The sequence below is a fragment of the Microcebus murinus genome, chromosome 6 (assembly GCF_040939455.1).
Source record: "Microcebus murinus isolate Inina chromosome 6, M.murinus_Inina_mat1.0, whole genome shotgun sequence".
Lineage (NCBI taxonomy): Eukaryota > Metazoa > Chordata > Mammalia > Primates > Cheirogaleidae > Microcebus > Microcebus murinus.
In genome coordinates, this window is record NC_134109.1 from 109,341,686 (window position 1) to 109,413,021 (window position 71,336).

At 47.7% G+C, this 71,336-nt stretch overlaps 1 protein-coding gene and 2 pseudogenes across 1 annotated transcript; 2 read left to right on the forward strand and 1 right to left on the reverse strand.

Moving 5' to 3' along the window:
- The first annotated feature begins 16,629 nt into the window (after nucleotides 1-16,629).
- Nucleotides 16,630-18,498, forward strand: LOC105854823 (insulin-like growth factor 2 mRNA-binding protein 2 pseudogene; annotated as a pseudogene).
- Nucleotides 18,499-32,626: 14,128 nt separating this feature from the next.
- Nucleotides 32,627-38,585, reverse strand: CYP1A1 (cytochrome P450 family 1 subfamily A member 1). Its single transcript, XM_012735478.3, has 7 exons — nucleotides 38,463-38,585; nucleotides 35,253-36,118; nucleotides 34,601-34,727; nucleotides 34,423-34,512; nucleotides 34,206-34,329; nucleotides 34,003-34,089; nucleotides 32,627-33,834 (listed from the first exon to the last, which is right to left on the reverse strand). The coding sequence occupies exons 2-7, from the start codon at nucleotides 36,087-36,089 to the stop codon at nucleotides 33,549-33,551; spliced, it is 1,551 nt and encodes a 516-aa protein (XP_012590932.2). The 5' UTR covers nucleotides 36,090-36,118; nucleotides 38,463-38,585; the 3' UTR covers nucleotides 32,627-33,548.
- Nucleotides 38,586-54,929: 16,344 nt separating this feature from the next.
- CYP1A2 (cytochrome P450 family 1 subfamily A member 2) lies at nucleotides 54,930-59,798 on the forward strand (annotated as a pseudogene).
- The last annotated feature ends 11,538 nt before the right edge of the window (nucleotides 59,799-71,336 follow it).

The following is a 71,336-nucleotide window of genomic DNA, read 5'->3' on the forward strand; positions in this document are numbered from 1 at the left end:
AGCTACATCAAGCTTTTTGCTTAACATTATCAGGGAAAAGTGTCCTAGCATCACCATTCCCTTCCCAAGCCTCTCAACACCACTCCATGCCCAATTCACGCATAGAAATCAACAAGGTTCCTTTCTCCAAAGCCTAATTTGATTCTTTCCTTTCCTATCTTTTCCCCTGGGCTCTTATCAGTCCCCACTAATCCCCACTAATGCATCACTTAGCATAATGTGTTTGAGATTACCTATGTTGCGTTTATAATAATTTGTTCATTTTCAGTGCCATTGTATGTATGTACCCATTTGTTTATCCATTCCCCAATTGCAGGACATTTAGTTTGTTTCCAATTTTTGGCAATCACAAATAAAGCTGCTATATACATTCATGTACAGGTTTTTATGTAAACATAGGTTTTAATATCACTTGGGTAAATAACTAGGATTATTTGGACTGGGGTATATGGTTAAGTTGGGATTTCTGGGTATATGGTTAAGTATATGTTTCCAATTAAGTTTTTTGAAATTACCATTAATGGCACGTAAGTTTAAATATATTTAGTCAATTTCTGTTATTCTTATTGATGGCCAAATTGTCCTACATTTGACTAATGGGGGCCTCTTCAAGTTGGCTTCTGAGCTCTTTTAACAAAAACCCAGTGGTCATTGATAGCTTTTTGCTTTTTTGTATGATAAGATGTTCCAGGCATATGATGTATACTTCTTGTTCCAACTAGTGTCCAATTTTAATACACGATAGCTGGTGGTTGTAGCAAGACAAGGTGTTCAGAAACTGTTATAGAGTGATCCATGTCTCCTAACTCTGCAAGATGCTGATCTTTAATTTGATTTTTTGCATAATTAACAAACACTCCAAGTTCACAACACAACAATATGGATAATCTCAAATACATTATGCTAAGTGAAAGAAGTCAGATTCCAAAGGCTATATACTGTATAATTCCATTCATATGACATTCTGGAAAAGGTAAAATTATAGAGACAGAAAACATCAGTGTTTCCCTCGGGGTGAGAAATGGGAGGTTGGACTATAAAGAAGTAGCACAAGGGATTTGGCAGGGGGTGGAGATAGAACTGGATCTTTTTTTTTTTTTTCAGACAGAGTCTCGCTTTGTTGCCTAGGCTAGAGTGAGTGCCGTGGCATCAGCCTAGCTCACAGCAACCTCAAACTCCTGGGCTCAAGCAATCCTCCTGCCTCAGCCTCCCGAGTAGCTGGGACTACAGGCATGCGCCACCATGCCTGGCTAATTTTTTCTATATATATTAGTTGGCCAATTAATTTCTTTCTATTTATAGTAGAGACGGGGTCTCGCTCTTGTTCAGGCTAGTTTCAAACTCCTGACCTTGAGCAATCCGACGCCTCGGCCTCCCAGAGAGCTAGGATTACAGGTGTTAGCCACCGCGCCCGGCCAGAACTGGATCTTGATTGTATTCATTTGCAAAACTCATAGAAATATACACTTAGAAGAATGGATCTGGAGCTCAGGAAGAGATATGAGGTTTGGAAGTCATCAATTACCAGGCAGTAATTAAAGTCCCAATAATGGGCATTATGGCCCAGGAATATAGCATATAGCATGAGAAGAGTCAGGAGCCAAGGACAGAATCCTGGGGAACACCAACATTTAAAGGATATACAGGGGGCCAGGCACGGTGGCTCACACCTGTAATCCTAGCACTCTGGGAGGCTGAGGTGGGAGGATTGCTTGAGCTCAGGAGTACGAGACCAGCCTGAGCAAGAGCGAGACCCTGTCTCTACTATAAATGAAAGAAATTAGCCAAACAACTAAAAATAGAAAAAATTAGCCAGGCATGGTGGTGCATGCCTGTAGTCCCAGCTACTCGGGAGGCTAAGACATGAGGATCACTGGAGCCCAGGAGTTGGAGGTTGCTGTGAGCTAGGCTGACACCACAGCACTCTAGCCTGGGCAAGAGAGTGAGACTCTGTTTCAAAAAAAAAAAGGATATACATAGGAAGAGATCTACTCAAGGCAGTTGGGAAGCAGCAGCTAGGAAATAGAAGAAAACCCAGCAATGGGTCATGCCAAAGAGACCAATAAAAGAGTATTTTTAAGAAAGAGTAGTCAACATTGCTAAATATTGCACAGAGTTCAAATCAGAGGAAGACTGAAAATGTCCATTAGATTTAGCAACTAGGAGGTCCCTGGTGGTTTTGACAAGGGTTTTAAAGCAGAGTATAAAGGTCAGAAGTCAAATCTCATTGGTTTGAGGAGAGAATAGAAAGTGAGCAAGTGGAAGCAGTGAGTGTAGACAAGTTCTAAGAAGTTTTACTATGAAGGTTAAGTGAGATACAGCAATAGCTGCAAAGGCAGGTGGAACAGGATAACAGTTCAGATTCAGAACAGGATAATAGTTCAGGATAACAGAAAGGTTTACTACTCCCCAAATACTCTTGAAGCCTTCCTGAACTCCCGAGTTAAAGAACTCCTCAAGGAATTGCTAGTTATAGACAGTTATCTGAACTCGGTGGACACTACCTGACCACTGGAGCCAAGTTTCTGGGAAGCCTTGTAGACAAGACCAGTGGGCAGCACCCATCCGCCTCTTCTAATTTATGGAAGATGCCATTTTTTTTTTTTTTTTTTTTTGAGACAGTGTCTTGCTCTGTTGCCGGGCTAGAGTGCCATGGCGTCAGCCTAGCTCACAGCAACCTCCAACTCCTGGGCTCAAGGGATCCTTCTGCCTCAACCTCCCAAGTAGCTGGGACTGCAGGCATGTGCCACTGTGCCTGGCTAATTTTTTCTATATATTTGTAGTTGGCCAATTGATTTCTTTCCATTTTTATTAGAGACTGGGTCTTGCTCTTGCTCAGGCTGGTTTTGAACTCCTGACCTTGAGTGATCCTCCTGCCTTGGCCTTCCAGAGTGCTAGGATTACAGACATGAACCACCTTGCCTGGCCTGGATGGCTATAATTTTAAAAAATGAAAATAAATGCTGACATGAATATGGAGAAATTGGAACCATCATGCATTGCTGGTGGGAATGTAAGATGGTGAAGCCACTATGGAGAACAATTTGGCAATTCCTCAAAAAGTTAAACATAGAATTACCATATGACCCAGAAATTCCACTTCTAAGTATTTACTATATACCAAGAGAATGGAAAACATATGTTCAAACAAAATTTTGCACACAAATGTTCATAGCAGCACTGTATACAATAGCCAAAGGTGCGAACAACTTAAACGTCAATCAACCAGATAAGTGGATAAACATAGAGACAGAAAGTAAGTTAGTGGTTGCCAGGAACTAAGGGGAAGGGGTAACAGGAAGCAACTGCTTCATGGGTACAGGGTCTCTATGCATTTGCCTATTCTGAACATTTCATATAAATGGAATCCTACAATATATGGTCTTTAGTGACTGGCTTATTTCACTTAGTGTAATGTTTTCAAGTTTGTTCATGTTTTACCATATATCAGTACAGTACTTCATTCCTTTTTATGACTGAATAATATTCCATTACATAGATATACCACATTTTGTATACAGATTCACGTACAAGTTATTTGAACACTTGTTTTCAATTCTCTTGGCTGTTTCTAGAAGAGGAATTGCTGGATCACATGAGAATTTTATGTTTAACTATTCTGAGGTGGGCAGGTCTATACAAACCTACACCCAAAGTCCAAGGAAGCTAAAAGGCTAACATATCTGATTTCTCAGAAACAAACATTTAATAGGGCCTTATAAGCAGAATCTAAGTCCCAAGCTAACTGGACCCCCACTCAGCCCAGAGGCTTCTATGCCACAGGGAAGGAAGGTGTAGGACAATTGAAGTCCACTCCTCCGGGAAAGGCAAGAATGCTGTGTGAATCTGCTTAAGGGTAGGATTTATGGTCAAGTTGGTTCTGCTCTAAAGGCAAGATTTATGGTAACGGTAGAAATCTTAAGAGGCATTCCAGAATAGGGGTTAATCAGAAGTCAACATGGCAGATTAGCATCCAAGATGGAGTTGCATTTTAACATGGATTTCGGGGGGGGGGGGACAAGATGGAGTTGCTTTAGCTTCCACGTTAACTTATTGAGGAGCTGCCAAACCATTTTCTATATGGCTACGGCATTTTACATTTCCACCAGCAACATATAAGTGTTCTGATTTCTCCATATCCTTGCCGATGTTTATTTTCCATTTTTTAATTATAGCCATCCTCATGTATGTGAAGTATCTCATTGTAATTTTCATTTTCATTTCCCTAATAACTGATGACATTGAGTTCTTTTTCACGTGCTTTTTGGACATTTCTGGGCTATATCTTCTTTGGAGACATGTTTATCAAGTCCTTTACTCATTTTTTTTTTTTGAATCTCACTTTGTTGCCTAGGCTAGTGTGAGTGCCGTGACATCAGCCTAGCTCACAGCAACCTCAATCTCCTGGGCTCCTTCTGCCTCAGCCTCCTGAGTAGCTGGGACTATAGGCATGTGCCACCATGCCCGGCTAATTTTTTGTATATATTTTTTTAGTTGGTCGATTAATTTCTTTCTAATTTTAGTAGAAATGGGGTCTCACTCAGGCTGGTTTTGAGCTCCCGACTTCGAGCAATCCGCCCGCCTCAGCCTCCCAGAGTGCTAGGATTACAGGCATGAGCCACTGCGCCCGGCCACTTTGCTTATTTTTTGATTGGGTTGTTTGTCTTTTTGTCAATGACTTAGGGTGGGGTTTTTTTTGTTTTTTTTAGGGGAGGTGATAAAAATGTTCCAGAGTCACAGAGTGGTGATGGTGGTACAACATTGTGAATATACTAAAAATCACTGAATTGTACACTTAAAAATAGTTAAAAGGGTGGATTTTATGTTATGTGAATTTTACCTCAATAAAGAAAACTTCAAACAATAATATATGTAATGCACAATGAATATCCAGTTCTTTAAAAAAGTTTTTTAGTTCTCTCCCCATTGGCATCATTATCACAATTATTTTTGCCTGCAGGGACAGAAACTCTCCCTGCCAGCGCAGGCCATCAGCTTTTGTCGTGGAGGTCCATGGTGGAAGGGGATTCATCGCGGAGAAACTTGCCTCTTCATCACACCTGTTGCTATTTCCCACCCCATTAATCAAGCACTCCCCAAATAAAAGAATTCAGATTTGCTTTTTGGCTACAATCATCTGAAAATAGCTTTCCTTTTCTACCTCATTTTGGCAAAATCAACTTCGACAGGAAACAGTAATCTGGTGCAGTAAACGGGCCCTGACGTGTACCAGATGTCTTGTTTGTTTCCTCCACCAAATGTCTCTTCCCTACACCCTGTCTCCTGTCACCCCCTCCCATGATACCCTGGAACCCTCACCTCTTCCTTGGCCTGTGCTCTCATGTGCCTTTCTCTGTGTCTAAAATAGAGAATGTTCTTGATTAAAAAATGGAGCAGGGATAGATGTTGAACGTAAAGAATAAGGAAAATCTGGAACTGTGCTGAGTAATAGAGTAGGGTGTGTTGCCTGTTGGAAAAGTCACATCCAAGAAGAGAACACACAACTGTCACTGTGGGGCAGCAGCCCCTGCGTCAGTCATACAGCCCCTCCCAGCTCCAGCCGCTCCACCTCTGCTGTCCTTCTTCGCTCCATCCCATCCTGGGATCTGCACTCAGGGAGAAACTGGCTCAGCAACAACTGGTCTTTTCAGATACTGCTGCTGACTTTCCACTTGTTACTCCTTCCTGAGGCTTTTGACAATTAGATGCCAGCTTTGACATCTCATCTCAGGCTCCAGGCAGGCCTGCGGGGCTGCGTGCGGATGCAGAGGCTCCCAGTTTTCCTTACCTGCAAGCCAACTATTAGGATATTCAGGGGAGGTGATCTCAAATTGTGTAGGCACAGAACCAGACTAAATAGAAGCCCAGATGGTGGTGGAGAGAGAGGGTGTGGTTTAGAGAAGCTTCCCAGGTCATCCCGGAAAACAGCCCAGAGGACCCAGAAGACAGGTGTCCTCCGTAGCATGCCTTAAGGATCAGACCACCGGGCAGAATGTCTAGGAGTCCAGGGCGCTGCTGTGTGTTCCCCACAGCCCAGATGGGTGCAAAGTGCAAACTGTATACCTCTTTGTTCCCTTGTTCTCTGAGGAACCCTTCCCCTCCACTACCACATACTTCAATCTGACGTCCTGAGATATCCAACTTCCGACATTCGCCCTGCAAGAGAAGTACAGGGAAAAGTGGGAAGTAAATGAGTAATTTTTCATGCAAGGTGAAAGCATTTACACAAACTTCGTGATAAACTCAAGAGTATTTCACTTGGCGACTTCTGGGGCCCCCCTCTCCTTGGACCTCGGAACCTCGTCCACGAGTAAAATATATATATATATATATATATATATATATATATATATATATAAAGAAAAAAAACTGAAAAAAAAGGGACATTTCACAAAATCTGTTTCACAAGCCTGCATTAAAAAGAAAATGGATTGAGTATTCACTCTGGAAAAGTCCTGACATGGAGACTGACAGCTTTATTTACTCTTAATCCAATCCTTTGGAAAGAGTAGACAGAGATGTGAACAGGACAGAAATAAACCCAGAGGCAAAACAATATGCTCAAAGTCACCCCACCAACCAATAAAGTTTCTAATGAAGACTGATTAATCAACAGGTATTTACAGTTCCTAAATCATGTGCGGAAGATTCTGGTTGACTCTTAGACCAAAGCCGAGCAACTTCAACATCCTACAAGGCTGGTTCATTCTGCCTTCCTACCGTGTTTCCCTGAAAATAAGACCTGCCCATAAAATAAGCCCTAGCAGGATTTCTAAGCATTTGTACAATACAAGCCCTACCCCAAAAATAAGACCTAGTGATGCTCGTGGCTACACAGCGTATCTGCACAACCCATGCATTTCGTCACGAAGAGGTAAAGAAGACGAGCAGCCCTTCTCATCTGCCCATGCGAGCTCTATTGCTCGACATGAGAGATTGGGACCAATGGTTCTAAAGGAAATAGAGTCGTAAGAAATTCAGGATGGAATTCGGGGTTTGGAGAGTTATGATGATGTTCCAGAAGAAGACAACTATATTTGAATAAATGTAGATTGTTGTACTGTACTTAAAAAGAAATAACACATCCCCTGAAAAGAAGCCCTAGGGTGTCATCTGGAGGAAAAATAAATATAAGACCCTGTCTTATTTTCGGGGAAACACGGTAGTCCCTGATGTGATTTTTTTTTTTTACATTTTTAAAATTTATTTTTTGTTGTGTTGAAATACACATAACATAAAATTTACCACTAGTGACATTTAGTACATTCATGATGTTGTGCAACCATCGCGACTCTCTACTCCAGAACGTTTCAACACCCAAGAGGAAACCCCATACCTATGAAACGGTCACTCCCTATGCTTCACTCCCTACCAGTCCCTGACAACTACCAATCTAGTTTTTGTCTCTACAGATTTGCTGACTCCGGGTGTTTCATATAAACAAGATCATACAATATGTGGCCTTTGTATCTGGTTTCTTCCTCTTAGTATAATGTTTTCAAGGTTCATCCATGTTGCAGCATGTGTCAGTACTTCATTCCTTTTTTGTTTGTTTGTTTCTTTGTTTGAGACACGGTCTCTCTCTGTTACCTGGGCTAGAGTACAATGGCGTCATCATAGATCACTGTAACCTCAGACTCCTGGGCTCAAGTGATCCTTCTGCCTCAGCCTCCCAAGTAGCTGGGACTACAGGTGCATGCTACCATGCCCAGCTAATTTTTCTTATTTTTCGTGAAGACAGGGTTTCACTATTGCCCATGATAGTCTCAAACTCCTGACCTGAAGCAATCCTCCCACCTTGGCCTCCCAAAGTGCTAGGATTACAGGTGTGAGCCACTGTGCCCGGCCTCATTCCTTTTTATAGATGAATAGTATTCCATTGTATCGATATACCACATTTTGTTTATTCATTCTTCAGATGATGGACATTTGGGTTGTTTCCATTTTGTGGCTACTGTGAATAATGCTGCTATGAACATCCATGTACAAGTTTTTGTTTAAACATCTGTTTTCAATTCTTTTCAGTATGTATCTAGAAATTCAATTGCTTGGTCATATGGTAATTCTATTTTACTCACTTCAGTACGGCGCTCACGGGCCGAGAAACCTGGCCCGCGGCGGCCCTCGCGGTCGGCGCGGTGGCGTGCTCTTGTGTGGTGAGGAGAGCTTTAAAGCACTGAAAGCTTGCTTTACTTTACAGGCGGCTTTACTTGTCAGGGAAATCAGAATAGGTAACATATACCTATATGTTTTCATTACGTTATTTTTAAATGTTCACAATTTTATTTTGATAAATGAAAAATTAGAAAAGTCGTATCACGGCTGTCGGCTACAGTCAACGCTCAGCTGTGCGCCTTCCCATCACGCCTGTCGCTACAGTCGCTGTGCGCGCCATCTGTGGCTGTCGACTGTGGTCGGCGCCGGGCTGCGTGTTCATCTGTGGCTGTCGACTATAGTCGATGCTGGGTTGTGCGTGTTCATCTGTGGCCGTGGACTACAGTCGACACTCGTACCGAAGTGGTTAGCTTATTGAGGAACTGTCAAACTGTTCTCCACAGTGGCTACACCACCATTTTATATTCCCAGGACAATATACAAGGATTCCAATTTTCCTACATCTTCACCAATACTTGATTTTTCCCTTTTTAAAAAAATTATAGCCATTCCAGTGAGCATGAAGTGGTATCTCATAGTGGGTTTCTTTTTGTTTTTTCTTTTTGAGACAGAGTCTCGCTTTGTTGCCCAGGCTACAGTGAGTGCCGTGGCGTCAGCCTAGCTCACAGCAACCTCAAACTCCTGGGCTCAGCGATCCTCCTGCCTCAGCCTCCCGAGTAGCTGGGACTACAGGCATGCGCCACCATGCCCGGCTAATTTTTTGTATATATATTAGTTGGCCAATTAATTTCTTTCTATTTATAGTAGAGACGGGGGTCTCGCTCTTGCTCAGGCTGGTTTCGAACTCCTGACCTCGAGCAATCCTCCCGCCTCGGCCTCCCAGAGTGCTAGGATTACAGGCGTGAGCCACCGCGCCCGGCCTCTCATAGTGGTTTTGATTTGCATTTCCTGCATGACTAATGATATTGAACATCGTTTTATATTCTTTTTGGCCATTTCTATAACTTCTTTGGAGAAACATCTATTCAATCCTTTGCTAATTTAGGGGAGGTTGTCTTTTTGTTGTTGAGTTGTAGGCGTTCTTTATATATTCTAGATATTAGTTCTTTACCAGATATATGATTTGCAAATTCTCTTTTTTTTTGAGACAGAGTCTCACTCTGTTGCCCCGGCTATAATGCAGTGGCATCATGAAAGCTCACAGCAGCCTCAGACTCCTGGGGTCAAGTGATCTTCCTGCCTCAGCCTCCTAAGTAGCTGGGACTACAGTTGCACACCACCATGCCTGGCTAATTTTTTCTGCTTTTAGAAGACAGGTCTTGCTTTTTGCTCAGGATGGTCTCAAACTCCTGGCCTTAAGCAATCCTCCTGCCTCAGCCTCCCAGAGTGCTAGGATTTACAGGCGTGAGCCACTGCACCGAGCCATGATTTGCAAATATTTTTTTCCATTATGTGTGTTGTCTTTTTACTCTCTTGCTAGTGTCCTTTCAAGCACAAAAGTTTTTAATTTTGGTGAAGTCCAATTTATCTATTTTTTCTATTGTTGCCTTGCTTTTGTTGTCATATCTAAGAAACTATTGCCAAAGATTTACCTCTTTGTTTTCTTCTAAGAGTTTTATGATTTTAGCACTTATATTTATGTCTTTGATCCAGTTTTGTTTAATTTTTATATATGATATGAAGTAAGAGTACAACTTTATTGTTTTATTAAGGTTATTAAGTATGAGATGTTTGATTTCCTTAAGTACTGAGTTTGACAGTTGCTATCTCTGACATTTCACTTTGACACTTCTTGTGTTATGTTTATTGTGAAGATACATCCTCAGTCTTTCAAACGCACATTTTGGCTTGGTGATTATCTTTCACATTGTTTTCTTAGAGCAATTTTTGTGAAACCTTGGATAAGCCAAAAATCCGTGTTATTTCCGAATATGAGTTCTGTCCCAGAAACAACGTGGCGCGGGCAGCTCGAGACGTCAACGAAGTGTTTGGGAAGGACGTGGCTAATGCACACACGCCACGTCGGTGGCTTGAGAAGTTCCAATCTGGTGACTGTAATTTTGAGAATGAGCCACACGGGCGACCTGAGACCAAGGTGGATAATGATGAGCTGAAAACTGCAGTGGAGGCAAATCCATCCAACCTACGCGTGAATTAGCAGCAAGGCTTGACGGTACTGTTCCAGCGACATTGGACCCTTTGAAACTAATGGGCAAGGCAAAGAAGCTGGACAGACGGTTCCGCATGAATTCAATGAGTGTCAGGAGAGAAGTCCTCTCGAGGCTCGCCTTTCTTTGCTGTCAGGACATAAAGGCGAACCACTTCTACACTGCCTTGTGATGCGTGATGAAAAGTGGATTCTTTTTATTTTTTCTTAAAATAGACTTCATTATTTCTCCTTTATATACCAAATGAGGCTTCTTTAAAGCCAGAAGACAACATTACTGAAACTTTTTCACATCTAAGCAACAGAAATCAGGGGCCCTTGAGAAGCCAGTATTTATTTATATTTCCATTTGTGACACACAGTGCCATACAGGAAAATGAATGAAGAAGAGCTTGGCCCGGCGCGGTGGCTCACGCCTGTAATCCTAGCACTCTGGGAGGCCGAGGCGGGCGGATTGCTCAAGGTCAGGAGTTCAAAACCAGCCTGAGCAAGAGTGAGACCCCGTCTCTATAAAAATAGAAAGAAATTAGCTGGACAACTAAAAATATATAGAAAAAATTAGCCAGGCATGGTGGCGCATGCCTGTAGTCCCAGCTACTTTGGAGGCTGAGGCAGCAGGATTGCTTGAGTTTGAGGTTGCTGTGAGCTAGGCTGATGCCACGGGACTCTAGCCTGGGCAACAGAGTGAGACTCTGTCTCAAAAAAAGAGAAGAGCTAGACACTCCTTCTACCCACTTTTTCCTTCTCCTCTACCACTCATTTTCCAGTGGAATTTAAAAAATAGAAGGTGAGTGGAAGAATGATGGGACTATAAGAATGGATTCTTTTTGACAATTGCAAGCATTTGGCACAATAGTTAGACAAAGATGAAGTGCTGAAACACAGTCCAAAATTGAATATTCATCAAAAAAAGCTAATGATATCTGTTTGGTGGTCCAGCACTGGTATTATCCACTCAGCTTCATGAAACCTGGTCCATCCTTTACAGCAGATGTCTACTACAACCAGCTGGACGAAATGTGAGGACGCTTGCAATTAAGCAGCTGATATCAGTCAACAGAAACAGGCCAATCCAGGCCGGCGCGGTGGCTCACGCCTGTAATCCTAGCACTCTGGGAGGCCGAGGCGGGTGGATCGTTTGAGCTCAGGAGTTCGAGACCAGCCTGCGCAAGAGTGAGACCCCCCCTTCTCCCCCCATCTCTTCTAAAAATATATAGAGAAAGAAATTAGCCGGGCATGGTGGTGCATGCCTGTAGTCCCAGCTACTCGGGAAGCTGAGGCAGGAGGATTGCTTGAGCCCAGGAGTTTGAGGTTGCTGTGAGCTAGGCTGATGCCATGGCACTCTAGCCTGGGCAACAGTGAGACTCTGTCTCAAAAAAAAAAAAAAAAGAAAAACAGGCCAATCCTCTTGCAAGACAATGCTCGACCACATGTCGCACAAACAGCACTGCTCAAACTACAAAAGCTGGATTTGGAAACTCTCTGTCATCCACTATATTCACCAAACCTTGCACCAACTGACTACCACTTCTTCCAGGCTTTGGACCACTTGTTGCAAGGAAAAATATTCAATATCCAACACACTGTGGAAAACACCTTTTGTGATTTCATCGCCACTTGCTCTCCAGGCTTCTTTGCTGCTGGCATAAGCAAGCTGCTGTTAAGATGGCAAAACTGCGTTGATAGTTTAAGCACATACCTAGATTAATTGTACTGCTTCCTGTTTGAGATACAATAAACTATACTTTTGATTTGAAATAGAATTTTTCCTACTTAATGAAATGGATGCCAAGCACTATTAGTTGAAGAAACCACTTTCCTCATTGAATGGTCTTGGCACCCTTGTCAAAATCAATTGGACATAGATGTATGGATTTACTTCTGGACAGTCAGTGATATTCCATTGACCTACAAGTCTGTCCTTGTGCCACACTGCTTTGATTACTGTACCTTTGTAGTAAGGGTTAAAAGCAATAAGTGTGATTCCTCCAACTTTATTCCTACTTTTCCCTGATACGAATGTAAACCGCAAAGTTTCTCAGGGTCCTGTGATCTAAAAGAATAATATTGCTCGGTACTGTCCTTGATGTTGATGTGATTTCAATGAACATAACTCCTAATATTATGCCCTTGGTACTCATCGAAGCAGCACCCTGATTCTCCTTTTCACAGTCTTCCTTTTTTTATCTAAGATGAGCCCTCAAAATTCTGACTCATGTCCCTAGATCTTCACAGCTGTGTTTATTTCTTCTCTGCACCCAGCTGATCATCAGTTGTTTAAATTGAGTTGATGTGATAAGTGATGAACTTCTCTTCTCTGCAATGCCATTTGGTGAGTCGGTTTTCAAACCAGTGGCTGCACAGTCGCTTTTGAGATTCTGGAGTTCAAGCATCATGTGACTCTGGCGTAAAGATGCCAATTAGAAAGAACTATAGAGAGTTTGAAAACACTTCCAAATCATAACTTAAGGTTTCTCAAGACCTAGTCATGAGAATTGATTCCAAAAGAGTGGTTTTGAAAGCCAAGCAACTTATTCCTGGATTTTGTGTAAAGACCTTTCTACTTGAGCAGAAGCATTTATCCGAATACACAAGAGGAAGCATTTGTCCATGAATAGACACCACTTTATTCAGCCAACAAGTAGCCAATCTAATTCTATAATCTAATGCCATGGTGATAAATAAATCAAGGCTCTTTTCTGGGCATCAGTGATGACTGCAATAGGAAGAAAAAGATTTTATGTATATTGGCCAGGTGTGGTGGCTCATGCCTGTAATCCTAGCACTCTGGGAGGCTCAGGGTCAGGAGTTCAAAACCAGCCTGAGCAAGAGCAAGATCCCGTCTCTACTAAAAAATAGAAAGAAATTAACTGGCCAGCTAAAAATATATAGAAACAATTAGCCGGGCATGGTAGTGCATGCCTGTAGTCCCAGCTACTTGGGAGGCTGAGGCAGAAGGATTGCTTGAGCCCAGGAGTTTGAGGTTGCTGTGAGCTAGGCTGACGCCACGGCACTCTAGCCTGGGCAACAGAGTGAGACTCTGTCTCAAAAAAAAAAAAAAATATATATATATATATATATATTATGTATAATGTTCAAATGCAGGTACACAAGCCAAAGAGCAAATACACTGTCCATGTATTAGAAAGCAGTTTCTTGGACTCCTGAATGACCTGCACTTTAACTATCAATGAGAAAAGAAAAAGTCATTTGTGATACAATCATAGAGTGGGAAAGTATTAAAATCTAAGAAAGGCATAAAAACCATTCCTATGTGCAGGCTCCTCACTCCCTTCAAGGTCCCATTGTGTAGCAATTTTCCTTTGTCATAAACAGGCAAAGCACAACCTATAATTTTGGTAAATTTACAATATATTTCTCAGATGTCCGGGAATCGCTATAGTTAAATATGTCTAATGTGACAACCAAAATGGTGTAGTTAGCCCTACCAGCACAATGGTATTTTCTTTGATTAATTAGTGGAGTGTAAAGGTTAGTTATTGGTTATTTCCTGTGATGTGGCACAATTAGCAAGATTTTATGTTATATGGCTCTCCTGAAAACCCATCATCCTTTTTAACTGAGGTATTTATGTCATACATACATGTGATTTCTTAACACAAGCCACTTACTTAAAAAACAATTTGGGACTATTATCACTGACTAGCTTTGTTTTCTTTGATGTAATCAGCCTGTATGATGTACTTTTTTAACATTAAAATTACGTGTACGGAGCGATCAGAAACTAATCGATTTCCATGCATCAGCCTTGTCACGGCTGCAGCTGGTAGCATGTCAGGTAGAATGCTCTGATGGAAGAGAGCTCCCCAGTAGTCTTGGAGACTGGCGACATCCAACAGCAAGTTACATTTCCTGAGGCAGCTACTGAAACTGTTAATAACAAATGAGCGGGCCGGCCCAGTGGTAATCCTGGCAGTCAGGGAGGCCGAGGCGGGCAGATTGTTCGAGGTCAGGAGTTCAAAACCAGCATGAGCAAGAGCGAGACCCTGTCTGTAATATAAAAGGAAAGAAATTAATTGGCCAACTAATATATATATATATAAAAAATTAGCCGGGCATGGTGGCGCATGCCTGTAGTCCCAGCTACTCGGGAGGCTGAGGCAGGAGGATCGCTTGAACCCAGGAGTTTGAGGTTGCTGTGAGCTAGGCTGACGCCACGGCACTCACTGGGCAACAAAGTGAGACTCTGTCTCAAAAAAATAAATAAATAACAAATGAGCTGTCTGTATCTGGTTTGTTCTAGAATTAGGATGGTCAGAAAAAGTAAACATTTAAATTTCATTATTAAAAACAGTTAAAGAGTTAAAAGGTAAATCAGTACCTCTATTTATAGGCATTGATCTTGATCCAAAGACCCTGAGGTTGAGCTGTCTCTTTCCATGAAGTCCCTGCCTCCAGACTAAAAAGGTCATAGAGACCCTGATGTGGTCCCTTAGGAGAATCAAGTCTAGTGAGTGTCTGCTGGCTGTTGAGGTTTTTGTTTTGTTTTGTTTTGAGACAGAGTCTCATTCTGTTGCCTGGGCTAGAGTGCCATGGCATCAGCCTCGCTCACAGCAACCTCAAACTCCTGGGCTCAAGTGATCCTCCTGCCTCAGCCTCCTGAGTAGCTGGGACTACAGGCATGTGCCACCATGCCCAGCTAATTTTTTCTATATATTTTTAGTTGACCAATTAATTTCTTTCTATTTTTAGTAGAGATGGGATCTCGCTCTTGCTCAGGCTGGTTTCGAACTCCCAACCTTAAGTGATCCACCTGCCTCGGGCTCCCAGAGTGCTAGGATTACAGGCGTCGGCCACCGTGCCCAGCATGTTGAAGTTTTTTGATGTCCTTCTAGGAGACTCAATTTCTGCTCTAGACCTTGTAGCAGGGATCTTTAGGCCAATGTAAGGCAACAAACAGAAACTACTTCAGAATGATAAGACTAGATGGTTATGGTATGGTTAATTTATTTCAATAATCAACAGTACTGGAATGATTGGAATCCTCTGTTGAGAATAACACACATCTGTTTATGAAGACTTAGCCAATCATTTACCCCATAAAGTGTTTTTATAATAGTTTCCAATTGAAAGGATATCTAAACCTAGAAACAAAAATTGTTCATAAATCTGTGTACTTATTGTTTTAGTTGTATGTGAACATGACAGTGCTTATTCTCAAACTGAAAAGGAAATAGACCCTGAAACAAATTTATATTAATAAGACCAAACTTCTCTCTCTCTCTCTCTCTGTCTCTCTCTCTGTCTCTCTCTCTGTCTCTCTCTCTCTCTCTCTCTCGGAACAGGGTATTGCTCTGTCTTCCAGGCTGGAGTGCTGTGGTGTCATCATAGCTCACTGCAACCTCTAACTCCTGGGCTTAAGTGATTCTCCTTCCTCAGCCTCCCAGGAAGCTGGGATTACAGGCATGTGCCCCCATGCCCAGGGAATTTTTCTATTTTTTATAGAGACGGGGTCTTGCTCTTGCTCAGGCTTAAATTCCTGGTCTCAAAGGATCCTCCTGCCTCAGCCTCCCAAATGCTATGATTACAGGAGTGTCTGGACAAGTTTATGTTTTGATATGTTATTTAATTTGTTTTCATCCCAGGTTTGGAAAACAGAAGAATTTTCTCAATAGTTTTAAGTTAAATAATATCTGGAAGTTAACAGCAATGACAACAAAACTTAGTTACTGTTATTGTCCCCCTTTTGTGAAGAGAAGAAGTAAATCTCTCTGGTTCCCTAGTGACTATGTAGAAAACTCCAAAGTCAGCTTAGATACAAAATACTCTTTTTCTTTTGTTCTTATTGTCATAAAATATATATTACATGAAGCTTATTTACCATTTTAACCATTGTTACGGGTACAATTTAGTGGCATTGAGTACATTCATGATGTTGGGTAACCATCACTGCTATAGCAAAGACCTAATATTTCGGGCCGGGCGCGGTGGCTCACGCCTGTAATCCTAGCACTCTGGGAGGCCGAGGCGGGCGGATTGCTCGAGGTCAGGAGTTTGAAACCAGCCTGAGCAAGAGCGAGACCAGTCTCTACTATAAATAGAAAGAAATCAGGCGGTGAGGGGAGCCAGGCTGAGGAGGAGAGGGGAAGTGGGAGGGGGAGGGGGCGGGGGCAGGGGGAGGCGGGGAGGAGGGCGCGGAGGAGGGCGGGGAGGCGGGGAGGGGGCGGGGTGGGGCGGGGTGGGGCGGGGTGGGGCGGAGAGGGGGCGGGGCGGGGCGGAGAGGGGGCGGGGCGGAGAGGGGGCGGGGGCGGGGGCGGGGGCGTGGCGTGGGGGCGGGGCAGGGGCGGGGCGGGGCGGGGCGGGGCGCGGAGGAGGCGAAGAGTCGGATGATGAACAAGCTTTACATCGGGAACCTGAGCCGCGGTCACCGCCGACGACCTCCGGCAGCTCTTGGGGACAGGAAGCTGCCCCTGGCAGGACAGGTCTTGCTCAAGTCCGGCTACGCCTTCGTGGACTACCTGGACCAGAACTGGGCCATCCGCCATCGAGACCCTCTCGGGTAAAGTGGAATTGCATGGGAAATCAAGTTGATTGCTCAGTCTCTAAAAAGCTAAGGAGCAGGAAAATTCAGATTCGAAACATCCCTCCTCACCTGCAGTGGGAGGTGTTAGATGGACTTTTGGCTCAGTATGGGACAGTGGAGAATGTGGAACAAGTCAACACAGACACAGAAACTGCTGTTGTCAACGTCACATATGCAACAAGAGAAGAAGCAAAAATAGCCGTCGAGAAGCTAAGCGGGCATCAGTTTGAGAACTACTCTTCCAAGATTTCCTACATCCCGGATGAAGAGGTGAGCTCCCCCTCGCCCCCTCAGCGAGCCCAGCGTGGGGACCACTCTTCCCCGGAGCAAGGCCACGGCCCGGGGGCTCTTCTCAGGCCAGACAGATTGATTTCCCGCTGCGGATCCTGGTCCCCACCCAGTTTGTTGGTGCCATCATCGGAAAGGAGGGCTTGACCATAAAGAACATCACTAAGCAGACCCAGTCCCGGGTAGACATCCATAGAAAGGAGAACTCTGGGGCCGCAGAGAAGCCTGCTGCCATCCATGCCACCCCAGAGGGAACCTCTGAAGCATGCTGCATGATTCTTGAAATCATGCAGAAAGAGGCTGATGAGACCAAACTAGCTGAAGAGATCCCCCTGAAAATCTTGGCCCACAATGGCTTGGTTGGAAGACTGATTGGGAAAGAAGGCAGAAATTTGAAGAAAATTGAACATGAAACAGGGACCAAGATAACAATCTCATCATTGCAGGATTTGAGCATGTATAACCCCAAAAGAGCCATCACTGTGAAGGGCACAGTTGAGGCCTGTGCCAATGCTGAGATAGAGATCGTGAAGAAGCTTCGAGAGGCCTTTGAAAATGATATGCTGGCTGTTAACCAACAAGACAATCTGATCCCAGGGCTGAATCTCAGCGCACTTGGCATCTTTTCAACAGGACTGTCCGTGCTGCCTCCACCAGCAGGCCCCGCAGAGCTCCCCCGCTGCCCCCTACCACCCCTTCGCTACCCACTCCGGATACTTCTCCAGCCTGTACCCCCATCACCAGTTCAGCCCGTTTCCACATCATCACTCTTATCCAGAGCAGGAGATTGTGAATCTCTTCATCCCGACCCAGGCTGTGGGCACCATCATCGGGAAGAAAGGGGCGCACCTCAAACAGCTGGCAAGATTCGCCGGAGCCTCCATCACGATTGCCCCAGCGGAAGGCCGAGACGTCAGTGAAAGGATGGTCATCATCACCGGGCCACCTGAAGCCCAGTTCAAGGCCCAGGGACGGATCTTTGGAAAACTGAAAGAAGAAAACTTCTTTAACCCCAAAGAAGAAGTGAAGCTGGAAGCCCATATCAGAGTGCCCTCTTCCACAGCTGGCCGGGTGATTGGCAAAGGTGGCAAAACCGTGAATGAACTGCAGAACTTAACCAGTGCAGAAGTCATCGTGCCTCGTGACCAGACACCGGATGAAAATGAGGAAGTGATCGTCAGAATTATCGGGCATTTCTTTGCTAGCCAGACTGCACAGCGCAAGATCAGGGAAATTGTACAACAGGTGAAGCAGCAGAAGCAGAAATATCCTCAGGGAGTCACCTCACAGCGCAGCAAGTGAGGCTCCCACAGGCGCCAGCAAAACGACGGATGAATGTAGCCCTTCCAACACCTGACAGAATGAGACCAAACACAGCCAGCCAGATCGGGAGCAAACCAAAGACCATCCTGAGGAAGAGAAGTCTGCGGAGGTGGCCAGGGACTCTGCAGAGGCCCTGTGAAGCGGGCGGGGAAGGCCAGCGGGGCTTGCCAGCCCCCCCAGGGCCTCTGCAGGCTCCCCAGCCATCCACTTCACCACGCACTGGGATCTCTCCTTACCTCCCAAGACGCTATCCCTTCTAGTTGCACTAACATAGTGAACGTGTTCAAAGCCAAGCAAATTTCACACCCTTTTTTTTTTTTTTTTTGGCAAAGTGTCTCTGTTGTACATGTGTGTACATATTAGAAGGGAAGATGTTAAGATACGTTGCCTGTGGGTTACACAGGGTGCCTGCGGCGGTAATATATTTTAGAAATAATATATCAAATAACTCAACTAACTTCAATTTTTAATCAATTATTAATTTTTTTTCTTTTTAAAGAGAAAGCAGGCTTTTCTAGACTTTAAAGAATGAAGTCTTTCTTTGGGAGGTCTGATAGTGTAGAGAGGAGCTTTGAGGCCACCCACACAAAATTCACCCAGAGGGAATCTCATCAAAAGGACACTGACAGCAGTTCTGGATCACCTGTGTATGTCAACAGAAGGGATACCATCTCTTTGAAGAGGAAACTCTCTTCATGCCTGTCCAGCTCATACATCCATTTCTCTTTGCTTCACAGGTTTTACACTGTTTTTTTGCATACTGCTATATAATTCTGTCTCTCTCTGTTTATCTCTCCCTTCCCTCCCTTCCTCCCCCCCCCATCTCTTCCATCCCCATTCTTTTGAATTCCCTCATCCCTCTGTCTCGGTCCCCTGTATCTATGCACCTCCTCGCCCCCAGGCAAAGCCGTGCTCTGAGTATCACAGCACACAAAAGGAACAAAAGCGACACACACAAACCAGCCTCAACTTACACTTGGTTACTCAAAAGAACAAGAGTCAATGGTACTTGTCCTAGCATTTTGGAAGAGGAAAACAGGAACCCATCAAACCAACCAACCAACCAAAGAAAAATTCCACAAGGAAAGAATGTATTTTGTCTTTTTACATTTTGGTGTATAAGCCATTAATATTCAGCAAAATGATTTCTTTCTTTTAAAAAAAATGTGGAGGAAAAATAGCAATTTATACAAGGTTGTTGGCCCAGGGCATTAAATTTACAGATTTTTTTAACGAGAAAAACACACACAAAGGCCGGGCGCTGTGGCTCACGCCTGTAATCCTAGCTCTTGGGAGGCCGAGGCGGGCGGATTGCTCAAGGTCAGGAGTTCAAAACCAGCCTGAGCAAGAGCGAGACCCCGTCTCTACTATAAATAGAAAGAAATCAATTGGCCAACTGATATATATATAAAAAATTAGCCGGGCATGGTGGCACATGCCTGTAGTCCCAGCTACCAGGGAGGCTGAGGCAGAAGGATCGCTCGAGCCCAGGAGTTTGAGGTTGCTGTGAGCTAGGCTGACGCCACGACACTCACTCTAGCCTGGGCAACAAAGCGAGACTCTGTCTCAAAAAAAAAAAAAAAAACACACACAAAAAAGCTACCTCAGGTGTTTTTTACCTCAGCACCTTGCTCTTGTGTTTCCCTTAGAGATTTTGTAAAACTGATAGTCGGAGCATTTTTTTATTTTTTTAATAAAAATGAGTTGGAAAAAAATAAGATATCAACTGCCAGCCTGGAGAAGGTGACAGTCCAAGTGTGCAGCAACTGTTCTGAACTGTCTTCCGCTAGCCAAGAACCTATATGGCCTTCTTTTGAACAAACCTTGAAAATGTTTATTAAAAAATATATATGAAAAAGAAAAACACAGAGAGAAAATATTGGAGATGCCCTGAATTTCATAGGGTACGCGCCATTAGGGCTTTTTGCGCTAAAGGATGAACATGTACTGGTTTATGTGAACAAGCCATTATACCACCAGACTGCAATGCCAGTTTCCTCTACTGCAAACAGTGTTCTGTGACAAAAAACAAAAGAAAAAAAAAAAAAAGAAATATATCCAGCTAACAAGAAAAAAAAAGAAATTAATTGGCCAACTAATACATATATAGAAAAAATTAGCCGGGCATGGTGGCGCATGCCTGTAGTCCCAGCTACTTGGGAGGCTGAGGCAGAAGGATTGCTTGAGCCCAGGAGATTGAGGTTGCTGTGAGCTAGGCTGACGCCACGGCACTCACTCTAGCCTGGGCAACAAAGCGAGACTCTGTCTCAAAAAAAAAAAAAGACCTAATATTTCATTATTCTGAATTTAGGAAAGGCAATGTCAAAAAGTCATCAGAAACAAACTGGCCACAAGAACAAGGAATATATTGTTGTTTTGGCTACCTCATTAATCAGAATGATAATAATAATATTTAAAATAAACATAACAAAAGTTAACCTAATAATTATTAAAAATTTTAGCCCTTCCTAAAGTAAAGAATTCTTGTTCTTTTATTTTAAACAACTTAGTATCATGGTAAGAGGCAACATAGAAACACAAAAAAAATTAGACTTTTTTTTTTTTTTTTTGAGACAGAGTCTCACTCTGTTGCCCAGGCTAGAGTGCCATGGCATCAGCCTAGCTCACAGCAACCTCAAACTTTTGGGCTCAAGCGATCCTACTGCCTCAGCCTCCCGAGTAGCTGGGACTACAGGCATGTTTCACCATGCCCGGCTAATTTTTTTCTATATATATTTTTCAGTTGTTCATATAATTTCTTCTATTTTTTTTTTAGTAGAGAAGGGGTCTTGCTCTTGCTCAGGCTGGTCTCAAATTCCTGGTCTTGAGTGATCCTCCTGCCTGGGCCTCCCAGAATGCTAGGATTACAGGCGTGAGCCACCGTGCCGGCCCAAGAATATGACATTTTTAGAATTCACATGGATAGCTCGTTTAGATTAAATAATTTGCAATACTGTCTGAAATTACAAAAGCATATATTTTAAATGATAACCGTTATTATAATTTTATTTAGATCAACACATAGGTTTATGTTTTCATAATTATGAAAGTAATATTAGTGTATCTGACTGGTAAAAGTAGTACAGGCAATTTATTAGGCTTTCTTTGAGAAAGTAAACCAAGTTTTGCATCACCTAGAATATTCCTAGAATTGCTAAAATTGTGATAAAATCAGAGATAAGTCATATTATCAAACCAGGCTAATTTCCAAGGATTTGTCCTAACTAGAAATGTTTTATTTTGTTCCTTTTATGTAATATTCCAATTATTAAATTACTTAAATTGGTTAAAAGCTTTGAGTGGTCTGCATCTTTTTTTACCTTGTAACTCAGTAACCAAAGTCATTACCTTAATTCAGTTATTTAATTTTTGCCCTGAGAGTTTAGCTGCAATTGGAGAGGGAAAAAAGTCTTTAAGGAACCAGCATATTTAAAGCAATATAAATTAAAATTTTCTTTTTCTTTTATAAATTCTTGAATTTCCTTATTTTATTTATTTAATTTTTTTATTTTTTTGAGACAGAGTCTCACTCTGTTGCCTGGGCTAGAGAGTGAGTGCCATAGCATCAGCCTAGCTCACAGCAACCTCAAACTCCTGGGCTCAAGCGATCCTCCTGCCTCAGCCTCCCAAGTAGCTGGGACTACAGGCATGCACCACCATGCCCGGCTAATTTTTTTTTTTTTTTTTTTTTTTTTTTTTTTTTTTTTTTGAGACAGAGTCTCGCTTTGTTGTCCAGGCTAGAGTGAGTGCCGTGGCGTCAACCTAGCTCACAGCAACCTCAAACTCCTGGGCTTGAGTGATCCTTCTGCCTCAGCCTCCCGAGTAGCTGGGACTACAGGCATGCGCCACCATGCCCGGCTAATTTTTTATATATATATCAGTTGGCCAATTAATTTCTTTCTATTTATAGTAGAGACGGGGTCTCGCTCTTGCTCAGGCTGGTTTTGAACTCCTGACCTTGAGCAATCCGCCCGCCTCGGCCTCCCAAGAGCTAGGATTACAGGCGTGAGCCACAGCGCCCGGCCTAATTTTTTTTTTTTTTTTTTTTTTTTTTTTTCCTTTTTTCTTTTACCAGAAATGTCTGTTGTATAATTTTTTCTATATATATTAGGTGGCCAATTAATTTCTTTCTATTTATAGTAGAGACGGGTTCTCACTCTTGCTCAGGCTGGTTTCGAACTCCTGACCTCGAGCGATCCGCCCACCTTGGCCTCCCAGAGTGCTAGGATTATAGGCGAGAGCCACCAACCTGGGCTGAATTTCCTTATTTTAAAGTCATGTAAGTGCTTAGTCTGTACAAACCAATTAGCACAGAGCTCTTAAAGATTCTAGGGGCACTTATCTGATTTAGTAGTTTTCTGTTTTTTAAATGTTAGATTTGTCTAAATGGGTTAGATACTCCTAAGGTGTGCATGCGATGAAAGCCTTTAGCATCAACACAAAGGCGGACTATTGTACAACTGAGCTTTTGTTTCCCTTTTTGTGCTAAAACTTCAGGGAGGTAGAAAACTTATTAAAATCAAAATTTTTCTACAGAGGACCCTGTAGCTACTGTGATTGTAGCTACTGTGATTGTAAACTGTATTTAATGAAAAACTACTCTTTTACCAACTGGGCTCAGGAATTAGGATTACAATAGGAAGCAAAAACTCAGAAAGTAGGAGTTTGAGGTTAGATGTTGACAAATCCAAATGAACAAGAGAAAAAAAAAAATTAGAACAAAGGCTGGGGGTTTGAACCAAGCAACACAGCTGAGCAGCACTACGCTGATGCAGGGACCTCAGACTGTGCTTCCAACAGCCCCAGGTCACCCTCCCCCAAGGCTGTGTCTTTCCTCGTGACAAGGCGTGGAATGCCCTGCACTATTTGGTCCACAAGACTGATGGACCTACTATGGTTAGTGTTACTTGACTTAACACACATTAAAAGAATACAAGATTCTCAGTTAAATTCGAATTTCAGAAAAATAATGATTACTTTTTTAGTGTAAGTATGTCCCAAATATTGCACGGGATATATTTATGCTAAAAAATAATTACAGGGGGCCCCGTCACGGTGGCTCACGCCTATAATCCTAGCACTCTGGGAGGCCGGGGTGGGATGATCATTTGAGCTCAGGAGTTTGAGACCAGCCTGAGCAAGACTAAGATCCTATCTCTACTAAAAATAGAAAGAAATTAGCTGGACAACTAAAAATATATAGAAAAAATTAGCCGGGCATGGTGGCGCATGCCTGTAGTCCCAGCTACTCAGGAGGCTGAGGCAGGAGGATTGCTTGAGCCCAGGAGTTTGAGGTTGCTGTGAGCTAGGCTGACGCCACGGCACTCAGTCTCAAAAAAAAGAGATAGTAGTTTAAAAATGCTCCTTTATAACAATCAGAACAAAATTTATCAGGGAATGAAAAATATCATTAACAGGTAAGTAAAAGTAACAGAAAATAAACAGGGTTAGTAAAGAGTTTCCTAATGAATTAAACCAAAGAGAACCACAAGGAGCCTAGGATATCCTAGGATAACAAAATGTAGCAATGAGAACTCAGCAGAAATCTGTGAAGCTCAACATTGTCCTGGAGACATAGTCTCCCAGCAGCAGATCTGGAAGACAATCAGTGGAGGGCGCACAGCAGGCCAGAACTGAGCACTCAAGAATTGACAGTCCTGTGAGATTGCCACTATGTGGGACCTTCATTTTGGTGAAGTTTCCAAACTGTTAATGAGATAAGGAGACCAACTGAAAGGCAAAGACAAACCTGGATTCATTAGACTTGCTGAGCACCAGGTAGCTACATGCATTTGCAAACACAGTCTTTCCCAACAGTGTTTCAGCCGTTCACACTCACGTTTACTGAACGGAGTATGGGGATTCTGATGGGCTCTAACAAAGGGTGTGATGGTTAATTTTGTGTGTGACCTCCACTGGGCCACAGGATGCTCAAATAACTGGTCTAAACACTATTTGGGGGCGTGTCTGCGAGGGTGTTTCCAGAAGAGATTAGCATTTGGATTGGTGGGCTGAGTAAAGCAGATGGCCCGCCCCGGTGTGAGTAGGCCTCATCCAATCAGTTGAGGGCCTGGTTAGAACGAAAAGGCAGAAGGTTGAATTAACTCTGCCTGACCTATTGAACTGGGATATTGCTCTTCTGTCCTTGTGCTCCTGGTTCTCAAGCCTTCAGACCCAGGTTGGATACCATCTATACCATCAGTCCTCTGGTTCTCAGGACTTGGAACTACACCATAGGCTTTTCTGGGTCTCCAGCAAGCAGATGACAGAGCGTGGGACGTCTCAGCCTCCAGACTTGCGGGAGCCAATACCTTATAATAAATCTCTGTTTTATATACATATATAGCCATATATATAGTCATATACAGAGTTATATATAGTCATGTATATAGTCATATGTAGAGTTCTATATATTCTCATATATGTAGCTACATATGGTCATATATATACACATATGCCCCTCCCTATTCATGCCCCGGTTCAGGCACTGCAGCCATAGAACCGAAGGCTGATCACTGATGGAGAACAAGGCCTTTGCAAGCAGACTCTGGCCCAGATTTCAACGCTGAAAGCCCCTGTCCACGTGGGACGGCAGAGTGATGGTGTCAAGTCCGGGCAGAGGCTGGACCCACACAGCCTCTGCTGCTCTAAGGGGCTGACGGGAGACACATCTTGGGGTGTGAGCCCCCTTTCCCCACACCAGCCCAGCTTTCTTCCTGAAGCGCTGTGCCGAGGCCAGCAGTGGCCATGCGTGCGCTGTGCTTGCCAGCAGGGTTAGACGGCTCTCACTCAACAAGAGGTTCAGGCCACTGCAAGGAACAAGCAAGCTGCAGTCAGCTGGAGAAACTTGCTTGGTGTGGGAGGATGAGAAATTTGGTGCCTAATCATTCTCATATTGGTTTATTTTCTACTTAAAAAGACAACTCGTATTATATGCTATAACACAGACAAGCCTTGAAAACATGCAAAGTGAAAGAAGCCAGACACGGAAGGCCATATATTGTGTGATTCCACTCATACGAAATATCCAGAAGGGGCAGATTTCCAGAAGCAGAAAGTAGATCAGCAGTTGCCAGGGAATAGGGGGCAAGGCAAATGGGAAGTGTAGGTTTATTCCAGAGATGATGGAAACATTCCAGAACTAGGCAGTGGTGATGGTTGTACAACTTTGTTAATATACTAAAACCCAATGAATCATGCAGTTTAAAATGGTAGAAAAAAATGTTTGCCAATCTTTGTTCTAAAAAAAATGTGAGGTCACGCCTGTAATCCTAGCACTCTGGGAGGATCACTCAAGGTCAGGATCGCTCAAGGTCAAGGTTCAAAACCAGCATGAGCAAGAGCAAGACCCCGTCTCTACTAAAAATAGAAAGAAATTAATTGACCGACTAAAAATATATAGAAAAAATTAGCCAGGCATGGTGGCACATGCCTGTAGTCCCAGGTACTCGGGAGGCTGAGGCAGGAGGATTGCTTGAGCCCAGGAGTTTGAGGTTGCTGTGAGCTAGGCTGATGCCACGGCACTCTAGCCGGGGCAACAGAGTGAGACTCTGTCTCAAAAAGAAAAAAAGTGAGGGAGGAATGGAGACAGCATATGCAAAACAATTTATGTAACTGTCTCAGTGATCACTTTGGAATTGGTAATATTAGTACTGATATTTTCAGACTATAGTGTAATGTAGGATAAAATAAATGCGTAATTGATAATGAGGATTGGCCAGGTGCGGTGGCTCATGCCTGTAATCCTAGCACTCTGGGAGGCCAAGGAGGGAGGATCGCTTCAGGTCAGGAATTCAACACCGGCCTGAGCAAGAGAGAGACATCATCTCTACAAAAAATAGAAAAAATTAGCCAGGCGTCGTGGTGCACACCTGTAGTCCCAGCTACTCAGGAGGCCACGGCAGGAGGATCACTTGAGCCCAGGAGTTTGAGGTTGCCATGAGCTATGATGACACCACTGCACTCTAGTCTCGCTGTCTCAAGGAAAAAAAATGAGGATATTCTAATTCATCATTCCCTTTTTCCTTGAGAGCCAGGATTTTTGGTATGGAAAAAAAGTAGATACAGATGTCATATAGAAATGGTTAAGTTTTTAAAAACATATCACATACTTGTATCTGTTATCTATGTATCTAATCTTTGTTTCTTTCTTTCTTTCAAGTGCTGGAACCAATGACCAGCTCACAGCAATGAGCATCCTAGTTCCCTAATCACAGATTATGATCCAGGGCAGCTTCTTGGAGGAACAGCTATTTACAAATCTGGGACAAGGAATGTAAAAGACAAGCCCGGAGCGCTTGGTCATACCAGTTAGAAAGGATGCTACAAAGACTACCAGAGCTTGATCAAGCCTTTCTGGAGCCAACTTGAAGAGACTCCAACTCTTGGAGACAGGACAATTTAAGTGTCAACAATAATAATAGGCTGGGCGTGGTGACTCTGTCTCAAATAATAATAATAATAATAATTGCCATGGATTAAAATCCATCAAATATGTTTGAATCCATGAGTTCATACTTTTTTTAAAAAGAGAGCTGGTTCTTCAGAGGAACCAGCTTACTAACTTCAAAAGTGAAAATCCAAGGTCAAGAATCAAGTATGTCTCCCACCTTTGCTATATGAACTATACCTTTGAATTACCAAATAGTAGATTAGAACAAGAATCCCTTAATAAAAGTATTCCAACTAATAAACGAAAAAGAAATAATAGAATTAGAGTGTCACTATTTGGCAGCCACCAATAAATTAATAAATCTGGGCATTGTGTCCAGCAACTACTAACATCATAAAAAGAGAGGAAGCCAGACATGGTGTGACTACCAAAGAAAGAACACAACAGCATCTGTAATGTTGTCAAAGGGGCTGAACCAGAGTCGGACCAAGCCTCTGGATCCAGCTGCCAATTTGCAACAAATGCAGAGGGTGAAGGCACATGTTGAGCTACAAAGTGAGCATGCAGTCAGTAAAATTCAGACGTTGGGAGACTCTGTAGGTCTGTGGGCCTTCTCCAACAGAAAAAGTGCAAGGGAAAGAAAGGGATGGAGGGGAAACCTGTAGATGAACAGAGACTTAAAAGACACGTCAAATGTTAAGAGATGAACAATTCTGAACTGTAGTGTCTAGGGACACACGCTTGGTGATAAAACTATAAAGAGCAGCAAAATGATTGCTATAAGAGCTTGGAGAGTGGTTAATTTTGGGGGGAAGGAGTGAGTTATAGTTAACATGAGACATGTGGAGGGCTTCTGGCATGGTTGATAAAATTCCATTTCTTGACCTGGTTGTGTTTACAAGGATTTTTATTATGAATAACACTGTTATGAACATTCATGAGCATATTTTTGTGTGAACATGTTTTTATTTTTTTCTGGTATATACCTAGGAGTGGAATTGCTGAGTCTTATGGTAACTGTATGTTTAACCTTTTGCGGAACTGTAGACTTTTCCAAAGCAGATGCATCATTTTATAATTTCACTGCAATGGATGAATGTTTCTTTTTAAGGACACTAAAATATAAATACATCATACTTCCTGTAAAAGACACTCAGCAGCCTCCAAAATGAGGCAAGCACAGATTATTCAGAACTTTCAGAAAGGATAACTTATTCCCTCTTCATGTGTATTCTGCCAGCTACAATTCCCTCAGTTGGAATAGAACAACTAGAAAAAGTTCAAAGCTTGTGTCTGACCTACCAGAAGTGATATATGACACCACTTCTGCTCAGAAAACGCAAAAAACTAGTCTAACTTCATTAACTAGAGTTGTCATGGACAGTCAATCACACAGCCCTTGATTTTCTTCTTGGCCAACTAAGGGAAAATTTGTGCTATGGCAAATGCTATTTGCTATACCTATATAAATACTATAGGACAAACAGTAAAAGCCACCTGACTCCCTAAAACAGATTCTGGAACATGTTTTCATTGCCTGAATTTCATAATTTAGGCCCTTGGCTTCCAGCCCTATTACAAGGACTAAGAGTTATTTTTATTCTGATAATTGCCTGTGTTACAACTGGCTGATGCAGCCTGTGTGGAATCTTAAGTGCTACTGCACAGCCATTGCCACATCAGATGGTCCAGCAACTCATCCTACAACAGAAGAAAAGATGAACTCTAGTTCAATTCCAGACTACGTTCAGTGGGTGCTCTTCTTGATCAACAAATTGATCTTAATCAGCAAGATCTTGGCAAGGATGGATATCCGGGTATAATGCATTAACATCCTGAGATTTAACTTTGTCCTTGACCAAAAAGGAGACCTGAGAAAGAACAGCCCCTGACAGCTAGAGCTATTCTGTTGTCCATGTGTTATTATAAGCTGTTCTGGTGTTCACTGGCCATTCTGTTCTCCTGTCCTCCAGTTCTCTTCTCCCAGAACATCATGATCAGATATGGTTACTTTGCAACCATGATAAAATGAAACAAAACAAGGCCACTTCATAATTCTGCCTAAGCACAGATAAAATCAAGTACCGTGTGCTACTCAACGATTACCCAATCATAGAATTATCCCTACTTTCTGATAGTATCCAACCTAGAGCTAACCCCAGCTACCTTAGACCTTCTCCCAAATCATGCAACCAAAGCCCAAATGCCACAATTGGTAATTCTAACACCCTCTCATTGAGCCTCATGGTTCCCCACTGCAATGAGTAATAAATCCACCTTGTCTAACTACAGGTGTTCTCCCTGTAGTCTTTGGCTGAAGGGCATTGACAACGTATATTAATTATATATATCTAAAAAACAAAAAGAAATAAAAGCTATTTGTATGTTTTTCTTCATTTTTGAAGAGCAAAAATCCTTGTAAACACAACCAGGTCAAGAAATGGAATTTTATCAACCATGCCAGAAGCCCTCCACATGTCTCATGTTAACTATAACTCACTCCTTCCCCCCAAAATTAACCACTCTCCAAGCTCTTATAGCAATCATTTTGCTGCTCTTTATAGTTTTATCACCAAGCGTGTGTCCCTAGACACTACAGTTCAGAATTGTTCATCTCTTAACATTTGACGTGTCTTTTAAGTCTCTGTTCATCTACAGGTTTCCCCTCCATCCCTTTCTTTCCCTTGCACTTTTTCTGTTGGAGAAGGCCCACAGACCTACAGAGTCTCCCAACGTCTGAATTTTACTGACTGCATGCTCACTTTGTAGCTCAACATGTGCCTTCACCCTCTGCATTTGTTGCAAATTGGCAGCTGGATCCAGAGGCTTGGTCCGACTCTGGTTCAGCCCCTTTGACAACATTACAGATGCTGTTGTGTTCTTTCTTTGGTAGTCACACCATGTCTGGCTTCCTCTCTTTTTATGATGTTAGTAGTTGCTGGACACAATGCCCAGATTTATTAATTTATTGGTGGCTGCCAAATAGTGACACTCTAATTCTATTATTTCTTTTTCGTTTATTAGTTGGAATACTTTTATTAAGGGATTCTTGTTCTAATCTACTATTTGGTAATTCAAAGGTATAGTTCATATAGCAAAGGTGGGAGACATACTTGATTCTTGACCTTGGATTTTCACTTTTGAAGTTAGTAAGCTGGTTCCTCTGAAGAACCAGCTCTCTTTTAAAAAAAAGTATGAACTCATGGATTCAAACATATTTGATGGATTTTAATCCATGGCAATTATTATTATTATTATTATTTGAGACAGAGTCACCACGCCCAGCCTATTATTATTGTTGACACTTAAATTGTCCTGTCTCCAAGAGTTGGAGTCTCTTCAAGTTGGCTCCAGAAAGGCTTGATCAAGCTCTGGTAGTCTTTGTAGCATCCTTTCTAATTGGTATGACCAAGCGCTCCGGGCTTGTCTTTTACATTCCTTGTCCCAGATTTGTAAATAGCTGTTCCTCCAAGAAGCTGCCCTGGATCATAATCTGTGATTAGGGAACTAGGATGCTCATTGCTGTGAGCTGGTCATTGGTTCCAGCACTTGAAAGAAAGAAAGAAACAAAGATTAGATACATAGATAACAGATACAAGTATGTGATATGTTTTTAAAAACTTAACCATTTCTATATGACATCTGTATCTACTTTTTTTCCATACCAAAAATCCTGGCTCTCAAGGAAAAAGGGAATGATGAATTAGAATATCCTCATTTTTTTTCCTTGAGACAGCGAGACTAGAGTGCAGTGGTGTCATCATAGCTCATGGCAACCTCAAACTCCTGGGCTCAAGTGATCCTCCTGCCTTGGCCTCCTGAGTAGCTGGGACTACAGGTGTGCACCACGACGCCTGGCTAATTTTTTCTATTTTTTGTAGAGATGATGTCTCTCTCTTGCTCAGGCCGGTGTTGAACTCCTGACCTGAAGCGATCCTCCCTCCTTGGCCTCCCAGAGTGCTAGGATTACAGGCATGAGCCACCGCACCTGGCCAATCCTCATTATCAATTACGCATTTATTTTATCCTACATTACGCTATAGTCTGAAAATATCAGTACTAATATTACCAATTCCAAAGTGATCACTGAGACAGTTACATAAATTGTTTTGCATATGCTGTCTCCATTCCTCCCTCACTTTTTTTCTTTTTGAGACAGAGTCTCACTCTGTTGCCCCGGCTAGAGTGCCGTGGCATCAGCCTAGCTCACAGCAACCTCAAACTCCTGGGCTCAAGCAATCCTCCTGCCTCAGCCTCCCGAGTACCTGGGACTACAGGCATGTGCCACCATGCCTGGCTAATTTTTTCTATATATTTTTAGTCGGTCAATTAATTTCTTTCTATTTTTAGTAGAGACGGGGTCTTGCTCTTGCTCATGCTGGTTTTGAACCTTGACCTTGAGCGATCCTGACCTTGAGTGATCCTCCCAGAGTGCTAGGATTACAGGCGTGACCTCACATTTTTTTTAGAACAAAGATTGGCAAACATTTTTTTCTACCATTTTAAACTGCATGATTCATTGGGTTTTAGTATATTAACAAAGTTGTACAACCATCACCACTGCCTAGTTCTGGAATGTTTCCATCATCTCTGGAATAAACCTACACTTCCCATTTGCCTTGCCCCCTATTCCCTGGCAACTGCTGATCTACTTTCTGCTTCTGGAAATCTGCCCCTTCTGGATATTTCGTATGAGTGGAATCACACAATATATGGCCTTCCGTGTCTGGCTTCTTTCACTTTGCATGTTTTCAAGGCTTGTCTGTGTTATAGCATATAATACGAGTTGTCTTTTTAAGTAGAAAATAAACCAATATGAGAATGATTAGGCACCAAATTTCTCATCCTCCCACACCAAGCAAGTTTCTCCAGCTGACTGCAGCTTGCTTGTTCCTTGCAGTGGCCTGAACCTCTTGTTGAGTGAGAGCCGTCTAACCCTGCTGGCAAGCACAGCGCACGCATGGCCACTGCTGGCCTCGGCACAGCGCTTCAGGAAGAAAGCTGGGCTGGTGTGGGGAAAGGGGGCTCACACCCCAAGATGTGTCTCCCGTCAGCCCCTTAGAGCAGCAGAGGCTGTGTGGGTCCAGCCTCTGCCCGGACTTGACACCATCACTCTGCCGTCCCACGTGGACAGGGGCTTTCAGCGTTGAAATCTGGGCCAGAGTCTGCTTGCAAAGGCCTTGTTCTCCATCAGTGATCAGCCTTCGGTTCTATGGCTGCAGTGCCTGAACCGGGGCATGAATAGGGAGGGACAGATTTCAATCTCCATGCTGAGAACCATTCTGCCCCCAGAACTCTGGCCAGAGCGTACCCCCTTGGGCTTCAGCATCTAATGCTGCGAGTCTCAGGTATGACTGTCCCTTGTCCTGCATGGAAGGATTGGCTCAGATATCCCCAAGACCTGAGAACTTCTCCCAGAGCCCGCTCACCCACCCAGCCCACCCTTCTATGTGTATCTGTGTGGTAGAGCCCTGATCACAATGAATTGAATGATGTGTTTAAGTGACAGTTCCCTCAACCAGTTTGGGAGGCTTTTGAAAGCAGGGACCATGTTTTATTTATTTTATACCCCAGTGCCTGGTTTTGAGAATACTCTTCATCAATGTGTGATAAGTTAGAGAGGGAAAAGTCAGTGAAGTGATGAGAGTCTTGTCTCCCGTGAACAGAATGCCTGAGAGCGGTAGCTTTGCCTCTTCACTGCTCCCTCCCCCCCGTGAAACCCAACATAGGTGGGGCTCAGGGAGACTATGTAGATGAGTGATATCTTCATTTAAGATCCAAAAAATCTCCACCTATAGGACTTTAAGAGAATATCTTTATTTAGCTCAAGTAGATGTTCCTCCACATTTTTGGATACTTGGGTTAGAATTTTCTCTATTGCATTAAATCAATGGTTCTTAAGCCCTTATATATGATAAATGCAAACATGCAAACACAATACAGACTAGAATAAAAAGGCTGGTGATTACAAACATTAAAAACAGACATACTCATACAGGGTGTAGGGAAGGGAAACAGGCAGAAGGTGATTGAAATACCACCAGCCCCACGACCCTCATCTTGGTGCCCAGAAATGTGCACTCCGTCTGCTTCCTGCTCCTCTTAGACACAAGTCCTCAGCCCCTCCTGGACAGAAACGGGCCTTTATAAGGCCAAGAGGCAGCCCATTTGTTCCTGCCTGCAGGGAGGGCAGAGGAAGGCGATTCCCCCAGGCACGATCCCCAGATCCATGGGGTCAGATTGCTCAGCGTTGTTCAAGCAGTGAGGCTACCTCTGTGCCAGTATCCTGAGTTGTCTTTTCTCTCCAGTCTTGGTGGCTCCCAATTGTCAAAGAGGTCTTGGTGTGGCGTGCTCTGTTTCTCAAACCAGTCAACACCCCATAGAGCCAGCCAGCTGCGGGGCCAAGGGGCTTCTGGAGAGCTCTTCAGAGGTTCTCAGAGGCCTCCTTCACCCTGCCAGGCCCCCTAGCTCAAGCACAACATCAGAAGGCTTCATCGGCTCCTGCTGTGTTCACTGTCTTGGTGGATATGGAGAGGGACAAGTCCAGGCTAGGGGCAGGCCTGATCCCTCAGGCTTGCCCACAGCTCTGAAAGCAAAAACAGCCAAGCCAGTCTCTGTGAGTTTCAGGCTGAAGCTTAGACACTCCCGGGCCAGCCCCCTGGTCAGGCTGCCCAGGCAGGCCAGGTAGGCAGAGTCTGGGCTTCAGGGTTCTCGGGCCCCTAACACCGCATCTGCACTTGGAAGTGCTCACAACGGGCATGCTTCATGGTCAGTCCATAGATGGGGGTCATGTCCACCTTCATGCCTGGCAACACGCTGAATTCCACCTGCTGCAGCAGGGTGGCCAGGAAAAGAAAGACCTCCAAGCGGCCGATGGTCTCCCCAATGCACTTCCGCTTGCCCAAGCCAAAGAGAATCATCTTCTCACTCAGCGCCTTGTTAATAATGCCATCAGGGGTGAGAAAACGCTCGGGACGGAACTCGAATGGGTCACCCCACAGCTTCCTGTAACCAGAGGGAGGCAGCTGAATTGGCAGGCTGGGGGCTCAGAAGCATCAAGTGGATTGAGCCCCAGCCCCAAAGGATGGGGAGTGGGCAGGGAGCCCACAGACAGGAGGGTCTGAACCCCAGGAGAGGAAAGGCCCAGCCTTTCCCCTGCCCATCTCGACTTACTGGTCATGGTTGATCTGCCACTGGTTCACAAAGACACAGTGCCCCTTGGGGATGTAAAAGCCATTCAGACTTGTGTCTCTCGTGGTGCTGGGGAGGAAGGAAGCTCAGTCAGGCTCACATGCCATGTCTCTCCCACTGCCCTAATCAGGTATGTGGACGGGAGTAAGGCACGTGTTGGAAGCAGCGGATCTATAGGGCTTTACCTGTGGGGGATGGTGAAAGGGACGAAGGAGGAGTGTCGGAAGGTCTCCAGGATGAAGGCCTCCATGTAGGGCAGCTGGGGCCTGTCAGACAGCCGGGGCCGCCGCGCCCTGCCGATCACCGCGTCTGCAGAATACAAAGGACCAGATTGGTTAAGGGGCTGCCTAGACCTTGGCCAGGCTTCTGACCTTGACCCTTTTGAAGGGAGCCACCACCTACCTAGCTCCTCCTGGATCTTTTTCTGTATCCTGGGGTTTGTCACCAAGTACATTAAGCTCCAGGAGATGGCAGTTGTGACTGTGTCAAACCCTGGACAAGGTAGAACAAAGGGAGAATTTAGGCAGGTGGTGGGTCAGGGCACTTGGGTACAGGAAGGGCACAATGGGATAATTCATACCGGCTCCAAAGATATCCGAGACAACATTAATGATCTTCTCATCGGACAGCTGAATGTTGGCATTCTCATCCAGCTTCCTATCCTGACAGTGCTCAATCAGGCTGTCTGTGATGTCCCGGATATGGCCCTAAGTAAGGAAGGTCCACAAGTGACCAAGATACCAAACTCAGACCTACCTCTCCATCTGCGCCTGGCTCCACGACCCCTAGCACCTTTGATCAAGAGATGACATCCCCTGAGGCTGTCATCCCAGCTTCTCTCTCCTCCCCAAAGCTCTCTTACCTTAGAATACTGTTAGCCTCATCTCAAGGGACACCTGACACACAGAGTCTGGTACTGTGACCATCTGGATGTGTTCTTTAACTTTTTTCTACCATGTGGCTAGGAGACAAACTCTCTAACTCTTCCTGGTCCTCTAAAAAGCAGCCCCGGGTCTTGCATGTGAGGGTGTGCAGCAGCCATTGCTGTCAGACAGAAGTGGAGAAGGGACACTGCAGAGGAGCTCTGCTTCCCTGCCAAGGGTGGAGTCCACTCCACAACTGGGTGAAGCCTTCCTGAGAATTTGCCAGACCACATGCTGTCCCTTATCTCTGACCTCACAGCCCCTGACCCTACCTGCTTTCACCACCACCTACCTCTCCCCAGCCTGTACCTTCTCAAATATTTTATAGTGCTCCTTGACCATCTTCTGCATGAAGCTGTAGAACTTCTTATTCAGATCCTTGAAGGCATCCAGGGCAGGGTTGGGCAGGTAGCGGAGGATGGGGATGAAGTCAGCTGGGTTTCCTGAGGCCACCATCTCCCCAAACTCATTATTCAGGTTGACCAGGCTAAGCAGTTCTTGGTTGTCATGGTCATAGCGCTGGCCAAAGCATATAGCACAGATCACATTGGCCACTGACACAACCACATACCTGTAGGGGTCAAAGTGCCCAGCCCCTGCCATCAGCTCCTGCAACTTGCTGATTAGGGCTTCAGCCTCTTTGCTCACGTGCTCCTCCAGGTAGCAGGAGAACGAGGAAGACGGGTCGGAGGCGATGGAGAAGGCTTTGAGGGCATTGTGGGCCAGGCGCCGGCGGGCAGCCCACACCGGTCCGGAGTCTGGGCTGAAGGTCATGCTCTGGCCATCAGTGACCAGGGTGAAGCTGTAGAAGTCGGGCCGGCCCTTGAAGTGGTCACCCTGCCGCACCAGGGCCTGCCGGATGGTGTCCAGGCCGCTCAGCACCAGCACAGGCGTGGAGCCAATGCGGATCTGCAGCACGTCCCCGTACTGCTGGCTCATCTTGGCCAGTGCCAGGTGCGGGTTCTTCCCCAGGGTCAGCACGTGCCCAATCAGGGGCCAGCCCCATGGCCCGGGTGGGCTCTTCAGACCCTTGGGGACCCGAGGCCTTGAGGCCCTGACCACCCAGAATACCAGGCAGAAGACGGCAGACACCAGGAGAAGCTCCGTGGCTGAGATGTGGAGTGGGAGTCCAAGTTCAGAAAGCATGATCAGCGCAGGGATCTTGGAGGGGACTGCTGAGAGATGGGACAGGAGGAAAAGCCAAGCCATCAGATGGAGGTTTGGAGGAGCCAACACCCTAGTGTCATCACGCTTGTCAGGGAAAGGGAAGCCTTTCCACCCCGAACTGCTGCCTAGACACGAAGAGGAAGAGGAGGTGGAAGACGTGTTTGTTAACTTGCCACTGTGTGCCAAGAATTTCACAGTCATTCTTCAATCCTGGCCACAAATCTATGAGAGAGACTGCAGTGAGGCGCAGGATAAGTAACTTGCCCAGGGTCACACAGCCAGGTAGTGTTGGGTACAGACCCCCAACCCAAGTTGCCTAATTCTAGGACACTTTCTCTTACCTGTACCAATCTGACATGGCATCTTGCAAACCAGTCTGTGATTTCCATATGGCCCACTACTATTACTTCACATGTGCCTAAAACCAACCTTAAATCCACCCACATAGCATCATCCTAAACAATATCCATGTGAAAATACAGCTTTGACTTGTTTCCCTAACACATGAAAATAGACACATAATCAACATTTATCACCCCAGATCCCTTTGAGTCCTACCTACCACACCTAGGAAAACCATACTATCAGAGGAACTAGGGATTATTTACTCCTTTGGCCTCATTTCACATCTGGGGAAATTGACCTCCGGAATAGGTACTCACTGATTTGCCCAAATTCACCCAGCAATCAGTGACAGAGCCAAGACTCAGGCCCCTAGGGACAGACAGCTCCTGGGAAGTTTCCATCTGCTGTCACGGGTACCTCCCTTTGAAGAGTGATCAGGTCAATGAAGGAATTTTTCCAGAATGCTCAGTTCTCTACCACTCTATCCCAGGATCTGGGAAATCCTGCCAGACCCCAGGACAGGGTGAGGAGGGGACAGGGGACAGAAAACCCACTGCCCAAGCCACACTGCTCTCAGCCCCAGCTCTCTGAGTTCAACTGGCCCACAGCTTAAAGCAGCTGGAGATCAGTGAGATTGAGCTCCCAGCCACAGAATTCCAGGCCAAGGTTTTCTTTGGGCTCAATTCTCAATGAATGAAGTCTGGGCCTTCCCCTTTTTTGTGTCACCTGAGAGCCAAGGATATTTGGAAGGCTCCCACTAGGCTGTAAAAAAGCTCCAGACTGGAATAGTGGAAATCAGGAATGGAGCTGAACTTAACAGAAGCTGAAACGATGCTTTCTCTCTAGGCTTGGTCTAGAAGGGCTGTGCAAATGCACAGGCCACTCTCTCTGAGGCATCAGGCTCTGCCTGGGGCATATGCCTGGTGCTGGGACTGAAGGTCAGGAGACGCAGTATTCCAGCCCAAGTGGCCTTGGACTGGTCATTTTACCTTTGTGGGCTTCAATTATAACAGGTGAGGGGGGGGTGACAAAATCTCCCAATTCAGAGAGCCCAATGGGATCCTAGGGAAGCAGAGACCCAGATCTGCTCTGGGGAACCACAGTCTTGCCCACAGGAGAAACACACAAGGCAGGCAGCTATGTGGTCCTACCCAAGCATTACAGCCTCAGAGTGTAGGGAGGCTTCCTGGAAAGCTGAATCCCAAACACACTAGACCCCTACTTCACTGCCAGCCCACGGTGTATCAGTGTCCCTTTCTTCACAATAGGTACCAGGACCTCTATCCTTTGTGAGGTGGTAGGAGGCCAAGGGAGATGTGACTGGTGAGTTTTCAGGGACCAGTGTTTCCAGCTCCCTACAGTTGGCAATCTGTCACACTGACTGCTTCCCAGCAGAGGACAGAGAAGACAGCCAATGGGATAGGAAAGGCCCCTGAGACTCCTACTCAGATTAGCCTCTCCTGTCTGGGTCAGGCAGGACATCTCAGCTCTGCCAAGCCATCCCTTGGGAGGGTAGAGCCTGCCAGGGTAGCTTTTAGATAGGGTGGGGTACAGCTGGTAAGAACCTAGCCTGCTCCCTCCATCTACCCTGCCCCACCCGGGGAGAAGCCCCTGTCATCACGTAGCCTGAGGGAGGGCTGCACAGGCTTCCCGCTTCCCTCAACTGTGTGCCTATTCCAGCCCCCCAGGTAACCCTGATGGAGAAGCCCTGAGTGGTCTGGGAGTAAGTGAGGGATAAAGCCAGAGCCTGAGTCCTGAAGTCCCGAATGGGAGGCCACCTACATCTAGAGGTCTGGTACTAGCTGTGTGACTATGGCCAAGTCCTGCTCTTCCCCTGGCCTTAGTTTCCCCTCTAGGGGGCTAGACTGAGTGGTCACTCAGGACATTCTTACCTAGCCTCCTTTTACAGAGGTGCTAGACCAGTGGCTACCTAGGAAGACCTGGAGGCACCAAAATTTTCTTTTTATTGGGAGGGAAGAGGCAAGCCAGAAGGCCCCCAGCACTCACCTGTGGCTGTGAGAAGGTGCTGAGCTGACCTGGGAAGACTGGACTGTGGAGCCAGGGACCCCCAAGGAGGATCAGAGAAGGCTCCTAGGAACTGTCACCTTCAGGGTGAGGGTGAAGGCACTGTCACCTTTATAGGCAGGCTCATGCATGTGGCCACGCCTCCTTCCCTGATGAGACAGAGGGAGGGGCAGCCTGAGGAGGGCTGATTGCTCCAGGATATGAGGGGGACTGGGGGGGGGGGGACAAGAACTCATCCAGGTGCCAGCATGTAAAGGGGTGAGGGCTGGGGACACCTGGGACTCCTAGTTCTAAGGCACCACATGGGCAGCGCAGAACCCAGCCAAGGTGGAGGTTTGAGGGAGAAGTCCCACGACAGCCCGAAGAGAAGGGCTATCGATCCTGGGGCACGGGGACTCCTCTTCATCATTTTTGCACCCCATGGAACATCAGGCGTGCAAATGCCTACCCCTCACTGCTAGCTAACCGGGGCCAGGCAGGCAGGGGCGCGGCTGCCGGCTGTGACCTTCCCCTAGGTCTGAGTCCCCGTTCTGCTCGTTCTGCTCGCGTGAGAAGCGCGGCGACCCCGGCCCTGAGGTCACTGGGGCTGGAGGGTCAGAGGCTCCGCTGGGCTGGCCCTGTCGCCCCAGAGCCCCGGAGACTAGCACAGGCGCGCTTCTCGCTTGAGGGACGGGAATGGATGGCGGACGGGCAGTCTCGCCAAGCACTTGCTGGCGGCTCGGCGCGGCCTCCAGGGTCCCCTTAGACGTGCTGCAAGCCCGAACCCCTCCAGCGGGGACCCACCGGCCGTTGAGGGCCCCTCTTGGCTCCCAGCATCGCAAGCGCTCGCGTTGGAGGGCAGAGACAATGCGGAGGCTGGGGGCCGCGCGGCCAGCAGTGGGTGGCCGAGGGAAGGGCTGGAGGGAGACCCCGCGGACCGCGGGGGGCGCCTGGCGCGGAGGCTCCCGGGCGAGCGTACGTGCCTCTGCCACATCCCTCCAGGGGCAGAGGTCAGGCGGCCCATCCCCGCCCCACCTGGCCCGGGGCGCGGTGCCCAGGAGTTGCGTGAGAAGGGCCCGGAGGCCCGCGCAGCCACCCAGCCGCCCAACGCCCCAGCCCGGCGCGGGTCTCGGCACAGTCACGCGAGGGGGGAGGGGGACTCGGGGGTGGGGCTCTTAAAGGGCCAATCTCTCGCGAGGTGGGAGTGGAAGGAGAGAGCCCCGAAACGTCGCGGGTAGGCAATTGGGTGGGGTGTTTGCGGTGCAAAGGGCCAAGGTTTGCGTGCGGAGCTCGGCTTCTCCCTGCGGGGAGTAGGCGCCTGTGCGTGTCCGCATTTTGGGTCCACGCCTGTGGCAGGACACCGCAGCCCCAGCGGCGCCCGGCACGCCTGGCTGGCTGCCTGGGACGCTGCCCCCGCCCCTGCCGAGCCCTCCCCATGTAGAATGCCCAGGGAGAAAAGTCGTACTTGAGTGTCACTCTAGCGCAACTTGTCCCCAACTAACATCACCACTACCCATCCCTGTCGTGCTCCCCAACCCAGCAAATAGCACCACCCCCATCCATCTGCTGGTCCCTGCCAGAAAACAACCTCGTGGCCCCGCTCACCTCCCACTCCAGTCAGACGCCACCTCGCGCACTACAAATATTTACAAGTATTTACCAAGCGCCTACTATGTGCTGGGCGCTGTTCTGAGGCTCTGGCGATTGACAAAATGGGAAACAAAACCGACAACGCTCCTGCTTTCCTGGAGCTTACGCGTGGCAGAAGGATACAGGTAACAGGCCCCAAATGCAGAGTGTCAGGGTAAAAAATGCCATAGAAAAAATAAAGCAGAAAAGGAATAGAAATTATGTGAGGGCAGACTGTAATTCAAAATAGGGTGGTGGGGAAGACCTCCAGGAGGTGGCACAGAGCAGAGTCGGAGGGAGCGTGGCATCAAGAGCGCAAGCCACAGGTAGCTGGACGGAACCTGCGCCCTGCGGAGGGAACAAGGCCAAAGGCCCTGCCGGGGTTGGCGAGGAAGGGAGCAGTATGGAGGCGCCGGAAGTGGGGAGGCATGTGAGTGGGGAGTTCTCCTGGCCTGGAGTGGATGTGGCATGCCATGGGGAGCATCCCTGCCACACTGAGAAACATGGGACTTTCCCCATGTGACACAGGCATTGCTGGGGTCTGAGCGGGCACGATCGCTGTAGCTGCTGTGCTGAGGGCAGGCTGAAGGGACAAAGGCTCATTTCCCCACTTTGACATCTGTCCAACGGCACTGCTGCACCCCGTGCAGGCCCTCCGCCATTGCTTCCTGGCCTCCAAACTGTTCCCATTTTCTCTTGCTCCTACCAATTCTTTCTCCCATCACACCCAGAGTGGTCTTTTCAAAAACGCAAAATCTCACTCCATCACCACCTTCCTTAAACCCTTTTGGTAGCTCCTGCCACTCTGAAGATAGAAACAAGAATTTCTAACAGAATCCTTAACGGAACCCACCAGGCCTGCCTGCCTTGACTTCTAACGTCCCCTACTTCGAGTCTCAGATAAAATGTTGCCTCCTCTGGGCTGCCTTCCCACCCCTCCACAGCGGGTTAGATTTCTGCTGGTCTCCGCTTACAGCACTTCTCCATGGCAAGTCTCAGGACATTTGCCCCTCACCATGACCCTGACCCAATCTGCCACTTCTTCCTCTATGCTCTAACACGGATGACCAAGCTGCAGGAAGTTAATCCGATAAGCCAAGTCCTGGCAAGATATGAATAACTGGTAAGGGATTTAGACACAGCTGTACTATAGATGGGGCAAATGGCAAGAGTGATGTTGAACCAAATGTGCTGGTGCTATGATGGTGGAATTTAGGCACCAGAACAGGCAGGAGACAGGGAGGTATTGCTGAGCTCTCTCAGCATCTTTCCAATCTTCCCACCTTCAACGTCTTTGGCTCAGCCTAAGGAGCTTCGTGGTACCCAAGAGAGGTCTGTCCTTTAATCCTGGTTGGAGCCAGGGCCACAAAGAATATAACAAGTGGGTGTGGAAGCCATGTCAAGGAAGTGGGAAGCAAAGCACTCCTAGATCCCCCCATCCCGCTCTGTAGCCCAATCTCTCCTCCAATGCCCCAGCTCTGGAAAATCATGATAGCCTGGTCATCAGGGCTGGGAGACCTGAGCAGGGACCCAGGAAGCCCCTTCCCTTGGCTGAAGGGGCACTGTTTTGCTCATGTTCTGTAAGTGGCTCTTGACCTCAAAGAAATTCATAAGCTAATAAAGCCAATTTCTCTCCCACTTCTTTACTGGACAGACTAATGCCAGAAAGAAAAGGCCCAAGTACACATGGCAAATCAAACCAGAGCCTAGAACTCTTTTGCTTCCAGGCTGGGGCTCTTTCCACTATGATTTACTGTCCCAGACTATTTGCAAAGTCCCAAAAGGCCAAAGGTAGAAAGGCTCAACCCCTGGCCAAGACCCCCATCTCCCCAGACCCCTGGCCTAGTGCCCTGGGGTTACAGGAGGTATTGCACTTCTCATCGCCAACTCGGCTAACAGCCCACAATGACAGGAAGGGGGCCCGCACAGAGCACTGGGCAGAGAAGGAGGGAGACAGGCAGGAGGTTACAGGACCTTGGCCTGGAGTGAACACTCAATCCTGGGTCAAAGTTTGCATGCCTTTGCGTGAGAAGCTCTTTGGCTAGGATTCCCTAGTGACTGATACCAAGAACGGGGTGGGGGTTGGGGAGGGGAGAGGGCTCTGGGCTGGAGGCATGGAGATAGCTAAGGGTCTTGACCCCACAGTCATCCACCCTGGAGCCATCAGTCAGCACTGCTGAGGGCTGTGTGACAGGGGATGGGGAGATAAGCAAGACTCACAGCAAGCCCCTGCCCCATGGGGATGGGAGCCACACCAAACAGGACCTGTGCTGTCTGGAGATGCCACGGGAGCTGTAAGGAGCTGGGGGCAGGCTGGTGAAAGGGGCTCTCCAGAGAGTGATGAACTAGAGAAGAGTCATTGAGTCTGATGAGTATAGAAAGGGCATTCCTGGCATGGGGAGGGGGCAGGACATGAACAAAAGATGGTAGTCAGAGGCCAGGGCGACACAGTCTAGGAAGAGTGCAGTGTGGGTGGATGTGGAAAACTGGGACTTGTCTTTCAATGTGGCCTCACCCCACTCAGCCACCCCCTACCCCACAGGAGATCTGAGCCCTAAGCACACTTCCCTCCTCTCCTGCCTGTGCCCAGAGAGCCAGACAGACCTAATTTGCAGGACCCAGGGCTCAGATGGGGTAGCCCTTGGCTTCCTGGCTCTTGACTGCTATTGTTAGGGTGACAGTACTTTCCCAGGACAGTCTTTGTCTAAGCCTGTTGTCCTGGAATAATTATTAAATTATTAAAAGTGCCCTCTCTCACTTTCAAAAGACCCTAGTGTACTAGCACTCTGGGAGGCTGAGGCGGGAGGACTGCTTGAGGTCAGGAGTTCAAGACCAGCCTGAGCAAAAGTGAGACTCTGTCTCTCCTAAAAATATAAATAATTAGTAGTCCCAGCTACTCGGGAGGCTGACGCAGGAGGATTGCTTGAGCCCAGGAGTTTGAGGTTGCTGTGAGCTAGGCTGACACCATGGCACTCTAGCCCAGGTGACAGAGCAAGACTGTCTCAAAAAAAAGAAAAAGAAAAATCTTATTTTTTTTCTCTTTTTTCACGGAGTTTACTTAATTATTCAAGCTCCCTGTGCTTGCGTCACTGACAGCTGAAGCAGAGGTCATCAGAGTATTTTTTTTATTTTAGCATATTATGGGGGTACAAGTGTTAAGGTTACATATACTGCCCGTGCCCCCCTCCCCCCCTCGAATAAGAGCTTCAAGTGTGTCCATCCTCCAAACATCACACATCTCACTCATTGTGTTTGTGTATACCCATCCCCTCCTCCCCCCTCCCACCCGCCCAACACTCGATAAATGTTACTCCTATACGTCCACTTAGGTGTTGATCCTTAATACCAATTTGCTGGTGAGTACATGTGGTGCTGGTTTTTCCATTCTTGAGATACTTCACTTAGTAGAATGGGTTCCAGCTCTATCCAGGAAAATACAAGAGGTGCTATATCACCATTGTTTCTTAAAGCTGAGTAGTACTCCATGGTATACATATACCACATTTTATTAATCCACTCATGAATTGATGGGCACTTGGGTTGTTTCCACAGCTTTGCAATTGTGATTGTGCTGCTATAAATATTTGAGTGCAGGTGTCTTTTTCATAAAGTGACTTTTGATCTTTTGGGTAGATGCCCAGTAGTGGAATTGCTGGATCAAATGGTAGATCTACTTGTATCACTTTGAGGTATCTCCATATTGCTTTCTGCAGAGGTTGAACTAGTTTGCAGTCCCACCAGCAGTGTAGGAGTGTTCCTCTCTCTCTGCATCCACGCCAGCATTTATTGTTTAGGGACTTTTTGATAAAGGCCATTCTCACTGGAGTGAAGCGATATCTCATTGTGGTTTTGATTTGCATTTCCCTGATGGACAAATCCTATTTTGAATAATAAGTTATATGGTCACCCCAGTAAGTGATAGTGGACATCTAAGCATTCTGTAGGCCCAGCATCTATTCCCTCTTCTTCTGTCAATACTACATTCATTGTCCTTAAAGGACCATCCCTCCCCTTCTCTCAGACATTGGGTTTGGTGGAGCTGACCCTGCCTCAGGCAGCCCAGTGAGAACCTTGTGGGGCTTTTGATGAAATACTGGAAAAGAGAGATTCTCCTGCGGGGGGTGGCTATGCTGGTTAGAAAATAAGTCTGGAGCTGTCAGTAGATGTTTTTTAAGAAAATCTTTTATAGGCCGGGCGCAGTGGCTCACGCCTGTAATCCTAGCACTCTGGGAGGCTGAGGCAGAAGGATCACTCAAGGTCAGGAGTTCGAAACTAGCCCGAGCAATAGCAAGACCCCGTCTCTACTAAAAAAATAGAAAGAAATTAATTGGCCAACTAAAAATATATAGAAAAAATCAGCCGGGCATGGTGGCACATGCCTGTAGTCCCAGCTACTCAGGAGGCTGAGGCAGGAGGATCACTTGAGCCCAGGAGTTTGAGGTTGCTGTGAGCTAGGCTGATGTCAGGGCACTCTAGCCCGAGCAACAGAGTGAGACTTTGTCTCAAAAAAAAAAAAAAAAAATCTTTTATAGAATGATACCTATCCAGAGGGGAGCAGAACTGGAAGATGAGGGGAGAATGGATGACATTAAACATCTAGATCCAGCTATTCCTGAAACCAGGGCAGGTCACCCATAGAATATTCCTGTTGTATAAACCACTATCACCACCACCTTCTCCCTTTTCTCCTCCTTTCTCCCTTTTTCCTTTTCCACTGCCTCTTTCCCTTACTCCTTCTTCTCCTTCTCCCCCTCCTTCTCTTCCTCTTCTAGTATGAGTTGGGCTTGGGGGACTTGCAACTACAAGGATTATAACCCAAACCTGCCAGCCAGAAAAGCTTGCCCAGCAGAGCTTTCCGAGTGACTGAACCTCGTCGGCACCTGGCGCAGGCCACAGGAAGTCCTACCCCGGCTGGACAGAGTCCTGAGAACTTACTCCTGTCTTACAGCCTCCCCGGTCTGTCCTTGTGCCAAAATGGCCACCAGCAGAGTGGCTTTGGAGGCCAGTTGTTCCTCCAGAGGCCCCCATGGTGGTGCTGAGCTGGTGGCTGGCGAGCCTGGGAGAGAGCCCACTCATGGGCGAGTGGGTCAGCTGGGCCTTGGGGGTCACTGCAGTTCCTGCGTGCCCAGCAGGCCGGGAGCAGAGCTCACACCACTGCGGCTGGAGGCTCTTTGGCTCCAAGTGAACCAGGACCAGGCCGTTGCCGAGTTCCTGTCGCGCCATTTGCTCCCTGCTCCTCTCAGCCCCCAGCCCTGCAGCTCCCAGGCGAGGAAGAGACGCCCTTTCCGAGTTCAGGCGAGGAAGAGACGAGAGACGCCCTTTCCGAGTTCAGGCGGGGCGGAGCTGTCCTCAGGAGGGAGCTCAGGGGGGAACAGTCCTTCCAATGCCTGCGAGGCCTCGAGGCCTCGCTGGAGCTGGCTCCCAACCTCTCTGACCTCCACGCCTCTTACCGTCCCTCCCCGGGCTCACTCCTCTCCAGGCACAAAGCCCCTCCGATGTACCTGAGATGCTCTGGGCAAGTCCCTGCCCATATCTCTCAAGGTCAAACCCTGCAGGAAACAGTCAAACTGGGTCACTGAGGGGAGTTTCATAAAGGGACTATTTGCAAAGGTGTGGCCAAGGTTTAAGAAAACCCATAAGGGATAATGAAGCTCCTCAGGGCCTTTGCACTTGCTCTTCCCTCCACCAGCAAAGTCTTCATGTCTGACTTTCTCAAACATAACCTCTTCGTATGTCTTCCTTGGCCTTCCTATCTAAAACTGTTACCCTGACTCATAGTCTCTGTCCTTCTCTGTCCTTGACTTTTATTTATAGCCACTTAGAAACTCCAAACATACTGTATATTTCACTTATCTATGTTATGTGTGGTCTATATCCCTCAATTAGAATGTAAGCTCCAGCAAAGCAGGGGCTTTGGTGTGTTTCGATCAATGCTTCATCAATAGCACCTAGCACATAGTGGATGCTAAATAAATATTTGTTAAATGAATGGAAGCATGTCAAATCCCCAAACAGGAAAATATAGCAGATTTGAAATGGTAGAGGCCTGGAGTGAGATTCTAGGTCTTGGTGGGCAGGGTCTCGGGTCCAAGATGGTCAGCTAAATAGATCCCCCAACCCTAATCCTTTCCTCGATGCCTGCCATCGAGGCGGGTTAGTCATTCTGCCGCCAGGAGACAGTCGATCAGTATAATCCTGCTCTGAGAAATTCGCCCTAGTCTGGCCTAGCTTAGCATCCTGGCTTGTGCCAACTTCACCCCTGTCCAAGGCCAGCAGCTGGGCTAGGTCTCATTGCCAGCCACATGGCGTGATCATCAGAAGTCCCTGAGCTCTCCCAATTCTGAAGCTTCCTGGGTCCTCCCAGAAGGATGGCTCCTCCTTCCACACTCCAGACCCACCACCATAAGGGGGGTCAGATTCAGAAGCTGCTCTCGGCATGGAGAGGGCTCTGCAGGACAGGGGCAGGACATCTCCATGTTTTGATGGGTAGGGAAGGACTATGGAAACCCAGACACTGGGACACTGCCCAGGGTAAGCTGGGGAAGGGGTGACCCAGAAGCTCTATTCTGACCCTAGATAGAGGACAGTGGAGATGAAGGGAGACCTTCTTTCTCCTTTTTCTGTTCTTCCCCTAATAGCATCAAATATAATTAATTTAGACCTATATTATAGAACAGAACTTGACTAATTCTTTTTGAGTTAGCAGTTTTCGTCATTGCTGGGGAAATGTTTGCCAAGCCAGTGAATTGTGAAAACGGCCTTGCAGGGGGGATGTTTGATCTACTGAAGGCTGTGTTCAGCATGATCAGAAGAACACTCTGTTTCCAAGTTAGAGGTAACTCTTTACACATAAACACAGAGATTTGTTGATAATGAAGGTTCTCGTCCTCTCACCAAAGCAGAGCCTCTAAAGACCCTTCTCCATCTGCCAAATGCCCGTAGAAGTGCTCTGCTATGGTTTGAATGTGTCCCCCAAAATTCATGGGTTAGAAACTTAATCTCCAAATTCATATGTTGATTGGAGGTGGGGCCTCTGGGAAGTGATTAGGATTAGATAAGGTCATCAGCCTGGGGCCCCATGATGGGACCAGAGGCTGTATAAGAAGACGAAGAGAGACCTGGGTTGACACCCTCACTCTTGCCCTCTCACCGTGCAATGCCTCTGCCATTCTATGACTCAACGAGAAGGCCCTCACCAGATGCCAGCACCATGCTCTTGGACTTCCAGCCCCCAGCACTGTGACCTAATAAACTTCTCTCCTTTATGTTACCCAGTCTGTGGTATTCTGTGATAGCCACATAAATATTCCTGACTGAGACATGCTCCTATGGTCTCTGCCAAGGAGGTGGCTTCATTCAGATCCATGGCACATAGCTTCACTGTCCCACCAGCCAGTGAAGGCCACTCAGCCACCTTAGGAATCCCTTTCCAACTGCTCTGCCACTTGTAGACACCCAACAGCCATTCCCCTCAACCTTGACTTTTCCTCCTTCCCAGTGCTCCCCATCCCCGTTGGGCCAGAGTGGCAAGGAAGGGAGCAGAGTGGCAAGGAAGGGACAGACTCGGAGGCAGTGGCTACAGGGGGCTACAGGGAGGAGTCATGGCCTCTGGGAGAGGGTCGAAGCTAGTGCTCAAAGACCCCTGCAAGAGAGCCTAAAGATCCTCCACTTTCCTTTCTTTTTACTATTTTGGGTTGTTTTGTTTGGGATTTTTGTTCATTTGGGAGTTTTCATTTTTTGATACAGGGTCTTGCTCTGTTGCCAAGGCTGGAGTACAGTGTCATCATCACAGCTCACTGCAGCCTACAACTCCTGGGCTCAAGTGATCCTCCTGCCTTGGCCTCAGGAGTAGCTGGAACTACAGGCGTGCGCCACCATGCCTGGCTAATTTTTCTTGTTTTTTGTAGAGACAGGGTCTTGCTCTTTCTCAGGCTGGTCTCAAACTCCTGAGCTCAAGCAATCCTCCCACCACAGCCTCCCAGAGTGCTAGGATTACAGGCGTGAGCCACCACGCCGGGCCCTCCACTTTCTTTCTAGAGCTATGTGCTTTAGGGCTGCAGTCCCCGACTCCTGGGCTGATGACCAGTACCAGTCTGTGGCCTGCTAGGAACCGGGCCGCACAGCAGGAGACGAGCAGTGGGTGAGCCAGCAAAGCTTCCTCTGTGTTTATGGCCACTCCCCATCACCAGCATCACCACCTGAGCTCTGCCTCCTCACCCCATCGGTGGAAACATTTGTCTTCCTTGAAACTGGTCTCTGATACCAAAAAGGTTGTGGGGACCACTGCTTCAGGGGCAGCTGAGCCCCCCAGCTCCAGCCTCAGTTACTGTGGCCCCAGTTGTCTTGCTGGTAATTGGATTAAACATGAATCTGTGACAAGATTCTGGCCAATACATGCAGAATAAATCTGCTGGGACAGCTTTTCCCCCAGAAATCTTCTGGGAAAGGTGTCCTCGCTTTTAAAAGGGACACATGGCAATTCTGGCCCTTGTCATGTCATGATGTAATGGCCAAAACTACAGCAGCCATCTTGTGACCAGGAGGGAGCCAGCTTGGGAGGACCATATTTCAAGGATGGCAGTACAGAAATGCAGAGTGAGTTCATTATCCAGGATCCTGGCAGTAAACAGAGGACCCACTTACACTGAATCATTAGGAGAGTTTAATAAGGGACTATTTACACCAGATGCAGTGGCTCACACCTGTAATCCTAGCACTCTGGGAGGCCGAGGCGGGAGAATTGCTCAAGGTCAGAAGTTGGAAACCAGCCTGAGAAAGAGTGAGACCCTGTCTCTACTAAAAGTAGAAACAAATGAATTGACCAACTAAAAATATATAGAAAAAATTAGCCAGGTATGGTGGCACATGCCTGTAGTCCCAGCTACTTGGGAGGCTGAGGCAGGAGGATCGCTTGAGCCCAGGAGTTTGAGGTTGCTGTGAGCTAGGCTGACGCCACAGCACTCTAGCCCGGGCAACGGAGTGAGACTCTGTCTCAAAATAAATAAATAAATAAAATAAGGGACTATTTACAAAGCTGTGAGCAAAGTATAGAGAAGCCAACACAGGATAGTATAGAACCATAAGACTAGTGACAGGAGGGAACCCTCGCCACCTCTGGCCTGAAGGTAGACAGTGGCTACCCCACCAGATCGTACAAATATAGAATATTTCCATCATCACAGAAAGTTCTATTGGACAATACTGACCCAGAAGCAGTGAGGCCAAGTAGGAGGTTCCTGTGAAAGTGTAGGGAGAGGTGGTGCTCAGAGCCTCTCCAGGGCAGTGGCCACAGCAAGAGAGAGAAGCGGTCAGATTCAAGAGGTAGAATCTTGAGAATCCAGGCCAGGTGCCATGGCTCACACCTGTAATTTCAGTACTTTGAGAGACCAAGGCAGGTGGATCACTTGAGCCCAAGAGTTTAAGATCAGCCTGAGCAACATAGTAAGACACCTAATTATACAAAAATAAGAAAATTTAGCCAGGTGTGATGGTGCATGCTTATAGTCCCAGCTATGTGGGAGACTGAAGCAGGAGGATCACTTGAGCCCAGGAGCTATGATGATGCCACTGAACTCCAGCCTGGGCAACTGAGCAAGACTCTTTCTCAAAAAAAACAAAAAGTAGAATCTTGAAAATTCTGTGAGAGGTTAATAAAAGGTGAAGGGGGACGTGGTGGCCAGCAAAGCCAGAGAGGTGAGCAAGAGCTGCTGCTGAAGCTCTTGTGTAAGAAGCAAATGAATTTAGTTTGTATCCTGAAATCTATGGGAAACATTGAAGGACTTTAAAATGGGAGGAGTTGGCCAGGCGCGGTGGCTCAGGCCTGTAATCCTAGGACTCAGGGAGGCCAAGGCGAGAGGGTCACTTGAACTCAGGCATTTGAGACCAGCCTGAGCAAGAGCAACACCCCCATCTCTACAAAAAAAAAAACCAAAAAAACTAACTAAAATAAATTAGCTGGGTGCAGTGGTGTGAGCCTATAGTCCCAGCTAATTGGAAGGCTGAGGCAGAGAATTTTCAATTGCTTGAGCCCAGGAAATTTGAGGTTGCAGTGAGCTATGATGATGCCACCACAATCTGCCCAGGATGACAGAACGAGACTCTGTCTCAAAAAAAAGGGGGAAAGGACTCAACACCTCTAGAGTGGCTTAAATGAAAAAGATTGAAAATGCTCTCTGGTGGTGAGGAGGAGAAGCTGGGGCCTTCCTGCACAGCTGACGGGAGTACAAATTGGTTCACCTACGTTGGAAAGTTGTTTCTGAAGCTAGACATTCACTTGTCCTCTGACCCAGCAATTCCAGTCCACAGCAGGCATGCATTCAAAAGTAAGAATGTCCTGGTAGCAGGGCTCATCATAGCCCAACCCAGAAAACAACCCAAATGTCAATCAACAGTTGAATGGATGAAGAAGGTGTTGAGTGTTCATATAATAATGGAACAGGACACAGCAATGAGAATGAACTACACCTACACCTAATGCTGTGGCTGAGTCTCATAAAAAAGGATGTTAAGTCACAGCCAGACACAAGAGTACGCACTACCCACTGACATAAAATAGTTAAATGGTAAATTTTATGTATATTTTACCACAATTTAAAAAGTGGGGAAAAATCCACAGAACTGCACAGCATAAAAAGTGCACCTTAATTTAAACTCTGGTCTTTAGTTACTAATAACACATCAACATTCATGCGTTAGCTGTGACAATGCGCCACACTGATGCAAGATGTTAACAAGGGGAACGGGGAGGAAAGGAAGGGAAATGGGAGATCTCACTCTCCACTTAGTTTTTCTGTAAACCAAAAACTGTTCTAAAAAATAAAATCTATTAATTTTTTTAATTTCCATGCTTCCCCCCAAAAGAGCACACATGGTAGGATTTCATTTATATAAAGACCAAAACCAGACGAACTAATCCACGCATTTAGAAGCCATGGTCACCCCGGGGAGGGAGCACTCGAGGGTGCTGATGAGATGCTGTCTCTCGATCTGAGAGCCAGTGACATGGGTTTATTAAGTGTGAAAGTTCACTGAGCTATACATGATATATGCACTTTTCTGTGTCATACCTTGTAATTTAATTTTAAAAGTTTTAAGAAAACATTAAAAATAAAAAGTCTGTTATACAGAAGAATTCCAAATAGTTTATGTAGATATTCTGTCCTCGAGGACAAGGAGCGTAACTCCCCACTCCTTAGGTGTGGGCTGTACACAGTGACTTCCTTCCAAACTGCACAGTATGGAAAGGGGAAGGAAGAGTCACTTTGCAGAGGAGAAACCTGACATGCACGACCTCAGCTGGGCAATCAAGGTCGACATCAATAGTCATCAGTCACATTGAAGTATGTACCCTTGAGATGGTGTGATAAAAATGCCACTTTACCTCTGAAGTCTTCCTACTGAAACCCATAACCCAGGCTCACCGTGAGAAAAACATCACCCAAATCCCAGTTATGAGCATCCTGTGAAATACCCGACCAGGACTCCTGAAAATTGTCAAGGTCATAAAAACAAGGATAGTCCGGGAAACTGTCATAGCTAAGAGAAGTCCAAAGAGATATGATGACCCAATGACATGTGGTATCTTCAATGGGTTCTTGGAACCAAAAAAAAAAAGGGCATTAGGTGAAAACCAAGGAAATCTAAACAAACTTTGGACTTTAGTTAGTGAGTGGGACAGAGAGAGAAAGACAGAGACAGGGAGGTAGAGAGAGAGAAACAAAGCATCAGTCTTCTATAAAACTCAGCCTAACCTCAAACCATGACCTTTTCCATTGAGTGAGCTGACCCAGGAGAGACACCGACGGGACACAGCTTTCCCTTCCAATCGCCCACCATTCAAACGGTCACTCTGTTGGATTCCCCATCCTTGCACCTTGACATCGTCACAGGCTGATCCTACAGCTTTCTCATTTTCAGCAATAAAAAACTCCACCACTCTAAATCAAAATTTCCTTCTTCAACCTGACTGAGACCTTAGTTGCTCTTAAAAACTCATTTAATACAACAAACATTCTTATGTCTTCACCTAGTTTCATGGTAGCTGACATTTCTCATATTTACTTTCTTTTGATGGATAGATAGATGCACATTCTTAACAGAGCCATTTGAAGGGGGTTTGCAGGCATTATGACATGTCACCCCTAAACACTACAGCATTCATCTCCTAAGAATAAGGTTATACACCCATATAACCATGATACTATGTTCACACCTAAGAAAATTAACATTTATTCCAGAATATAATCTAATCTCCAATTCATGTTCACATGTCCCCAATTGTCTCAAAAGCATCTTTTGTAGCTTTAAAAAATTTTTGGTTAAATACTGTATTCAATCAAGGTTCACACATCACATTTGGTTGTACATCTCTTAAGTCTTTGCTCTATAGAATAGGCCCTTGTCATTTTTTTTTTTTTAATGACATTGATTATTTTGAAGAGACCAAGCTGGCTGCATGAGGAACAGCACATGCATGGATTTTCTTCATTCCTTTTTGAATTTCCTTCCACCTCTGACACAGGTAGGAGGTGGGGGTAAGGGTCTCTCTTTAGAATGCAAATCCTCATCATCTCTTCTTTTTTTTTTTTTTTTTTTTTGAGACAGAGTCTTGCTTTGTTGCCCAGGCTAGAGTGAGTGCCGTGGCGTCAGCCTAGCTCACAGCAACCTCAAACTCCTGGGCTCAAGCAATCCTGCTGCCTCAGCCTCCCAAGTAGCTGGGACTACAGGCATGCGCCACCATGCCCGGCTAATTTTTTTTCTATATATATTAGTTGGCCAAATTAGTTTCTTTCTATTTATAGTAGAGACGGGGTCTCGCTCTTGCTCAGGCTAGTTTCGAACTCCTGACCTCGAGCAATCCGCCCGCCTCGGCCTCCCAGAGTGCTAGGATTACAGGCGTGAGCCACCACGCCCGGCCCTCATCATCTCTTCTTTACAGATCGGGAAGTGGGGTTGGAAATCGGAGGCAGCTGGCACATGCCCATTTCCCGCAGGCTGCTGGAGGGTACCTCAGAGACCCTTCTGCAGAGGAGCAGTGAGCCTGGTTGGCCAGGAATGAGAGCCCAGGCAGGACTCTTCCTCCTGGGTGCAGTGGGAAAGAAGGCTATGCCAGGCCAGAGCTCCAACTTGCACTCTCAGCACCCTGCCCTGCCCATGAGAAAAACAGGCCCCCAACCCTGAACCTTGAAAAAAGCTGGATAGTCATCCCCAGGAGGCCAGCACCCCTTCTGGCCTATGCCCAGAGAGCAAGCTACCCCAGGCCCTGGATACCAGGTGCAGCTGAGGGATCATGGCCCAAGGCCAAGAGTTGATCCTTCCAGCTTTGTTCAGTGATCCAACTTTAATATCAGGTGACCAGGACACCCAAGCCAAATCCACAGTGGTGGGGTTTATAAACAGTCCCCACACATAGAGCCAGAAGCTCTACACCAGACCCTACAATCCTGTTGATCGAGCACCTGCCTCTACAGGTACCTTTCTTGGGCCTGTTTCTCAGTCCCTGGGACCCTCTCCCACTATATATCCTGGGAACTAGTGGAATAGAAAGATGGGGGACCTCAGGCTAGGTATAAGAGGCCTGAGTTCTAGTTCTTACTACTCACCTCTGGGCCTCAGTTTCTCTCTCTCTCTTTTTTTTTTTTTCTTAATTGAGACAGAGTCTTGCTCTGTTGTCCAAGCTAGAGTGCCTGAGCTCAAGCAATCCTCCTGCCTTGGCCTCCCAGAGTGTTAGGATTACAGGCATGAGCCACCACACTCAGCCAGTTTCTCCATTTTTATTTATTTATTATTTATCTTTTGAGACAAGGTCTCACTCTGTCACCCAGACTAGAGTGCAGTGGCATAATCATAGCTCACTGAGACCTTAAACTCTCACAATGCTGCTGCCAGGCTGGTCTCAATCTCCATTTGTAAATGAGCAACTTGGACTAGGCCCTCTCTAAGGACCCTTACTTGGTTGGCGTGGAGAGATGGGGAGGGGTCCCCCAGGCACAAGGGCAGCCCTGGCCCTAGCTACAGCCCAACCTCAACCTCTAACTGTGAGGGGAGCCTGGGCAACATAGCAAGACCCTGTTTCTGCAAAATATGTTTTAAATAATCTAGTCAGGCATGGTGGGACGCAACTCTAGTCCCAGCCACTCGGGAGCTGAGGCAGGAGGGTCGCTTGAGCCCAGGAGTTCATGATTACAGTGAGCTGTGATCACCTCACTGCACTCCAGCCTGGGTGACAGAGAGAGATCCTACCTCTAACATAAATAAACGAATAAAAAGACTGTGCAGGGGTGGGAACTCATCCTTGGAGGAGGTGCCCTACTTAGTGTTGATAATGGGTATCATGGGGAGGGGGCATTACAGGCCATCTGCATCAGCCCTGGGACCTTGGTCTCCTCAGTGTCACTAGGGAGGGGACTCCCTGTTCCCTGAGTATGTAAGATGTCTCAGCAGGAAGCCAGCACCAGTGGGACCCTCTGGCACAATGCCCAACGCACCCACTGTGCCAGGGCGGCCAGGGGTGCTGTCCTCGGCTTCCCTGTTCTGGAGTGGTCTCTTGCCTCCACTCCAGCCTCAGATTGGAAGCTGAGATGATGAGTAGAGGGGACAGCCAGGCTGGGTGTTCAGACACTGAAGGTGGGACTCTTGAGGCTCCTTTCCAGCCCTCCGATGCTGTGGTGTGCTAAGGGTGAGCTCCTGGGCTCAGGACAGTGGAAATGTATCTCAGTCTTTCTGGTGTCCAGCTGGGAGCCAAGCACAGAACATGTGTCAGTGTTTATCAAATGACTAAGTGAATGAATGAATAAATGAATGTCTCCATCTCCACCCCAGCCTAGCCCCTCCTTCCTTTTCCCTTGTAGCTGGCACAGATGGCGCTGTCCCAGGCTGTTCCCATCTCAGCCACGGAGCTTCTCCTGGTGTCTGCCGTCTTCTGCCTGGTATTCTGGGTGGTCAGGGCCTCAAGGCCTCGGGTCCCCAAGGGTCTGAAGAGCCCACCCGGGCCATGGGGCTGGCCCCTGATTGGGCACGTGCTGACCCTGGGGAAGAACCCGCACCTGGCACTGGCCAGGATGAGCCAGCAGTACGGGGACGTGCTGCAGATCCGCATTGGCTCCACGCCTGTGCTGGTGCTGAGCGGCCTGGACACCATCCGGCAGGCCCTGGTGCGGCAGGGTGGCCACTTCAAGGGCCGGCCCGACTTCTACAGCTTCACCCTGGTCACTGATGGCCAGAGCATGACCTTCAGCCCAGACTCCGGACCGGTGTGGGCTGCCCGCCGGCGCCTGGCCCACAATGCCCTCAAAGCCTTCTCCATCGCCTCCGACCCGTCTTCCTCGTTCTCCTGCTACCTGGAGGAGCATGTGAGCAAAGAGGCTGAAGCCCTAATCAGCAAGTTGCAGGAGCTGATGGCAGGGGCTGGGCACTTTGACCCCTACAGCCAGGTGGTGGCACCAGTGGCCAATGTCATCGGTGCCATGTGCTTCAGGCAGCACTTCCCCCAGGGCAGTGAGGAGATGCTGAGCATCCTGAGGAACAGCCATGAGTTTGTGGAGTCCGCCACCTCTGGGAACCCCGTGGACTTCTTCCCCACCCTTCGCTACCTGCCCAACCCCACCCTGCAGAGGTTCAAAGACTTCAACCAGAGGTTCCTGCAGTTTCTGCAGAAAACAGTCTGGGAGCACTATCAGGACTTTGACAAGGTGAGCCCGGGGTGCAGTTGAGGAGGGGCACCCTGCAGGGCCTGGGTGCAGCCCCTCTCACCCAGCTGCAATGTGCCTGAGAGGCTGCGCACTGCCCAGGCCTGGGGCGCTGTACACCTCAGACCAGCATCTGACCTGGGCCGGAGTTTCCTCACCCTTCCAGCCCCCTCTCAGGGCTGCTCAAAACCCTCAGAGAAAAGGCCTGTGAATGGGACCTGTCAGAGTCCTGCAATGTGGGGGGCCCATGAAGGAGAAGGCTTTTGTTCTGCAGAAACTGGAACCCCAACAGAGGCTAATGCCCCAGCTCTAGTGTCACTCTGCTTCCCTGGATCCACACTAATCTCTTCTTTTTTTGAAATTGGATCCCTGGGGTTATTGAGAAGAAGAGTCAATGGGGCATGAAATGATACTTTCAGCCCTACCCAGGGCTGCTACCTGTTCCTGAAAGCCCCAGCCCACGCCTGGGGGTGGGGGCAGTGCCCATCCCCCAGGGGCAGGTCAGAGGGGTGAAGTAAAGTCCAGCCTTTGGCCCTGGAACTTCCAGGGATGCCCCTAAGCTTTTGGCCCCACAGAACAGTGTCCAAGACATCACGGGTGCCCTGTTCAAGCATAGAGAGATGGGCTCCAGAGCCAGCGGTGACCTTATTCCCCAGGAGAAGATTATCAGCATTATCAATGACTTATTTGGAGCAGGTAGGAGCCAGACCTCTGCCCCTCCAGCCATCAGAGCCTGTTGTCCACCCACAGCCTTACCCAGCTCAAGTCCATCAAATAACCTGCCAAGCACACATCAGATGGTACAAGACACGGAGACCTGACCTGGGATCAGGGTTTGAACCCAGGCTGTGCCACCAATTCCAAGTAGAAACTGAACCAAATCCCTCTCCTCTCCTGTCCTTTCCTCCTCAGTTTCCCCATCTGAACAATAAAGGCCTATAAGTCTAGGCTCCTATAATTCCAGCATCTAATTATGAAAGCAGTGTCTCAAGTTGCTGTTGAAGAGACCCAGCCCCTGCCCTCAGGAAACTCACAGGCTAGAGCCAGAGGAGGGTAATCCTTGGTACACGCATGGTGGCTACTTGGTAAATGATGGTTTCCTGTTCCTGTCTTCCTTCCTCCCTCACCTCACCCTGTGCTGTCTAGGGTTTGACACGATCACAACTGCCATCTCCTAGAGCCTTATGTACCTTGTGACCAAGCCTGAGATACATAGAAAGATCAGAAGGAGTTGGGTATGTGGTGGCCCCCAACCCTATGGCCAGGGGAAGCCTTGGTACCTAGGTTGCTTTTTCAGTCTACAAATACCTGTTATGTGCCTGCTATGTGCAAGCCCTGGGCATACAGTGGTGCCCACCCTTGCCCAGAAGATGTGGAGGGTTAATGGGGTCTCAGATATGTGAATGTAGTCTCATACAGAGTGTCATGCGATATAATAGGAGACAGATGCCATGGAGCAGTCAGGGCAGCCCTGAAGCTCTGTGTGTCCTCTGTGTTCCACAGATGCGGTGATCGGCAGGGCGCGGCGGCCCCGGCTGTCTGACAGGCCCCAGCTGCCCTACATGGAGGCCTTCATCCTGGAGACCTTCCGACACTCCTTCGTCCCTTTCACCATCCCCCACTGGTGACACCTGCCTATCCTGCCTGCCCACCTGCGAAGTCCTTGCCATGTTTTCTCCTCCCAGCTTCTCAGCCCTGGCCCTGGTTCCGACCTTGGCATTTCCTTCCCGACCCCAGCCGCTAGTCTGCTCCCGTCCAGTCCAGTCCCAAGATGCTCAAACCGCCAGCTCTCCTCCACCTCTGCTCCTGCTCCCCCCCTGCAAGTCTCTCTACTCCAGCCAGCTCGGCCTCGCTGCCCCTCACCAGTATGATCCCCCCAATCCCCAATTTTGCTTACGCTGGACCTTCTGCCTGCTATGCCTGCTACTCTCTTCTGTGACTATCGAAATCTCACCCTAGCTCAAGGTCAATCCCCACACAAGCTTTTCCTCCCCACAAGCCTCTTTGCCTCATCCGGCTGGCCCGGCTTCATTCCTGATTACAGGACTTAGAGCCATTGTTCATGTCCTGGAATTTTAGCAATGTCCAGAGAGTTAGTGAACATTCACATCTGCCCAAATACTGGTCTCATTATTCCTGCAGAAAGAGGCCTGACTCCCAGCCAGGCTAGAAACTCCCTAGGGCTGGCCTCGACTTCCTGCTCCTTGGCTCCCAAGAGTGGCCAAGTGCACAGCTGGACACAGAGAGAGGCTGGACACTTGCTAAAGTTGAGGAACAGGAGCCAAGCAAGGGGGAGGTGATCCCGCCTCCTCCCTGAGCCCCACATGCCCCCTGGTGTAGGGTTTGGAGACTATAGCAGGCAGGCCCTTGGGGTGGGGTGGAGGTAGGCACGAGACACACTCACGTTCCAGCCCTGAGCCTGACGGAGCCCTCTTCCCTCCTCAGCACAACAAGGGACACGGCACTGAATGGCTTGTACATTCCCAAAGGGTGCCATGTCTTCATAAACCAGTGGCAGGTCAACCACGACCGGTGAGTGCACATCCGTCACGGAGAAATGCGTGCATGTTCGGCAGTCGGGAAGGCTGTTTGTCCCCGCTAGGAACTTGTTCCATGATGAAGGAACAGGGCCTCAGCTATATGGCTCGTTCTAAGTGACAAATTTTAAGTCTGTGCTCCTCAAACTCTAATGCACATGAGAATGGACTAGGAACTTCGTTCCAGCTGATGGAGCCCGGGATCCCCCGGGATTCCGAGTTCAGCAGAATCACATGAGGCGATTCTGATGTGAAGGCCCAGAGACCTCTCTTTGGAAAACCCCACTTTAGTCTCTAGGCAGGGGGACCATGTAATTTACCACCCAAACTGGGATGCTTCGGAGTGTGAAAGTGCTGTCAATATTTGCACTATTAATAATTACTCCATCCAGCTAAATGCATCGAGTTAAAAAAAAAAAAAAATAATTACTCCAAAATAATACCATAAACCGGAACACACTGTGATGCCCCTTGCTACAGGCACATTTCAAGCAGAATGAAGAGAAACATGTTTTCCTTTTTTAAATTTCTTTTCTATTGAAGCATTATTTAAAATCACAGATATTAGAAGTCACTATCTTCAAGGCTGGTCACTTCAGGGAGAGCTTGTAAAAGAAGTGAGCATCAAGGCTGGGCGCGGTGGCTCACGCCTGTAATCCTAGCACTCTGGGAGGCCGAGGCAGGCGGATTGCTCAAGGTCAGGAGTTCGAAACCAGCCTGAGCGAGAGCGAGACCCCTTCTCTACTATAAATAGAAAGAAATTAATTGGCCAACTAATATATATAGAAAATATTAGCCGGGCATGGTGGCGCATGCCTGTAGTCCCAGCTACTCGGGAGGCTGAGGCAGGAGGATCGCTTGAGCCCAGGAGTTTGAGGTTGCTGTGAGCTAGGCTGACGCCATGGCACTCACTCTAGCCTGGGCAACAAAGTGAGACTCTGTCTCAAAAAAAAAAAAAATAAAAAGTAGTTCAGTTTGGTCCCTTTCCCACTAACCCGTCCTTGCTGTCGATCTATCTGACCTTGTGTTCTCAGCAGAAGTCTGTTCAGAAGTCTGTTCGTCTCCCCCAGGCCTTTCCTCCCAGGCGACTCCCATCCCCCTAAAGTCCTGAGATTCCATTTCCTCTGCTCCTCTTCCAGCGAGATATGAGGGAACCCATCTGAGTTCCGCCCGGAGCGGTTCCTCACCGCCTAAGGCATGGCCTCCACGCGGCTGCCGTTTGGCTTGGGCAGGTGCCGCTGCCTCTGGAGTTCCCGGCCCGGTGGGAGGTCTTCCTGTTCCTGGCCATCGTGCTGCAGCAGCTGGAGTAGAGCGTGCCACCAGGCCTGGGCGTGGACCTGACCCCATCTGCAGGCTGACCATGAAGCACCCCGCTGTCAGCACGTTCAGGCGCGGCTGCGCTTCTCCAACCGGTGAAGAAGGCACCACCGTGCCGCAGAGGCAGGGCAGAGGGCGGGCGCCTGTGGACTCTAGCCCTTGTTTCTTTTCCGTTCTTTTTTTTGTTCAGACAGAGTCTCACTCTGTTGCCCAGGCTAGAGTGAGTGCCGTGGCGTCAGCCTAGCTCACAGCAACCTCAGACTCCTGGGCTCAAGTGATCCTCCTGCCTCAGCCTCCCGAGTAGCTGGGACTACAGGCATGCGCCACCATGCCCGGCTCATTTTTTATATATATACTTTTAGTTGTCCAGCTAATTTCTTTCTATTTTTAGTAGAGACGGGGTCTCGCTCTTGCTCAGGCTGGTTTCGCACTCCTGACCTTGAGCGATCGATCCACCCACCTCAGCCTCCCAGAGTGCTAGGATTACAGATGGGAGCCACTGCCCCCGGCCTTCCTTTCTTTTTTTTTAAAAAAAATAATGGGTTTAGGCTGGCTCGGTGGCTCACGTCTGTAATCCTAGCACTCTGGGAGGCCGAGGCCGGCAGGTTGCTTGAGGTCAGGAGTTTGAAACCAGCCTGAGCAAGAGCAAGACCCCATCTCTACTATAAATAGAAAAAAACTAATTGGCCAATTAATATATATAGAAAAAATTATCCGGGCATGGTGGTGCATGCCTGTAGTCCCAGCCACTCGGGAGGCTGAGGCAGCAGGATCGCTTGAGCCCAGGAGTTTGAGGTTGCTGTGAGCTAGGCTGACACCATGGCACTCACTCTAGCCTGGGCAACAAAGCGAGACTCTGTCTCAAAAAAAAAAAAGGAAAAGAAAAATAATGGGTTTACAAAGAGATAATTCTTATGCCATATAATTCACCTTCTTGGAGTGTACAATCCAATGGCTATTGGTATATTCACAGAGGTATATGTACAGCCATCACCACAATTATAGAACATTCTCATCATCCACAAAAGAAACCCTGTGCCCATTAGCAGCCACTGCCCATTTCCCCCTAATCTTCTTCCTCCCTCACCAGCCTAGGCAGCTACTAATCTACTGTCTGTCTACATAGATTTCCCTACTCTGGACTTTTCATATAAATGGAATTATACAATAATTGGTCTTTTGTGACTGGCTTCTTTGACTTAGCATGTTTTCAAGGTTCATTCATGTCGTGGCATGTATCAGCAAGTCCTGGTTTCCCTTTTTTTTGAGATGGTGTCTCCCTCTGTCACCTGGGCTAGAATGCAGTGGCATCATCATAGCCCACTGCAACCTCGAACTCCTGGGTTCAAGTGATCCTCCTGCCTCAGCCTCCTGAGAATCTGGGACTACAGGCATGTGCCACCATGCCCAGCTAATTTTTCTATTTTTAGTAGAGATGGGGTCACTACTCATGCCCATAATCCTAGCACTCTGGGAGGCTGAGATGGGAGGATTGCTTGAGATCAGGAGTTCAAGACCAGCCTGAGCAAGAGCGAGACCCTGTCTTTACTAAAAATAGAAAAAATTGCCAGGCATCCCAGCGTGTGCCTGTAGTCCCAACAACTCAGGAGGCTGAGGCAGGAGGATCACTTGAGCACAGGAGTTTGAGGTTGCTGTGAGCGAGGCTGACTCCACTGCATTTTACCCACCATTGCACTGTACCTGGGGTGACAGAGCAAGATTTTGTCTAAAAAAAAGAAAAAAGAAAAAAGAATAGAGTTCATCCAGTGGCATTGTTGCTCCAACATTCAGGAAATTGTGGCCGTCTGTGGCTTTGAAGAAAATAATACGTGTAAGAAGTTAAATTAGCTGGAGCCCACACTCAAACCCTCGAGGGAGGAAGCGCCTCGCCGGAGCTCTGTCTGTGTCTGTGCCTGTCCTCAAACCCAAGCAAACCCTCAAGGAACTGCCGCCTGAGAGAAGCCCCAGCTCATCTCCGAGTGAAGAAGGCCCAGCTCCGCCCTAGGAAACCCTAGTCTGAGAGGGAAGACAGAGTCCTGCCCTGGGATCCCAAGATAGCAGGGCACGACCATGCCCTGGACATGACAGGCTGAGAGAGGAGACGGCCCTGCCTGAGGGCTCCAGTCTGAGGAGCAAGCGACCCTCCTCTGAGAGCACCATCTGATGCGGAAGAGGCAGCTCAGCTCTCGGGCTCCTGGGAAAACAATCCTGTTCGGGGATCCCTTGTCTGAGGGAGGAAGCACAGCCTTGTCCTGGGAGACCCCACAATCTGAGGGGGTAGGCAGAGCCTTTCTCTGGGATCCCTAAGTTGAAGGGAACACAACTTTGCCACGGAATCTCAGGAAAAGGCAGTTTGGCCCTGTCTGAGTGAGGAGACGGGGCCGAGCCCTGGGAGCTCTAGTCTGAGGGGGAGCTGGCCCTACCCTCCAGGAGCCCTGGACTGGTGGGAAGCTCACTGATGCACCAGACGGCACATTTAAACACCCCAACGAGCAGCAAGCAGACATTGCCATACTTTATCAAGCTATGGCTCAGCAAGGCCCAGCTCCCTGGGGCATCTCGAGACAGGCCTGAGGGGGTCAGGGTCACCCAGCAGTCACTGCCTCATCCAGCTGTGTGGTCAGGAGCTGCTCCGAGCCTCTCACACACACCTGCCTATCTTTGCTTGGCTGGAGCCAGGGCAGGAGGAATTGGACACACAGACTTTGCTCCCCTGCACGCCATCCCTGTCACCTGAAACTGGCTGGAGGCAGACTGGACCAGTCTGTCCTGCCCCTCCCAGCAGGCCCTGCCACCCATCATCTCGGGCTGTTCTCACAGTCACCATGGGCTGCGAGCACCGTTACCCCACTTTAGAGAAAAGAAACCTGAGGCTCAGAAAGCACATGCTGGGAATGGGTGGGGCAGGGGCTCGGGAAGGTGTGGTCTGCCCTGCACCACGTCCAGAGTCTCTTCTGGCCTGGCCCTCACCCCCGAGTCAGGACTGCCCGGCTGGAACAGGGCAGCGTGGAAAGGCGCCACGATCCGTGGCTGGTGTGCAGGGTTGGAAAGAGCACTCGGTGGGAGCGTTAGGAGACCTGTGCTCAGGTTCTAGGTGCTGGCAGCCTCAAGCACGCCCCGCCCTCATGGGCCTCAGGTCCCCATCTTCAGTCTTCAGCCACCTCCAGCACCATCCACATGAAGCCCGGGCCGCTGACAACGACCTGCTCTGCCAGCCCACTTAAGGCTGTGGGTCAATCCCGTGAGAGCCTGGCAGACTCAGAAGCGCAGCCCCCGGGAGGGCAATGTTGGTGAGGACGAGACGGTGGGGAAAGTGGGCTGGGAACCCACCTCGGTCTCCCAGGAAAAAGCAAGAGACTCTCAGCCTGTCCAGTTCAGATCCTCAACTTCTTTTATCTCACGCAGCTGCCACCAACCAGATCTTTCCGTCACATCTCTTAGCCCAGGTTCTTTGTGGGTTTTTTGTTTTTTTCTTTAGAGATGAGGTGTCGCTATGTTGCCCAGGCTGGAGTGCGGTGGCTACTCACAGGCGGGATCGTGGCACTCGACAGCCTCAAACTCCTGGGCCCGAGCAACCCTCCTGTGCCGCCAACTGGGCTAGCTCAGGTTCTTGAGCAAGGAGTTCGATTGGCTCAGGTCATCTTTTTGAACCAGGCCATATAGGTCAAAGGTCACAGGGCAGTCAGCAGTTGGGTCCCCTCGGAGTGGTGTCCATCCTGGCCCAAACAGCCACAGCCAACAGCAACAGCACGGTCACGGCACCTTGGCTACCATGGCAGGGTGCCCTACACACCAGGCCAGCAGAGACAATGGCATAGGGGAAAGCCAGAAGAGCCACACAAGAGCCTCCACTTGTCACTTTTCCGTCCTGCCCTGCCCACCCCTCCTCACACCCCCAGTGCAAAGCAAGCTCACCCTTGCTCTCAGTCTCCCCTGGGTCTCCAACACTGGGACTCCTAACAGATTAGACAAAGACGCATCAGTGTTCTTATCCCAAACCAGCTCATCCCTTCTCTGAAGAAGGCTGTGGCACTGGGTTGGGTGGTCCTACCTGGCTCTTTTCTGCCTCGGGTGACCTCCTTCCCAGGATCCCCTCCGTCCCTATGCAATTAACCCAATCACTGGGGTTCTTCTCACCCAGATCTACCTGGATAAATCTCAGTCCTAAGGCGACTTGCTCCCCAAGGAAGGGTTTTGCAGCTGGCAAAGGAATCTGGGGGCGGTGCGTACAGACTGTCTGAAAACATGGTGGTGAGTGCACTGTCTGGGTGGGGAAAATGAAGCTGAGCTGGATTTCGCTAGACCAGAGTTTATGAAGTTTAAAGAGTCAGTCTAGGCCGGGCGCGGTGGCTCACGCCTGTAATCCTAGCTCTCTGGGAAGCCGAGGCAGGTGGATTGTTTGAGTTCAGGAGTTCGAAACCAGCCTGAGCAAGAGCGAGACCCCGTCTCTACTATAAATAGAAAGAAATTAATTGGCCAACTAATATATATAGAAAAAATTAGCCGGGCATGGTGGCGCATGCCTGTAGTCCCAGCTACTCAGGAGGCTGAGGCAACAGGATTGCTTGAGCCCAGGACTTGGAGGTTGCTGTGAGCGAGGCTGACACCACAGCACTCACTCTAGCCTGGGCAACAAAGTGAGACTCTATCTCCAAAAAAAAAAAAAAAAAAGACTCAGTCTATGAGTTCACCCTCCACCTTATCACTGCCACTGCCTCCTGTCCTGGGAGGGCTGCCACCAGAAGTGGTCCACATATTGATCTGAGCTTCCCATCCCTCAGCAACCCTCTCAAAATTAGCTCCCTGAGACTTTGCACTCTGTTCACCCCTCTGCTCTGGAGTGCAGCTCAGCTCAACAGGGGCACTTTTGGGCAAGGAGCCTGTCCGACGCCCTCTGTCGTGATGCCCCTGGCCCTGCTCCCTGAGCACCCTGAGTGTCATCAGCAGGCTTTCCTGAGTTTAGAAGGATAATAGGGTGACACTCAATAGGCTTCCCAGGCCAGTAATTAAGATAACAGAATGCAATCCTCCACAGGGAAAAGGGAAAGAGGTCGAGCAGGGAGGCTAGCTTACAGATGGAGATCCAAACTCCAGCTCCCAACTAACCTTGGGCCAGCTGCACAACCTTTCTGAGTCTAGATTTTCTCATCTTGCAACTGGGGATGATAATCCTACTCCACAGGGTTGGTACAGTGCCAGGTACCAGGCTAGCGCACAACACACAAACATATACACACACACACTCGCACACCAGGAATGTTGCAGGGGCAGTCTCGGGGTGAGACAGAGGCCCTGGCGTGTGTGTGGCGTGTGCAGCTGTGTGCATAGCGGGCCCACGCACGTGAGCCGGCATTCCCAAACCCTGCACCTTCTTGCTGAGGTTTTGCCAGAGTCTGGGCTCAGCCCACTTCCTTCCACTGCTCCCCCACCCAGAAGCTGGGGAGGGCTGGGGGTGCTGGCGTGCCAGGAAACAATGGGCCCCCAACTCCTTCCCGCCCATCGCGTGAGAAGGAGCTGCCGGAAGGAAACTCACCTCCCAACGGAGCAGGCCACCGCCCCCTGATGCCTGCCCGGGGAAGCCTGGAGACCCCCGGCTGCTCAGGGCGAGGGTTGCTGAGCAGTCCAGGCCTCTCAGCCTCAGCGCACCCTGTTGCCACCACTTGGACTGGCTTCCCCCCCTTTCAGAGAGGACTGTCCCTGACCCCCTCCCTGGAGCTGGGCTGGGAGCCCTCCAAGAGTCAAGGGCCCTGTTCTCATTCACCTCGGTATCCCCATGTGTAGTCTGCCCCAGAGTAGTCTCAGTGGGTATTGGCCAACAGCATGAGTGACAGTGAGGGCAGCCAGTCCAGGGGGATTGGGGGCCTGCAAGCTGAGCCAGAAAGGCTGGGAGAGAAAAGGACCCAGCTCAGGGTGGCCAGAACTCCTTCACTGCAGAGAGGGGTGAGGTTAGGGCCCCAGCAATGCCTCCAGACAGCACAAGGCACACTGCTGGGGTGGGGAATGCTCTCCCCCAAATCCTTCCAACACTTAGCTCAGAGTTTCATTTGTGTAATGGCACCTTCACCTGCACCCCCGACTTCCTCTCTCACACACAGTCACTCTCATTCCAGGCGGGCCGGTGCGTCCACCATCAGATGAAGGCTCCCTGAGGCAGGGCTGGGGGGCAGAGGGCAACAGGAGGTGGGGGATGCCCCCCCACTATGACTGTCCACACCCAGCACGACAGCTCAGAGGGTCCCCACCGGGTGGGCTGCTGACCAAAGACTCTGAGCATCAGTTTCCCCACCTAGAAAATGGGGGGGGGGCGGGGGGCTGGACAAAACCAGCCCCGTGCTGGGCCTGCTGGCCTGGGTGGGTCGTGGAGGCTCTGGCCAGAGTACAGCCTGTCTGCAGTGCGGGTGGTTGCTCAAGTCTGCCTGATCTTGCCCAGCTACTTGTTTTCCCACCATGGTCCCCCAAAACTTTGGGCAGGGTCTCACTCCTAATGTCCAGGGAGGTAGTGTCACCAGATCCAGGTGTCCTAGTCCTCAGATGTGAGCATTGCCAGCCAGCAGAAGCAACATGCTTCCCAAACCTCCCTGCTCACGCGGCCAGCCACCTCCCACCGCCACTTACCCTTTGGAGGAAGCTCTAATCTGGGGCCCAAAAGATTCCTTGATTCCCACGCAAGGAGGACTCTCAGGCACACAAGCCAGCGGCTCCCTTGGCCCTGAGGGCACGGGAGATAGCAGGCACACCTGCAAACACATGCCTGGCTACAAGCGCGCACACACCTTACTGGTGTGCTGATCTGCTGGAACACACACCTGGAGAAGTCACGCTACATCTGACAGTCCAGACCCATGTTTGCCCATCCGTGTGCACCCACTGAGGACTGGCATGGTCTCCAGCCTCGTACACACTCCCCTGGGTCTAGCATTTGACACGTGTGCCCATGCCTGCCCCCACTCCCACAGCCCCACTGGTCCTCTTGGCTGCACAACCCCAGGAACTACACCCTCTTGTGGACCCCGCACCACCTCCACGCCAGAGGCCCAGAGGACACTAGGGCTGTGCAGGGCTCTGGGAATGGACCCCAGGCAGGGCCCAGGGTGACGATGCGGTAGAGCAGACAGCACTGAGTGTCCCTTCCCAGAAATCATGCCAACTAATTCATCCATAAAAGTTTTTATTAAAAGATAACATTTTAGATCAGTGAAGAAAGATATAATATTGAATACATAATGTGCAAAGTAAACTGGATACCTGCCTCTCTCCTAACACCAAAAGAAATTTGAATGGGTCAAAGATTTTTTTTTTTTTCATTTTTTTTTTTGAGACAGAGTCTCACTCTGTTGCCAGGGCTAGAGTGCCGTGGCGTCAGCCTCGCTCACAGCAACCTCAAACTCCTGGGCTCAAGCGATCCTTCTGCCTCAGCCTCCCGAGTAGCTGGGACTACAGGCATGCACCACCACACCCAGCTAATTTTTTCTATATATTTTTAGTTGTCCAGCTAATTTCTTTCTATTTATAGTAGAGACGGGGTCTTGCTCTTGCTCAGGCTGGTTTTGAACTCCTGACTTTGAGCAATCCTCCCACCTCAGCCTCCCAGAGTGCTAGGATTACAGGCGTGAGCCACCAAGCCCAGCCTAGGTCAAAGATTTAAATGTTAAAAACAGTTCTCCTAGCTAGCTCCGTCGGTAAAGCATGAGACTCTTGAATGTTAAAAATAAAACCATAGGCCGGGCGCGGTGGCTCACGCCTGTAATCCTAGCACTCTGGGAGGCCGAGGTGGGCGGATTCCTCGAGGTCAGGAGTTCGAAACCAGCCTGAGCAAGAGCAAGACCCCATCTCTATTATAAATAGAAAGAAATTAATTGGCCAACTAAGATATATATATAGAAAAAATTAGCCGGGCATGGTGGCGCATGCCTGTAGTCCCAGCTACTTGGGAGGCTGAGGCAGGAGGATCGCTTGAGCCCAGGAGTTTGAGGTTGCTGTGAGCTAGGCTGACGCCACGGCACTCACTCTAGCCTGGGCAACAAAGTGAGACTCTGTCTCAAAAAAATAAAAATAAAACCATAAAGGGCCAGCAGTAAACATGAAATTGATTTTTTAAAATAATATGAGAGTGGGAAAAGTCTTTCAAAGTTTGAGAGAAGTCCAAAGGCTGTAAAAGTAAAGATTTGATGCCATTATGTAAAATTCAATCATTTCTGCACCCCAGAGAATTGTAAACACAGTCAGAGGACAGATGCCCAGTGTGTGCTGATTGGCTTCCAGCCCCTCCCGAGCCCCCTCCATCCTGTGCTCCGTCCCTGGAGGCCGTGGGCTCCCTGGCCCTCTGGCTCCTAGCTGGGTCCACGGAACAGAGCTCTAATGGGAGACAGGGACACGTCCTCTCAGGCGTCCCTCTCCCGGCAGCTCTCTGCCTCAGCTGTATCCTTCCAGCAACTGCATTACCCTTCCAGGTTCCCCTGTTCCCTGCCTGCCCCCTTGTAAATAATCCCTGTGTTAAACTTTCCTCGAATTAAACTGATTTGAGCATACTATCTGTTTCCTACTGGGACCCTGAATGATACATAGATAAAAGGTTAATATCCTTAATATGCAAAGGGTTCCTATAAAAACCAATAATCCAATAAAAATAGAGAACATGAACAGTTAACAAAACAGGAAAATATAAATGAATTTTAAAATATAAAGAGATGCTTGGCCTCCCTTCTAATCAGTGAACTGTAACACAAAGCTATCACATACAATTTTTCACCAATTAGACGGGCAAAGATAAAATGTCCAGTAATATACTGTTGGCAAGGGTATTGAAAAACAGGCACTCGCATTCATTATCGGCGAGAGTGAATTTTAGTTAAAAAGTAAAGCTCTAAGGCCGGGCGCTGTGGCTCACGCCTGTAATCCTAGCTCTTGGGAGGCCGAGGCGGGCGGATTGCTCAAGGTCAGGAGTTCAAAACCAGCCTGAGCAAGAGCGAGACCCCGTCTCTACTATAAATAGAAAGAAATCAATTGGCCAACTGATATATATATAAAAAATTAGCCGGGCATGGTGGCGCATGCCTGTAGTCCCAGCTACTCGGGAGGCTGAGGCAGGAGGATCGCTTGAGTCCAGGAGTTTGAGGCTGCTGTGAGCTAGGCTGACGCCACGGCACTCGCTCTAGCCTGGGCAACAAAGCGAGACTCTGTCTCAAAAAAAAAAAAAAAAAAAAAAAAAAGTAAAGCTCTAAACATCATGCTAAGTGAAACAAGGCAGTCACAAAAAGACAAATTCTGTATGATTCCACTTATGTGAGATATCTCAAGTAGTCAAAATCTTAGAGGTAGAAAGTAGAACAGTGGTTGTCAGGACTTGGGGAAGAAGGAATGAGGAGTTGTTAATGGGCACAATTCCAATTTTACAAGCTGAAAAGGTTCTGGAGATGGGTGGTGGTGATGGCTGCACAACACTATGAATATGTTTAATAACACTGAATTGTGCCCTTAAAAGTGGTTGAGATGATAAATTTTATGTTATGTGTATTTTACCAAAATAAAAAATGGAAAAAGGCCTGGTGCGGTGGCTCACGCCTGTAATCCTAGCACTCTGGAAGGCCGAAGCGGGCGGATTGCTCAAGGTCAGGAGTTCGAAACCAGCCTGAGCAAGAGCGAGACCCCTTCTCTACTAAAAATAGAAAGAAATTAATTGACCAACTAATATATGTAGAAAAAATCAGCCGGGCATGGTGGCACATGCCTGTAGTCCCAGCTACTCTGGAGGCTGAGGCAGTAGGATTGCTTGAGCCCAGGAGTTTGAGGTTGCTGTGAGCTAGGCTGACGCCATGGCACTCTAGCCTGGGCAAAAAAGTGAGACCCTGTCTCAAAAAAAAAAAAAAAAAAAAAAGTAAAGCTCTAAAAAATAAACTTGACAATATTTATCAAATTTTAAAAGTACATATCCTTTAACCCAGCAATGCCACTTTTAGAAATTTATCCTTCAGTTAAACTTACACAAATGGCAATAACATGGCTGGACATGGTGGCTCATCCCTGTAATCCTAGCACTCTCGGATGCTGAGGCAGGAGGATCACTTGAGTCCAAGAGTTCAAGACCAGCCTGAGCAAGTGTGAGATCCTGTCTCTAGGAAAAGGTTAAAAATTAGCCAAGCATGGTGGCGTACACCTGCTGTCCTAGCTGTTTGGAATGCTGAACCAGGAGGATCACTTGAGCCCAAGAATTCAAGGTTGTAGTGAGCTATGATTGTGCCACTGCACTCCAGCCTGGGCAACAGAGCAAGACCCTATCTCTGGGGAAAAAAAAAAGACAATAACATATTCAAGGATTTTGTTGCAGCATTCCATTAATTCCAATAATAGCAAAAATGCCTGAATAAAGTATATCCATATAAAATAACATTCATGATGTGGAAGAACCTCCAAAATAAAGAGTACAAGTTGTTTTTAAGCCACTTAAAGAAATGAGAACAAGGTATATAGTTTCTTTACCATTTATGTTTTTATTTATCTTTTTGCCACTCTAGCTTCAGAAGTATATATATATATATATATATATATATATATATATATATATATACATTTTTTTTTTTGAGACAGAGTCTCACTTTGTTGCCCAGGCTAGAGTGAGTGCCGTGGCATCAGCCTAGCTCACAGCAACCTCAAACTCCTGGGCTCAAGCAATCCTCCTGCCTCAGCCTCCGAGTAGCTGGGACTACAGCCATGTGCCACCATGCCCGGCTAATTTTTTCTATATATATTAGTTGGCCAATTAATTTGTTTCTATTTTTAGTAGAGATGGGGTCTCGCTCTTGCTCAGGCTGGTTTTGAACTCCTGACCTCGAGGAATCCGCCCGCCTCAGCCTCTCAGAGTGCTAGGATTACAGGCGTGAGCCACCGCGCCCGGCCAGCATTTATATTTTTAAACACAGATATGTGCTAATATATGCAGAGAGCATCCTGGAAAGATGGATAAGAAAAAGTAAGTCTCTTTACCAGGGAAGGTAACAGATGTACAGGGACCCGAGTTTGAGGGAGATTTCATCCTTTCTCAACTTCTGGACTTTGTACTATATGTACAGATTTTCTATTTCAAGAAGCAATGTACATTGATTGAACATCCATTGTATACAGATGCTGTGCTGTGCTGGCTGGTGGAGACATGACGATGAGCAAGATTGGCATGCTACCTTCTGCTCTCATGAAGCTTATGAGAGACACTAAAACAATAAATATATTGGCCAGGTGCAGTGGCTCATGCCTGTAATCCTAGCACTCTGGGAGGCCAAGGCAAGAGGATCGCTCAAGGTCAGGAGTTCAAGACCAGCCTGAGCAAGATCTCAGTAGAGTTTCTTCAGTAGAGTCTCTACTAAAAACAGAAAGAAATTAATTGGCCAACTAAAAATATATAGAAAAAAAATTAGCCGGGCATGGTGGCGCATGCTTGTAGTCCCAGCTACTCGAGAGGCTGAGGCAGTAGAATTGCTTAAGCCCAGAAGTTTGAGGTTGCTGTGGGCTAGGTTGATGCCACGGCACTCTAGCCCAGGCAACAGAGTGAGATCCTGACTCAAAATAAATAAATAAATAAATAAAATATGCAAATGAATATCCAATTACGAACTGTAATGAGTGCTATGAAGAAGAAGCAAGGCTTCTAGGAAGGGACAAACAGAGATAATGACTTTAGATAAGTCAATCAGGAAGGCTTCTCAGGGGAGGTACAA

Bases quoted from the DNA above. Each gene is read 5' to 3' on its own strand.
- CYP1A1 (XM_012735478.3), bottom strand. From the start codon at position 36,089: ATGCTTTCTGAACTTGGACTCCCACTCCACATCTCAGCCACGGAGCTT. The intron at 34,330-34,422 runs GTAGGTGGTGGC...TGTATTCTGCAG, and splicing joins AAAGATCCAGGAGGAGCTAG to ACGCGGTGATCGGCAGGGCG. The intron at 34,090-34,205 runs GTAAAGCCCTAT...CTTCCTCCCCAG, and splicing joins CCTTTCACCATCCCCCACAG to CACCACGAGAGACACAAGTC.